At 36.8% G+C, this 60,948-nt stretch overlaps 1 protein-coding gene and 2 pseudogenes across 1 annotated transcript; all 3 read left to right on the forward strand.

Moving 5' to 3' along the window:
- Nucleotides 1-12,611: 12,611 nt before the first annotated feature.
- LOC122148958 (aquaporin-4-like) lies at nucleotides 12,612-19,867 on the forward strand. Its single transcript, XM_042777572.1, is given in 7 exon segments — nucleotides 12,612-12,857; nucleotides 14,797-15,209; nucleotides 15,347-15,354; nucleotides 16,198-16,362; nucleotides 17,513-17,593; nucleotides 19,490-19,725; nucleotides 19,727-19,867. Coding segments are annotated over 7 exon segments (996 nt in total). The 5' UTR covers nucleotides 12,612-12,801; the 3' UTR covers nucleotides 19,764-19,867.
- Nucleotides 19,868-33,305: 13,438 nt separating this feature from the next.
- Nucleotides 33,306-45,550, forward strand: LOC122134323 (annotated as a pseudogene).
- Nucleotides 45,551-51,293: 5,743 nt separating this feature from the next.
- Nucleotides 51,294-55,373, forward strand: LOC122148912 (annotated as a pseudogene).
- Nucleotides 55,374-60,948: the final 5,575 nt, after the last annotated feature.

Here is a 60,948-nt window from a genome sequence, read left to right on the forward strand (position 1 = left end):
TTTTTGAGTAGTTGAATGGATCTTTGCAGAACAAACATTTCAATTCATTAAACAAATTTTATTTAAAAATACTTCCTGTTGTTCTTCATGTTGATTCAGCATTAATTTGAGGATTTAATGTGTAAATATTCTCAAGATTACTAATTAATACATACTGTATACAGATTAACTTTTATATAAAATTTAGCTTGTTTTTAACCATTGAGGTGACTCCTCTATTAAAGTCAAATATTACAATATTAATTTTAAAAAGTAAAATATTAATCATAGAAATTAATGTTTAAGATATAATACAATTAGGAAACCAAATGTAAGCATACCATATCTTATCATGGAAGAGGCGGTCAAACAGGAAATAATTATATTAAATCTCAATAGATAATATAAACCCACATGTCACTCAACTATCTAAAACATCACTCCTGATTGATATCGTGATTCATCTATCTTAACAATATGTCGTATGTGGGTGTAAAATGACAGCTGTTGTCCGAGCATTTTTTTGTGTGTCAGTCAGAAAAGTTTCTTCACAGAATGCTGGCAGATTGGCTAGTGTTTACAACAACACAGGACCTGTCTACCTATCGTTTTATACCTGAGAAGATTGAGGGGAAAGGGGCGAAAAGGAATGAGGGTGGAGGACAGAAAGACAGGGCCAGAATAGAGGCAAAGTGAGAAAGTGAGAGAATTTGAGGTGAAGGTGCAATGAAGTTAGTGACGGGTGTGCCTGTTACCTGTCAACAGCTTGTCTTGGCTGCCAGAGCCGGCAAGCCGTGTGTGCGTATGTATACGTGTGTGGGGGGGTGTGTGAGTGATGGGTCAGTCTGTGTAACTGTTTTTACAGATCAAATAAATACAGCCTTGATAAGCATAAGAGACTTCAAAAACACACAAAAAAAAAATTGTTCCATTTTTTAAATGCAGCGTATAATCTGATAAAAGCACTTACATTATTTTTGATGAACATCTGTCAGTTATTTAAGCTGTAATGCAGTTCAAATCATCATTTTAATGATCATTTTGTGGTTTTAGCTGTTAAGTTGTCATGGCAACAAAGTTGTAAAATTGGATATATCTTTACACAAAGAAAGGTCAGTGATGTTTTTCACACTAAAAGTATGTTAAAAAGCATATTGTTTATGTCTTGTGGCTATACTGGTGAAATTATGAATATTTTAACGTTTGAATTACGTGCCTCAATGTAAGTCATAAGTCATAAATGAAAATTAATTTTTGTGGTAATCAAAATTACCCCCCTTCCCCCACACACTTTTTCTTTTTCAAATGGAAGCCACAACATTTTGAAAGATTACGTTTTCTAGTGTGTTTGGGCTTAAGTGTGGATGAATGTTGCTGGAGAGTGTGCAGACATTTGCAGGTCTGTTTAGTAACAGAGAGTGGCATACATCAGTGGAGATGGGTATTGTTATGCTTGGAGTTGTCTGTGCTCTAGGACTTAGCTCACTCTCAGACCTGCTGGCGGATTTATACACACACACACACACACACACACACACACTATTTATTTTGCATTGACAGATTGAGCTGGAATATGAAATCATTCTGGACATGGGCTGCACTGTTGGCAGCGGCCGTGAGTGTGTGTGTGTGTGTGAGAGAGAGAGAGAGAGAGAGAGTTGATTTTGGAGGGAAGGCGAGTGGATTGAAGAAGAAAGGATCAAAACAAGGAGAACGAGGGGTTTAGAGGATGCAGACAAAAGAAGAAACAAACAGCAGAACAAAAAAGAGACCTAAACAGCAAATGATTAACATATTGAAAACAAAAAGAGATTGTTCATTTCTGTTTCACAGCGGTTAGCACTAGGGTTATTATTGTAAACTCATCTCTGATGGAAATAAAATGAGTCTAAAAACGTTTGCAAAACGAAAAAACAGTCATTGAGCACTCATCTAATGGCAGAATAATATAACCTGTGTGGGAGAAGACGTCCCATCTGCAGATGGTGGAATGGCGTGTGATGGTTACTGATAGATAAACAAGACAACAAAGCAAGAAAAAGTGGAAAGTGAGAAAGTGAGAGCAAGTGCTTTTATGGTTTCCGATTTAAACTTTTTTGTTGTTGTTATACAAAGGTCACATTAAAAGTAAAAACCTTTTTCTACGATGCCTTCATTGTTTATTTTTGCTGGTTTCTAAATGCCTTTTAACTTTGTTTTACACAGAAAAAAATAATAATAAAGTGGCTTCCATTTATTATTTACAATTATTACCACCAAACAAGCAATAATTTCATCATAAAAAAATAAATAATAGTATTTATGCTACATAAAATGAAGGCTATGAAATTAGAAAAAAGAGTTTGTTTATTTATTTATTTATACAGGGCCATCCTTAGCTGATGCGGGGCCTGGTGCGAGTTAGAAGTCCCTTCTGTCTATTCGACCACGGGGCCCAGTGTGAGTTAGGGAGCAGGGCCCCCTCAATCCGTTCGTCGTGGGGCCCGGTGCGGCCGCTCCAGTTGCACCCCCCCTATGGACAGCCCTTTATGAATGTTTTTACCATCACAGAATACAATTAAACAAAATACATGATATGAGATCTGGTGGAAATTTTTATGACTTTGAGAAAAAGGACATATTTCTCCTGACAGAATGAAAAATGACAGCATGCATGTTTGTACACTGCTGTCAGTGGACATTGTTAGCAGACAAATTAAATAAACAAGTGTGAAGTTTTTCAAAAGTCCAGTGGGCCAAAATGTTGTAGAAACCCACATAAATATCAACATACTGTAATAAAAAAAAATAATAATAAAAAGCGAAAGCCTAAATTTTTTTAAAACACAATCCAATTTAAACCATTCATCACTTGTGGTCATTTTGTACTTCTCTAAATTATCATGTTGAATTATGCCAGCCATGAGGCATGCTGGGTAATGGTGACACTCATTAAGCTTTATATGGGAGAACACGCACCGATCACATACACTGGTGAGAGCTGTGCTCTCTCATTAGATCTCTTAATGTCTCCCTATATTTAATTCAGCTACTGTTTACATTACACATCTTTCATTTAGGTGTAGAATACAGGCAGGGTGCCTCACTTCAGCTCCAGCTTCCAGTTCATCCTCTGCTTTCTTGTGTTTTGTCTCCATCCTCCCACTCCCCTGATTGCTTCTCTTTAGATGCCTGTCTCTTTTGCTTAAAGTCATTATAGTTCTGTCAAAATCTCTCCTTCTTTCTCTGTCTCTCTCTCTCTCGCTCTCGTTATCCCTGGCCCTCCTACAGACTTCCTCTTCCTTTCCTATTAGTGTCGCTCTGTAACCTAGCAACGGACAGGCTGTTTAATCAACAGACAGATTCTGTGATGACGAAACTCTGAAATAGGACAGGCTCCGTCGAAATGTCACTCTGTCTCTATACAGATATGAGTGCACTTTTTTGCCCTAGTTAAACATTTATATGTGTGTTGTGTGTGCCACAGGAACAGAGAGAGGACAGCGTAATGAGCAAACAAACAAAAACAACATAAACGTTGCACATTTTGTGTGGCTTGGCTTTTGTCATGTCTAGTAGGTAAAATCCACAAAATGAGTCGTTTGTGATTGTGTCAAAATCACACACAGACTAACTTGTGTTTTTCAGAGAAGTTGTGCCATTCTTTCTGGCCAGCAATTTATGTTATTCCAATATTTTCCTTGAATGAGATTTAACCTTAACTGCCTGCTGCCAGTTCTGCGCTTCACCTCCATGGGCAATCTCACTCACTTGCACTCGCTCTGTGAAGGAAAGCGCAAGAGTAAATGGTTATCATTTAATTGAGGCTATTTCTCTTTATTTTCTGTCCTCTCTCCACCTCTCTATCACCCTTTCTGTCCTCTGTGAGCTTGACTGCAACAAATCAGGCTAGACTACAGGAACAACATCAGTCCTGCTGACACCCATAAACACACACAAGCACTGTTCGGTAAAATATAGAATTTAGAAAATATACACATTTAATTACTGCAGTATAGAAGGAAAACGGAGCCAAAGCATTGGTGACTCATTCTGTTGGCCTGTTTTATTTAAAATAATATTTATGTATGTAACAGAATAGTCATGAATGCTACTATAAACTTCAATACGGTCAAAAAAAAAAATAACACAACACATCAAAACAGATTTTCATTTTGCAAAACAACACCACAAAGACACAATAACTTTATGAAAAAAAAAATTAAAATGTAAATCAGTTTATATTATATATAAATTAAAATATTAAGTAAATTACGTTCTTCTGTTATGCTCCTTAAAATGGGGGGGTGGGGGGGTAAATACAATAAATAACAATAATTTGCAACACACACACAGTGTGTTTTTTTTATTTAATAGCATATATATATATATATATATATATATATAAAGAGTGTAGTGCTAATTTATACAATATTAATTACATAATTACAAATAAAATATATAATTATATTCAGTATATTTTTTAAATTTAATGAAAAAATAGAGTTTAATTATAGAATATTTTATCATATATAGGAATTACAGTTATAAATCTGTATTCTGCTACTTTCTGGAATTAAAAGGCTCTCTCAGTTCTGAATGGAACACAATTGTGGAACTCTGGCCATATCCACTGCAATTGGATTCTGAATGAGCTGTTTATTTATTTATTAGGTTATTAAAAGTTTATTAAAAGTGTATGCATCACAGTGGAGCTGCTTTGTGTCTACATTTAACACACACACACACACACACACACACACACACATACACACACACACACACACACACACACACACACACACATCCACAACCCAGAGGACATATACATCTTTTTTATTTACCTTTCCCTAACTCTACAGAATACACAAACATAAATGCAAACTCACAGAGACACAGGCCTCCTCTATAATTTATTGTGGCATTTGCTTATTTTTCAGAGTTTGGACTTGACTGAAATGTTTTAGCCCTTATCTCGAAAGGTCCCTGAAATCATTTGAGGAATGTTGAATAGTGAGCTCTGAGTATCTGTGCCTGTTAGTGTGTTTGTGTAGGATTGTGCACCTCTGCACATGATTGTGTGTGTGTGTGTGTGTGTGTGTGTGTGTGTGTGTGTGTGTGTGTGTGTGTGTGTGTGTGTGTGTGTGTGTGTGTGCGTGTGTGCGTGTGTGCGTGCGTGTGTGTGTGTTCATCTTAACCTTTCTGTGGTGTTAAAGTGTGCTGCTGCTCTCTGGAGGTTGCTGTGAGCAATTCTGACTGAAGTCTTCATAATAATAGTCCTTTATACTCTTTTGTCACTAGGGGCCGCTGTAAAGCATCATTAAAGGCTATGGATATTTCTTGCTTTGTGGTCTTTTTTGCAGGAAAGAAAGTGTGTCACTGTATGTCAGTCTGACAAATCATTAGTACAGCCTTTTCAAAGCACAGAAAGTGTGCTTTGTGCACATCTCATATTTATTAGTATTCTTTCTGTTCCTTCTTTCTGTTCCTTTCAAACAGACTCTTTCAGTCTTCTGTCCTACTTCACATTTAAACCCTGTGGAGAGAGATGCTACTGCTTATTGTCCCAATAGAGACGCTACTGCTTATTGTCTCTTTGTCCCCTGCTGTGGCTCATTGTGTGGCATTCTCAACAAATCAAAGCGTTGTCATCCTTCTCATGCAAGAACTCACAAAACGCATACACACATCTTATGTCAGGAACTCTGCTGAAAATTACATCCTAAACTAGTTAAAGCTGGTTTGCTGGTCTTAGCCAGCGGTGTAAAGCATTGGAGTAAATGTAATTAGTTACTGTACTTAAGTATCATTTTAGCTGCTTTGTAGTTTTACTGAGTATCGAAGATATTTGCAACTTTTACTCTCTACTTGACTACATTTTTATTGCTACATAAGTATATGTACTCTTACTTTTTTTTCTATGTTTTCCAAACACTTTAAATTAACTTTAATTGTGTCCATATTTTAAAGCTTTATATTCTGCATTTACATTTTGCTCCTCTCATCATATCTTCTCTTCACAGATTGAACTTCATTCCTCACCTTCCTTTCTATTGTCTCTCTGTTTTTTCTTCCATCTCTAATTTGAATTTCCTGACTGTACACTCATTTCTGTTTTCTAAAAAAAGTAGATTATACATGTCAACTATAAAATAACCAGTGAATGTTGATTTGTTTCATGAATTTGAGCATAATCTTAGGCATCCACCTTTAACTTGTGAAAAAGAAGTGTGCTTAATTGTACTGACTGTGCACTTGTAGTGTTCTTAAATCTTAAAAAAGTATTTTTTTTAAAACTTATGCTTGTAAATAATATATTATTAATTACATAAAAGGCTACTGAAGTGTGCTCAATTGTACACTTATTTTGATTTGTTGATTAACATATGAAAGCACATGTAAACTACTTGATTATAATTTTAACTGTAGTATGTTATTTGATATTTGTCACAGTTATGTTCACTTCAGTTCAGTTCCTGTCATGTCTGTTATGAGTTCTCATTAGTTTCTATGGTCACTGATTAGTTATTCCTGTCCAGCTATTCCTGTTTAATTTAATGTACAATATTACATTTACAGTTAATATATTTTAAACATACTAAATCACAACTTCATCATTAAAAATGTACAAATATACATTTGTAATGACATACATGACGTGCAAGTTTCAACAGAAAATACATTATTTTAATTTATCATACATTATTTTCAGTACATTCACCAGTGCACTTCAATCATGTTTCAAAGATAATTGAAGTAACTATGAAATTACATATAAAGATGTACTTAAGTCTTAATTGGATCTATATATATATATATATATATATATATATATATATATATATATATATATATATATATATATATATATATGAAAAAACAGCTTAATACGTTTAATATCATTTAACGTATTAATATCATTTAAACTATAATTATAACACATTATCATTTTATTGCAATTAACATCAATTAATTGTCCTAAGTGCCTTAAAAAATTATATTAAGTTTGCACATATAATATATATTATAATATAAAGGCTATATCATTTAAAAGTGTATTATTTATGTAATAAGTATTCTTATATGCTAAAATGTATTCGTTTTAGTTTGTAAACCCGCCCACTGCCAGTTTACCCAATTGTATTTCTGCACCCCGGGGTGCCAGTTGGCTGAAGACACAGCGTATTTCATTTCATTCATCGTCAAGTGCGCTTGTTCCTGGTGGTGTTGCCAATCTGGCAACCTGAGTGTGCGGCAAGTCTGAGTAGGAGGGTCGGGGTGAAAAAAAACTCTCCAATATATTTTGAATTTGGACTACAATACCTAGTTCAACCACTCTGTGTCAATCCTACATACAGCACATTTAAGATTATTTTTATTAAGCAAAAGTGTTTGCTGTGTATTCATGTGTTTCATCGCTTTAATAAAGCTTGGCATCTTGTCTTATATCCGTGACACAGTGATGCTGAAATATAAAAGTGAATAAATTAGTGAATTCAGTTTCAGTGCATCATTTGAACTGATATGGAATGCATCCCGACTCTGCAATCTGCTCAGACATCTTGTTTTGAAATCTGTGAGATGAACACAAAGAGAGCGAGACAGAGAGAGTGTTGATTGAGTGCATCAGATGAGCTGTGTTGTGGCAGTTAGCCGGCTAGTTCCAGCCAGGTGGTCTTCTGATGGATTTGACACCCCCTTCAGAGTGCCAGCCTATTCTGTGTCTAAAAATAATGCTGCTGCAGTTGAAAATTAGATCAGGACATCACTTTAAATATAATCTAAGGCAGAGGTCAAGAGTCAAGAGTGCTCTTCAGCCACTTTTAAACGCTTAGTTCCTTCTAACTCTCTTAACAGAAGTTGGCATTAACAAGCGTTCTTGACCAGTTTTTTTTTTCTACATTATTTGTAAGAATAAATAAGAATTTTGATTTAAATTGCATATTTCAAAATTTCTAAAATGTCAACATTTCAAAATGTTGAAGAGAGAAGAGAAATTGAATAAAATAAGCTTGTTATTAATAATACAATTACTTCATTTATTTTCTCTTATGCCTAAAACTAACCCACTTCTCAAATTAGGCAAAATTTATTTACAGAACTTTGCTTCTGACAACAGCTTATTTAAATAATATTTTACACTGGCTCTTTGACACATTTTCATTTTGAACCAGGAGATCCAGCTGAATCCTACTTAATATTTTATACTGTGTGTATGTGTATGTGTGTGTGTGTGTGTGTGTGTGTGTGTGTGTGTGTGTGTGTGTGTGTGTGTGTATTGTGTGTTGTTATTTTTTTTCTTGAGAAAGAAAAAAATATATAAAAATAAATAAATAAATAAATAAATAAATAAGTATTATATTATATTATATTATATTATAAATATATATATAGTTTTTGTTCACTACTATAGAAGGGTGAAAAGTGTTCTTACCAATTTTCTTTAGAAATTATTAAACAATAGTATTATTTTTACAATTTAATATTTTTTAGTGTTATTTTAGTATTATTTTTGTGTAATTTGTATTAAATGTCACTTTTCATATATAATTACTCTTTTATTATAATGGACAGTGAAAAGAAAAAGTGTTCATAGTATGGGAGAAAGCAATATGGTGAAATACCAAATGACTTACCATCTCAAATACCTAAACAGGCATTTAATTCTCATAAACAGAACATTTCATGTTTTGGAGGCCCATGTTATTTCTTTCTAATTAGTTTGCTATTTATTATCAGCCCACTGCCATGGGATCAAAGGCAGTTTCTTCCATTTCCCTTAAGGCAAGGTGCATTTCCTGCCATCCTGAGCGAGTGTCTCTGGGATTCAAGTCTAATATCTCAACAGTGGATCATAATGCATTGCGCCATAATGCTCCAGCCAAGTGTCCATTACTATATCTGTAAAGGTCTGGGGCAGATTGGATGTTGGATGTTTCAGGTGTGTTTGCGGTGTTGACATCCCCCGCGTGGCTGATTGTTCTGTCGATGATCTGGGACACTGGGAGTGAGTGAGTAAGCATAAATGCTTGCACACACTCTGTCCTCACAATGCTACACGTCTGTGAATAGAGCTTGATGTTCCATAAACCTACAGTCAGATCCACTGTGAAGTGATACTAATGCAGACCATAGCAGACCAGAGTGGAAATGTAACAACATATACAAGATACATATATTCAGTCTGCAATTCTATGAAATTCAAAACCAACACAGTCACATGGCAATCTTATGTTTTGGTGAATTGGTGGCTTATTCTTTATTAATTATTTAATTATATGATCGCATCTACATAATCTTTTTCCTGTACATGGAAACACAAAAATATTTCCACTAAGTCCTGATTAATTATACCTTTCTGATCTATTTATTTACTATGCATAAATCCCAGAATAGACAGTGACAGATGAAGGCAAATATGACCATCAGAAAATAAATATTTTGATGTGTGAGTCTCTGTTGTGTCTTTTCCTCCACTATCTGGAGCTCTGAATTGCATTATTATTTAACAACAGAATGCTGTTCATTCATGTGTATAATAACACAGACAGAAGGAGGATTGTCACATAAATGGAAAACACACACACATACCTGCACTCTTTACCCCTCCATCACAAATTACAACACAAAGTCCATCACAAATTAAAAGAAACCTGCAATAAATACTTTACAGTGCTTAAATTTGGCCTGCATTTTTTGCCTTAGTTTAGGTCAGTGGTGCTGCAATTATCAGGGATGACTTTTAATGATGTAATGATCCATCTGACATAATGTAATAGAGCATACTCTTGAACAGTTCAGAGAGAGAGAGAGAGAGAATGTAGAGTTAGTTAATTGTTGATCATTACTGCAGGACAAACATGGATCCTGGCAGAACCTGTATGGAAATCCTATTTACTCTTGTATGTGACACACACACACACACACACACACACACACACACACACAATGAGGAATTGTTTCTGAGTTTCCTGCTAATGAGCACATCAAGTGCTGAGATTAGATAACACATTCACACACTGCCTGTAAAATAATATTCCATTATTTACTTGATGGTTTTCCCAGTGAATGTTCACGCATGTTCATATAATTCTGCCAATCACAAAAAAAAAGAGTATTAAAAAGCTGCTTTACAATGGCAATTCTTCTGGCATCTCTCCAACATCCCAAATCCTTTAGCATTTTCTGCACCGGCTTTTACTCTCTCCAAAGACTTTTCAAAAGCTGTTTAAACAAATAAGGTCAACCTCAGCCAGGTAATCCATTGGATCCTGACAGACAGACAGACACTGAATTTTTCTGCAAATGAACAAACAGCTATTCACACACACACCGCTCCTTTGGAGTCACCTGTTTATTCAGTTAATATGTGATGAAACTAATACATTCATGTATTGAGGACTTGGCAGAAAGATTCAGGTGGGAGGTTTTCTTCACTTTACACTCTCTCCAGACTTTGGCTCTGTGAGGTTACAGCACTCTGAGATGTGGTTGGAAATGGACTGTTGCTTTGTGTCTGAACTGTGTCTGAAGTGGTTACAACTGACTCTATGCATAAGAAACAAATCTAAGAGCTTTTTTCATCACAGGGGACACATCTAATACATAGCCTGGGTATCGCGAAATGCATTATAAGAAGCCCTTGCATCATCAACAGGACCAGACTTCTTGGATGGCTCAGAGATGACAACAGAGATGTTGCATAGGCTGAATTTACTAATTTGGGTGGGCCTTTAAAAACTCATTAGAAAACAAAAGAACTTTGCTGTAATAATTGACTTCTCCATTCTTTTTAGGTGTGGCAGACTGTGTGACCTGCAGCTGAACTCATCTGTAAGTGTTGATAAGGTGCTGAATCAATTGTAGAGTGGTAACATTGGGCAATACATTACCTAACCAAACTGACATAAAGCCCATGTTTCCTGTAACATCTATCCAAATTGTATAAAATGCCTTCTGTCAGCATTGTAAATATTGTAAGTGATATAAGGATTTTGACATAGAAAACCACTGCAGAAAGATAACTACAATAGCTGCATTTGGAAATAGATTTGCAATTAAAATATCACTATTATTAAACTGAACTGGCTTATTGTCAAGTTACATACCAGTTATATAATTCAATAGAAACAATGCACAACTGTTCAAAAGTTTGGGGACAGTATGTTTGTTTGTTTTGATAAATACAATGCATTACATTGCTCAAAAGTGACTGTAAATATGTTAAATTCTATTTCAAATAAAGGCTGTTTTTTATTTAAAAACTGAGTAATGGCTGCTGATAATTCAGCTTTACCAGCACAGAAATACATGACATTTTATAGCATTTTGATCAAATTAATTTAGTGAGCATAAGAGACGTCTTTCAAATACATTTGAAATGTATCAAAATTTAAACATTGCACTTATCACAGTAATTCAACCAGGCTTTAGATGTAATGTGCATGTGACATTTTACATGCAAAGTATAAATTAACGATAGATAGATAGATAGATAGATAGATAGATAGATAGATAGATAGATAGATAGATAGATAGATAGATAGATAGATAGATAGATAGATAGATAGATAGATAGATAGATAGATAGATAGATAGATAGATGAGGTTAGTCATACTATATACTGTAACTATGCTGTGTGTGATAAAATGAGGCGGGAGTTGTGTGAGGCATGTCCCTGGTTTTGTCATTGCTGTCAGATCAGTTGTACCGACAGCTTCATATCTCTGTGCTGTGGTCTCTCAGCTCTGATTTGACTGAGAAGAGCCGGTAACACGACACTGAGTGAGAAAAACACTGAGCTGCCAGTCAGTCTGAGGAAGGAATGACAAGCTGTGGAGCCCTGGACAGATTCAGGTGAGTTCAAGAGGAAAAGTGCTAGATACTCCCATGATCACTAGCATGACTCTATTGTACTATTTGTTTGTCTGGTTGGTTTATTTGTATAGTCTATATTATGAACACCTAAATCATAAATGCGTTGAAAAATATTTTCAAATGTAAACTGGAAAAAAAATGGCATAGGATTTACTTTGAAACAGATTTGAGAAATGATTACATAGAAATTGCAAAATATGCATATTAAATTAAACATAAAAGATAGAAATAGTATTTTCTTGCCAAACACAGCAATAAAATTCCCCCCCAAAAAACAACATTTTTTTTACAGTGTATATGAATAAAAATAAATTTAAAAAAATGTGCAGAATAGGCTGTGCTTGGTCTGATCTCTTTTAAAATAAAATTGCATTGGTGAAGGATTATTAGGATTATTACATATAAATATTACATATAAATATACACAGAGAGTGTGACATGTCATCATATGAAATGTCATATAGCCTATGAGCAAGTTAAGCCTACCTCATCATATTCATCGACTACTGTTTGAAGTCTAATAGTGTGTTTTTAGTTATTTATATTGCTGCTGTTGTTACTGTGGATGTAGTATTTGTACTATAGTAGTAAATTCATGAATTATTATTATTATTTATTGATTTAGCTATTTTAAAGTGCTTGCATTAGTAGACCTGTTTCTCATGTACCGCTCAGGGAAGGAAATATTGTGAGAGAAGCACGACTCAAAAAAGCATGTACCAGCTAAAGCTGTCGTGTTCATTGAACTTAATAGAGCACCGGGGAAACGTGTGTGTGGGTGTGTGTGTGTGTGTGTGTGTGTGTGTGTGAATCGGAGGGAGGAAATGCTGAACACTCAGACCCACACACATATTAATCATTAAAACAGGGCGCGATTTGTAACAGATCATCACGCCTACAGCGCGATCCTGTGCTTTAAATGTCTTGAGGTCGACTTCTCCCACTGAGAGGATGCTTGTTCAGGGATGAGAAAAGCGTTTTCGCTGGTCTCGGTTCCGAACAGAAGTTGTGACTTTCTTCGGTAAGTCTGTCGACTTTGGCTCTGACAGTAAGATGCTTGGGCTTGTAAAGTGTTCTTTCTGTTCTTCGAGCACACGGTGTTAAATGTTCACATGGCGTTCAGCTGGGTAGCCTACACCTGCCGGACAACATCCCTGAACCCCCAAATAATTGTTCAGTTAGATTCATTCAGTCATTATCTTATTTCAAAGAGAACATTTTGAACTGCGTAAAACTTTTATGCGTTGTTATTATTAGACTTTTGCTGCATTTATTGCATAGCTGCATCTTAAAACAGTCTAAACTGGTTTTCCTGGTCTTAGCTGGTGTCCTTGACTGGCCTGTTGGCTGGTTTAAGAGAGGGTTTGTGTGCTTTTTAGCTGGTCAAGCTAGTTTAAACATTTTCCCACAATTATGTGAAATTCTTTATAAAGTCAAAAAGCTTCTGAATCTTCTGCAATATGGTTAAATTGACGTTGATGACTGGTGGCTAATGCAAAGTTGTGAAAGTTTTACAGTAGTAGGCTCATATTTGTGAATATTTTGATAGAAACTATGGTTAGGCCTGCCATGGTAATTTTTTGTAAATGCATAATAATAATATATATAATAATATAGATAACACTTTTAACCACAAGTTATTTTAATCTTTTTTTCTTCATGATGTTTATTGTGTTGCTAATGATGTGTACATAGTTTTTCTGATACTGAACAGCTGCTGTATGGTTAATAATACATCCACTTTGTTTATGACTCTTTCTGGAATTTTTCTGAGCCTGTGCTCTAAGGAATCTTTGTAAGGAAACTGAGGCCACTCTAATTGGATGAATTTCCACTTGGAAGGAGCACACAGATTAACTGCATGAAGAGACACTTTAAAACCATGCAGATAGAGATATAAAACACTATTACAATCTTTTATAGTAAATAATAGATGATTGAAAATAGTTTTCCTGTATATTTTTCTCTCTTGTGTATATTCTCACTCACTTGTTGTTTTGTTGTCAATAAATGCAATAAACAAATGCAATAATCAAAAAAATTTTTAGTAAAAAGAAACATTAGTTTTAGTATATTGAAACTTTTAAAAGAAAAATATGACATAAAATCTAGAAAAATTATGTCAGATACTGCACTAAGTCAAGTCAAATAAGTAAATTTGTGACATTGACCATGCAGCTCTTTGTACAGATGGTCAGAAGCACAAGATGCTCTTTCGATCTAAAATCACGTTGGATCATATAATCATCTGGTTTACAAAATTGCTGTCATTAAAGCAAAAGAGAGACAAACCAAATACTGAAATTCAACATTTTATTGAAATTATTATGCAGATAATCAGTGTTGGGTAGTAATAAATTATCTGCATTTTGTAATTTATGTAATGTATGTCAGATTTCAAAAATAAAGAACTTGTAATAATTATATCACATTTTAAAATGCCCATAATCAGATTACATGTTATTCTAACAATAAGTTCATTATTTATTTATTTTGCCTAATTCTTTCTTTTTCTCTTTTCCTTCACAAAGTACAGTTTCACAAACCCAGACAAAATGTAGTTTTTAATGCAGTTCATGTAGTTGATAACAAATAATAAAATATATTTTCTTTCTTTTCGTTTTTTGTTTATATATATATATATATATATATATATATATATATATATATATAATATATATATAATATATATACATATATAGTAGTATGGTACAAAATAATCTTATTTAAATCTATGTAATAAATGAGTTTTGTCAATAGTAGCTTGACTGCATTATCTAAAATGTGATTATATACAATTTTCGTCATGTAAATTTCACTACAGTTTGTAAGGAATCTACCCAGCATTGCAGATATAATTTGTATTGAAAAAAACTGCATTCAAAAAAAAAAACAAAGATGCAAAATAGAAGCATTTTTACTCATGGTCTTATATATAATCTCTTTTTTGTTCCTTTAAGGAGGTGTGGTTCGTCTTGCTCATGCAATAACACTATCATGGCAGCCTTCAAGGGTGTGTGGACTCAGGAATTCTGGCGAGCCATTTCGGGGGAGTTTTTAGCCATGATAATATTCGTACTGCTCAGTTTGGGGTCCACCATCAACTGGGCAGCAACACAGGAGAACCCTCCGCCCGCTGACCTTGTCCTAATCTCTCTTTGCTTTGGTTTATCCATCGCAACCCTCGTCCAGTGTTTCGGGCACATCAGCGGTGCCCACATCAATCCGGCCGTCACCACGGCGATGGTAGCTACACGGAAGCTGAGTCTGGCAAAGGGTGTGTTTTATTTGTTGGCACAGTGTCTGGGGTCAGTGGTGGGGGCAGCCATCTTATACGGAGTGACACCAGCATCAGTCAGAGGAGGAATGGGGAGTGACTTCTGTGAGTATTTTATTTGACTGTTATTTTGACTGCTTTAAGTGCTGTCGCTGCTGAACATGACACGAATCTGACACACATCATATTTTCGCATAACTCTTTACCTTTTCTGACCCACTTGAGGTTTAAAGTCCCTACTGTTGAGCTGATGAGTTGAATCAGGTGTGTGAGATGAGGGAGACAGTGAACGTGCTCCAGGACAGTTTTAAGAAAACCCACTGCATTTCAGAGACGTTCTGAAATCTGACTCATAAATAACAAATCCTTACATACGTGCACAGGTTTAAGGCAGATTTAATTGTGTTATTGGTAACTTCGTGAATTAACTAACAACACAACTACGACATTGCATGCTCGTAGTTTCTTTTGCGCTTAAATATGAAATGATATAGGCTACAGCATGCACCGCCACATTTGTGCATGCAATTGAAGAGCACATAATAACAGCTGACAGGAAAATTAGTTTTTACTGGCATATGGCCTGACAACATCTCATCTGACCACAGTTCACTGTTGTTCTACTGAACGAGCTTTGAGTAGCTTGTTGCTACTAGATAGTTGAGGAGTGCTTGCTGGAAAGTATTCCATTTGATGTGGTCGTAAAGACATTTTGCATCTAAATAAACGCAATTCTTGTCAAGAAAAAAAAAACAGCCCCTGCATTAATTGCGTGTAAAATATTTTTAACGCATTAAACCCCCATAGCTCCGCCCCCCCATTTAAATTGCGTTAATTTTTACTAAAATATTTTTAACGCATTAAACTGAAAAAAATTAATTGCATGTGTTAACACGTTAATTTTGACAGCACTAGATTAAACTTTTTACAAAAGCACTCAATAACCTAAATTAAGCATTTGTGAGACTCCTAAAATTTGTAATTGGTAGGGGCCTCCAGGAGAATAATTGGAAAAACACTGGTTTAGAGAAAGCAGTCGATGAAGTTCACTTTCACATAAATATCTCACTATCACCTCCTGCAGGTCAATGCTGAAATCTCCACTGGTCATGCAATTGTGATAGAGCTCATAATCACTTTTGAGCTTGTCTTCACTGTCTTTGCCACCTGTGACCCCAAACGCAAAGACCTCAAAGGTTCGGCAGCACTGGCTATTGGTCTGTCGGTGTGCATCGGCCATCTGTTTGCTGTGAGTATTTCCTGATTTGCACCATTAGAAAACAGGTGATTAGTTGTGTTAAATTGCATTGCTGTACAATTCAGGTGCTTTCCAAGGCATGTTTCTAGTGAGCGCGTTTAACTGTATGGAGATAATATTTTCAATCCTGCACTGTCAAGCACATTTTTAAGCAGTACTTGAAGGTCTTTATCCTATAAAGATTAGCCTCTTGAGGTGTATTGAGGTTGAGGTTATCCTTTGGAGAATATGTATCCTAGCTACAATCCCAAGTGATGGTGTTATTTCCATGCCAATAGTCCCAGCAGAATCTGCAGATGAGGTGTTTATATGAAAGCTCATTTGTGTTGCTAAGGAATTAGACATGAAAGCCCTATTCACTCCCCAATCCATTAAGTACTTACACCTGTAAAAACAACAAATAACAACCTAAAAACCATAATAACAAATTAAAAATTTAAAAAGCGAAACCGCTTTATCTTCTCTCACATTGTTTCTTTGCATTTCTTCTGCTCTTTGCATCTCTTTTCAACCCCAACCCAGGACGATTGAAAAAATTGACATTTCTGCAAAATTATATTATGTTGCTTCTTGCAGGTTTTGCAACACTTTTGTTATGAAATGTCCAGTCAGTGTTGAGTTTTATTAGAAACAGATGATCAACATTTCATTAAGTTGGTTTATTACAATGGCATTTCTGAAATTGAATGCTCTGTCACGTTTAAAAATAATGTAGCACCTACACAAAACTCTACCCTAAAGCTAACCGATAGTGTTAACAAAGGCAAATGTGAGATAAAAACACATTTTCTGAAGTAACAATGCCATTTTAACCTATTTCTTGATAAGTTTTATTGAGTGTCGGGACTTGTACACAAGTCCTGCACCAGGTGAGCTACCAAGCAAGTTTACTATGTCAGAAAAGACAAGAAACGCCATAAAGAAGTCATTATTAATCATTAATCTGCCCCGTGATCATAACTTGTGTGAAAAGGAATAAAAGTGTTAGTGTTTTTTACAAGCAGTAGTGTTCATATCTACTGGTAACAGCAATGAATTATAAGTACTTTCTGGAGTTCTGGCACATTTTTCCATTGAGCCTATGTTTCAAAATTCATGTAAGTTCATAACATGTGTAATACGTTTTGTGTGTTTGTTTCAGATCCCATACACTGGAGCCAGTATGAATCCAGCTCGCTCTTTTGGGCCTGCAGTCATTATGGCAAAATGGCAGGACCACTGGGTAAAATTTTGAACCAGAACATTTAAAATCCACTGTGTGTAGATAAACAATGCGAAGACTCATAAAGTTCTTGCTACAGTAATTCCTGCAGTGATATTTATATGCATAAAGACTGAAGGTCAGCGAGGCCTTTGGAACTGTGGTTCATAAAAGTGAAGCTGACAAGAATTTGATTCAAGGCCAAAACTTATTTAAGAAGAAAATTTTGGCTTTGTTTCACTCTTGCAAAGTAGACTGAACTATATTTGGAACAACAAGGCATTTATCTCTGACCGACCACAGACCTTTGGCATAAAGCTTGAAATACTGCCTTAATTCATTTTGAATATCTCAGTGTATCATAACAATTCTTGAACTGCTCTATAATCCTGATACTGCTGTTGTACTGAATATCAGAAAGGTTGTGATTAACAGTGCCCAATGCATATACTGCGGATCTCTTGCTTATGTGTTTAAATCTCATTCTGCTTGCATAGCAGTTAACATTGCATTGCAGTCAGAAACCAGACAGATGTGACATTCAAAATAACGCATGACACTGGTTGGTGTGCTCCCTACATGCACATATGAGCGTTATGTGTCATCATGAGTGGCGCGTCTGAGTGACTGCCGCTGTCATCACGTTTGATACAGGGTCTCCTCACTGGCACTGTAACATTAGAAAGGTCAAAACATTTCTGTCATGGAGTGTTTACCGCACTTGCAGAATGCTACACACAGTGCCCTTTTCAAAGTGTTGGTGTGAGTTTCATCAGTGAAAGATTTTAGAGATTTTGAATAAAAGAAATACATCAAGGTTGAAGCCACATGAGGCCAAAATGGTACTGTTACTGTTAATGAGAGGTGCTGGTGATCATTATAGTGTATATATAATAGTTTGGAAATAATGAGATAAACCAAATGAACTACATTTTTGGGCACAGGTTTGTGCAGTGCTTTCCAGGTTTTTGAAGGGTAAACGTGTCTGTCCTGCACTATGCAGTGGGTGGCCTCCATTTCTATTTCTGTCGTCACAGCAGTTAGTAATCCAGTTTTGGCCTCCAGTTTTCAATATCCTTGTCATGCTGATAACGTGTATATATCAGGCATATAAGAGGATATAAGAGTAGGACAGATTATTAACTGGGCTGAAAATATTACAAGGGAAGGGAAGGGAAGGGAAGGGAAGGGAAGGGAAGGGAAGGGAAGGGATAATTTATACTGTAATATTTACAAAAAATGCCCCAGAGATTTAAAATAACTAATACACAGTGGGGTCCAGAAGTCTGAGTGAAAATGTTTCTATTTTCTCATTTTTATTAAAAACATTTTTCATTGCAAAATTATAATATTACTGTAATAATTTGAGTGAAAAGTTTATTTAATTGAAATGTAATTAAAATGAAATTAATTTGGAAAATCTGAATCTTAAATCAGAATATTAGTGCAGAATCTTAAATATTTCTTATAAATTTTTACCTGATAACATTTCTTAGTTTTTACCTATTTTTTCAAAATACTAAAATGTACAATTTGAGTGAAAATTATAATGAATGAATTGAATTAAATTAGAAGAACTCTCATTTAAATCTTAAATATTATATACAAAATCTGAAATATTTGTTATTAACATTTTATAACATTTCTGATATTTTTTTTTTTCAAAATACAATAACAATTTGAGTAAAAGGTTTAATTGATCATTATTAATTTAATAAATATAAATAATTAATTAATTAATTATAGAAATTAAAATAAATTCATGAAAATAAATCTTAGTTATATACTGGTGCAGATTTTGATAACATTTTTTCCATTTAAATGAAATGAATTTACAAATTTCAATGTGGTCTCAGTTAAGGACCTCAGTGTATTTTTTTGAACAAGATTTATTGGTTTTCTTTCTCTCTCTTTTAGGTGTACTGGGTGGGCCCTTTAATAGGGGGCATTCTTGCTGCAGCTGTGTACGAATATCTATTCTGTCCTGACCCTGACCTGAAGCGCCGCTATGCTGACGTCCTCTCCAAAAGCCACTTCCAAATCGACCCGTATCGGGTGGTGGACACAGATTCATACCCCAGCGATCAAGCTCAGCTCATGGCCAAGCAGGCAGCGATCAGAGTGCTGGACCTGGAGAGGGCAGAGAAGAAGGAGCGGAGAGTTGGCTGGAGAGGTGCTGTCGTCTGTATGACTAGTGAGAGGCACTGAGGAGGAACAGCACAACACTTTACAACATTAATGAGCTCAAAGAGACAGATCTGTTCTAGAGTCTGTGCTTTTGTGTACAGAGCCTCTACTGAAGACTCACAACACTTAACTTTAATCATTAAGAATGAGCTACGAACACCTAATGGTCTCGCTTAAAAACGCTCTTCCTTGTATGCCAGTCACAGGCCATAGACCTCGTATCCAATAGAATCCACTTTGAAGATTTTAGTCAGTCACTGAACATCCTTTAGCAGATGCACCTCATCGACTACTGAATCAATAACTAAATGGGATTCTCACATCTAAGCAAATGTAACGCTTTTGTTTGGTCTACGGGTTATTACCTGGCAATCAGGGTTGAGATTAGATCATCACCATAGTAATGCAGATCATTTTCCTTCTCAGTGCATGTGTATGAATTAACCCTTTCTGTCCTCATGTTCTCCCTTTTAAATCTAATGTTTTTTTTTTCTTTTAAAGTTATTAATGTTATGTCTTTGAATGTTGCTGTCAGAAATCTGTACAAAAGTGCAACCCCTGAATGAGTTTTATTTTCTATTTGAGCTGACAATGCATGATTTGTCCGCTTATAATTTTGCTTGCCTTTTTCCCCCTAATGTTGTATTGAGTATTTTTTTATTTCATATTTTATAATGTTATGTCTTTGAATGTTTCTATCAAACATCTGTACAGTTGCAACCCTGGATGATTTTTTATTTTATATATGTGTGTGTGTGTGTGTGTGTGTGTGTGTGTGTGTGTGTGTGTGTGTGTGTGTGTGTGTGTGTGTGTGTGTGTGTGTGTGTGTGTGTGTGTAATATTAAACCCAAAATGCATGATTTGTCAACCTATGATTTACATGATATCACATCAGTCGCACATATTTGTGTCCTTCCACCTTTACTTATACTCATACTGTTGAGAAAACATGTAATCAATGAAAATTTTACAAGTGAAAAGATTGAGATTAATTTTTCTTTTAAGTGTTCAGAAGTGTTTATTTTGTTTGATACACGTCACAATCAAGCATAAACACAGTCTCAGTTCTTTCATATTAATAGCCAACTTGTTAATAAAAGTATGTTATTTTAGGCTTTTTATTTAACTCATGTGTTTGATACAATTATTTGAAAATGGGAAAAAATAACTGGAATTTCTTATGCCCATTTCACCCTTTAATTCTTGTTTGCATTTACATCTGTTTACCGGCAGAGGGCAGCACATCCTTACGATGCTGAAGCACATTTGTTTAGCTGTCAGTGAAAAACGCCAGATTTCTGCTGATATTGTTTCAGGGAGTGTTTAGCTCTTCTTTCTGGTGAGTGATCAAACCAAGACTCTTGTAGAATGCAGCAGACATGCAGTTTGCTAAGTCATTCTCCTTCTGCTGGCCTTTTTCACTTTTATAACTCTCCCTTACTTTCACTCCCTGGAGCATGAGTTTGTACATGTATGTGGTCATACAAATTCTGGAATTTCTGTAGGAATAATTTTGATGTTTAGACCTTTAAAAAAAATCATAAAATTGTTCATGGAAATTTCTGTTAAATATAATTATTAAAATGTGTTGCCAATAATTTGTTCTTTCTATTTGCAATCCCTGTTATTTATTTTTTTAACTTAAAAAACAGTCTTTATCCCAAAGGACTGGGAAAATAATGATTAAATACTCTAAATTCATTGGTTAAAAGGTGCAGGAATCTTATTGTATATGTGTATCAATCAGAAAGGGAGGGAGTGAGGAAGAGTGTGCACTGTTTATATTTTTATTTATAATTAAGAATGAAGGTGGTTAATCCCAAGGCTTTTGACTGTAGCAGAGGCAACCCCCCCACTCTTCAATCCCCCCCTTAGCTATTTATGGAAATTTAAATCTTAATTGCTCCATTTAAATTAATTGGAGAAAGAAAAAAACTCAGCAGTTAGTCTGCTAAAATATTTATTTTCCCATGTGACTACAAAGGAGATTCTCCATCATAATGCATATAGAAAGCTACCCAGACGACTGACTACCAGCATCAAAGCCTTTTTGAATGAATGTGCATTAATCCAACTTAACAGACTCACAAGTCATTACGGACATTAAACACCAAAACAAGTGATGAAAATTGCAAAAGCAGAGTCAGTCATTTAGGCCGATTCACGCATAAGAAACACACACAAAGCATACACACAGGCACAAAAGTTTGATGCAGTGACAGTTGAAGCCAGGGCCAGAGGCTAAACATAATCAACAATCTGACGATGAATATTCATGCAAGCTTACACTGTGGTTTTGTGTAATATTAAGCAGCCCAATGAATATTCCTGGAGACAAATTACAGTGATGGGCTGTGTGTGGAAGGTTGTGTCTACATCTTCAAGAATGACACTCTGATCTTCCTGATTGTAACATACATTAATAATGGTTTGAGTGTTAAATAGTCTGAGGATTTGATTTAAATAAAGCTTAATCTCCTGCACAACTTATTGTCCTTACAGGAAAGTCTCTTTGAGTGACTGAAAGCATAAATAAATGAATCAGATATACAATAACAATATGAGGGCCTGTCTCAAGTCCTGAGAATGATATTTCACCTAATATTGTTATTTATATTTAACTTACTCTCTTTGGACAGGTCACCTCAACTGAGCTTTTATATCCTATGTGTCATGTAACAAAATATTTATATAATTATTAGTAGTATTTATTTTACTTTGTGGGCTGACAAAAAGTCACATGAAGCAGTAGGGCTGTCAAATTGATTAATCGTTATTAATCCCATCCCAAATAAAAGCTTCTGTTGACATATTAACATTTTTATTGTAATAATATGTGAGTTATCTGAAACAGACCTATTGGTGTTTATTGTCAAGGTCAACAAAGTTAGTTTAATTCTCTTGTCAAAATTGGCTGAGCCTATAACTCCCAGAAATAAGTGTAATTTCGCCTGTTCCACCAATATTTTGGCAAGCAGTGACATTTAATGTGTTTTATTCCTCATTTTAAAAGTGCTCTTATATTTAAAAGGCTTGGAACGCAGCTGAGCAAATCAGAATTTAAATACATATTTATTTATTTATTTTTAATTACCAAAAACAATGCCATTTTCATTCTCACCTTATCATGTCAACCTCAGGGATTTATATTCCTGTAAATACACGCACATATTCACGCACTCTCGCAGGCACGCGTGCGCATTATGCATCACACCATGCGGAAACTCCGAGAAATAGCCCTTACTTAGGGAATTTTGAATTTTAAATGGCAAATCAAGCATTTAACACTTTCACCCTTCTAATAATTTATACAATAAACAGGAGCCTAAGTCACTTCCTTAATAATTTAGACATAAGCTAATGTTGATTTATTCAGCAGGGCTAGTGCCAGCAGGAGACCCGGAGGAGCTGAAAGTGTGTATTAAAGTAGGACAGAGGCAGCCGGCGCCATAATAACATTTGGATAATTTTATTATGGCTCACGGCTCAGTTCATTTCCCCTTCTGCTCGCTGCATGAAATTGTTTGATTCTCACAGTGCCTGGAGTGAACTGAGAAGGTGCCACACACGCACATAAACATATGCAAACACACTTTTTCGCGCAGTTCGCAGCACACCTACTCTATCATACCTTCTCAATCTTTGCCATGCGATCCTGACACACGTTCAAGCCTCTCTCAAACACACACACACACACATGGTTCTCGTGGCTCTGCCTGACACACAGAGAACAGGCAGATAAATGATGTGTCTCATCACCGGAGATGCGGAAGAGTGGCAACACTTTTCAATGAGAATGGACTGAGATTAATACCCTCTATCATCCCTTCTTCTGTCAGAGAGACAGACAGCAAGAAATGGAGAGTAAGGGCGAATAAGAAAAGATAAGATAAAGAAAGCTGCCTGCATTTGTTTAACTAAAGATAAGATGCTGATGGTAGTCTGTCTCCATAGAGAAAGACTAAAACAGTGGAATCAGCCATAATGCTCTCATGAAAATGTCCCTTTGTCATTCTTGTGTGTGTGTGTGTGTGTGTGTGTGTGTGTGTGTGTGTGTGTGTGTGTGTGTGTAAATGTCCCGTTGTCATTCACTATCTTTTTCCATAATAGCATGTAATGTGTAGCTAATATGTCACATCAAGCCATTTTATTCATAGTGACATTTCCAATACAATAAATACATTCAACAAGTCACACCAAAAACTGGTGATAAATAAAAACTTTGGTTCATAGTTCATATTTTGCTTAAAAAGTTACCCGCAGAGTTTCCACACCTTTTGAGCGATGAATCTCTATGACATTTCCATGACCTTCCCAGTTAGCTGAACTGGATAAGAAGGCATATAAACTGCACTCAGAGTGGGCCATTTCTAGCTAATGCAATAGTTTAGGGCTTTGCAAAACTAGAAAAAAAATATATATATTAATACATATAAAATAATTTTAAGAGTAAAAATTTCATTTCAGTTACCTTTCACAATCACTGTTTTAAAATCCCCAAATATTTACAGGTTTTGCATAGCCGTGCCATAGGTTTCAATCTGTGTAGGCTAATGGCCCTCTCCCCCTCTGTGAGCGCGCCCGTGCGCGCACACACCATCCATTTGCAGGAAGCGCCTGCGGCAGCGTTCCATCAAAACTAATCATAACCATTCCAATCTGCGTCCCCGCTGCAAGATGTAGGAAGGAAGACGACTGTTTTAGGCAGAAAAATCACCAGATCCATTTTTACATCCTAGAATAAGAGAAACTGCACATTTTTGTGTATTACAAATAGCTCATTCTTGTGATCGGTTAATTCACTAGTTTTCCTGAAGTGAGCAGAGATCTGCAGGGGCGTTTGTTGGAGATCGCTCTCTCTCTCTTTCTCCCTCTCTCTCTTTCTCTATCCGGGTCTGGCCCAGAGGGGTTGTGAAACCCCTGGAGCGACTCTCTGTGAATTCCGCTTCAGCTGGGCTCCATTCCTCAGCGCTTGAGCGAGGGGCGCGGACAGGAGCCCAAACACGGAGAGGTGACACGACGCTGGATGTCCCATGTACCAGGTGAGGAGCGCCAGATTGGGCTTTGTGGGGTTTTTTCTACAGAGAGAGGCAGTGGGTCTTCAGAGCGCATGAGCTGCATGTACGCATGTGCCAGAGGATGAGCGCGTTTGGGACAAAAATATTTATCTTCTCCCAGTTTACATCCTGTCGCTTCACTATATGTTTAATGGCAGCGCAAAACGACACTTGAAGCAGTTTGTGCGTTGTCACATGTAAAACTGTTCTGTAGCGTAGCCTCGAATAATTGACTGATATCGTAGTAATGGCGTCCTCGATTAGGTTTCGCGATGCGCTACAATAAGTCGCACGCTCTTTGAACGCGAGGCGAATGTGGACAGCGATTATGAAAATCTGTTCTTCAACACCGCGGCTGCTTTTGTATTCATACTATAAGGTTTGGGATTGCCAAATGGCAAATTTGATCGCAACTAGAGTGCGTTTTCAGGCATTTGTAACACTTTCTGAATGACACTGAGGATGTTTTTCTTGTTTATTTGTGTTTAGCGGCGGTTGTTATTTTTAACAGCGATGTTAAAGTCGAGCATTCCTTCATTCTCGTCGCAGGCTATAATACGCTACAGCTGCTGCACGCTCAGAGCGCGCAAGAGAGGAACAAGACGCGCGTGCTACAATGGAATCGCATTTTAAGTGCACTGAATGTCGCGTGATTCAGTTTTAAATGCTTTCTTTGACCAGTGTATTGTGTCCTGTAAGTTGTATTCTGTTGGCTCGCAGCTCGTGGAATTGCCAGTTGTTGTCCAAGTGGAAGTATGTGGTACTGTCACCTGGCATGAGTCTTTAGATATGCAGTCTAATTAGGTTACCTGGCCAAGAGAGGTATCAAAAAGGGCATACTAGAGTGCACTAGAGAGGGCTTTGCTTCTGTATCTCTGCTGTGTGCTTACACATTCCCAAAACTGTGTTGTACTGCAAATTGCTTATGTATCAAGTATCATATCTATCTATCTATCTGGGCTTATTTTATCTTATTTTATTTTATGTATTCGATTTTATCTTATTTTCCTCTAAAAGGTGCATATTAATTCCTTAAAGGTACATAGTAGTACCTAAGTGATAAATATTAGTAACTTTTGAAAGGGTACCATCCCAGTTACAGCTTTTGTACCTTTCTTTCTGAGATAGATAGATAGATAGATAGATAGATAGATAGATAGATAGATAGATATCTCGTTTATCATATTTATGTCTATCTATTTGCTTAAATGTGGTTTTCATAAAAAAAAAAAAAAAAGACATGATTCCCCAAAAATCTCGATAAGCTCTTTTTTCACTAAAAATACTTTTTCACAGAAGTACAGCAACAGGAAGTCACAGCGGTTGGAAAAAGGTCATTTTTGATAGGAAATTCTGTCTGTCTGAATTTTCATACTTTAATAGTATGTACTAAATATATTTATTTATTTAAAATTTTTAATTGGATAACGTTTTTCAAATCTCAGGGCTCTTCAGTTCATGTTGCCTCAAGCAAGGTGTCCTTTGGTTGCACATTTCAGAATCCCAGTGGATGCAGTACGTCATCCTGTTCACCTACTGTGTCGTGAACTTTTTTGACATCCTAACCATTTAACAAAACCGAATTTGACATTGTATTCAGAAAATGTCATGCTAGTGAATACTGTCATGATGGGAATGTGCATAGACAGATTTGAGCTCTGTAGTTGATAACTATAAAAATACAGGTTCCTGTTCTTCTGAGAAAAATTTTGCACAGACAAAATTGGCATGTGAGAATGACACAGTCGGGCACCAGCCTCATCTGTTAAATCTGGAAAGAGTCTTGTATAACTGTAGGGGATCATAAAGTACAAATGTAATTGGTCTCATAGAGAACACATGCATTCCTGTACAGAACACCCAGTCACCCACTAAAACGCACACAATGGATCGCATGCCCCCTCAGTGAGCTGAATTGCTGCCCACGGACAGGGCAGAGTTGCTGAATTTGTCTGACTCACTCTTGTAGAATATTCAACATGTTAATATGGGTTTGGAATCACCTCAAAACACAGGTTACTAATCCTCATGCTGTCTTCAGCGCTTCACGGCACATCCATACTTTGCATATGCGCCCATGAATATGATAAGATTAAGCGCAGAATGTCATGCAAGTCTTTCCATCTTCGGTCCCATTGTGCCACAAACATGTGAAATGAACTGTAGCCTGATGGCCAGACTTTTAAACGGGAACCATCCATCAGCAGGGTTATTTTTGTTAACTAAAACCATTAAAAAAAAAAAAAAAAAACCTTACTTGAAATAAAATGTTAACTGAAATATATGTAAATATTATAATTATAATACACATATTTATTATGATACATATTATGTATTTTTATACATTAAAAATATTTAGAACATTTTATATTTATTTAACTTTAAAGACTTAAACATGAACCATCCAGCACCACGGTTATAATCATTAACTAAACCATTTAAAAATTATTACTTGAAATAAATATTTCATATTATAAATAAATATGCTCAAATATTTAATAAAGTTTTTACTATTTTATTTATATATATATATATATTATATATATATATATATATATATATATATATATATATATATATAATTTGAATGACAAAAATACCCAACAAAATTACTAAATTTTAACTAAAATAAAAATGGGAAAATAATAATAATAATATATATATATATATATTAATATATATAGCAAAACAGAGATGTTAAAAATAACACAGTGCTGGCAGAGGATAGACACATACTACAGGTGCTCAATACGATTTACATCTCTCCCATACTGGATGGCACACAATGTTGGCATGCTCCGAGATGGTTTCTATCTCTCTCCGAGCCGTACATACCCAGACAACACACATCACACATTCAGTAGTTACTCTTTTTTGGCAGCCCGGGGCTCTGGCAGTAGGTTTCAGCTATATCGCACCTTGGTGTTCCTCTCTCTCACTCGCTTTTCATTCTCTCCCAAGCCTCGGAGGTAGAGGCGATTTGTGATGCTGCGCTCACACTGTTTTTTAAAAAGTGCTTCCTCTGAACTTCTCTATCTCTTCAGATTAGTCAGGGAACAAATTACCTGCCTGCACATAAAAAGCCCCTCTCCAATCCTCCGCACAGCCATGTAACGAGCCTGATCTCCCTTTTGAAGAGTGGGCATGTTATTTTCCCTCTCGCCTGCAGGCTACCCTGCCATGCAAATGATTATGAAATTAAATTTAAAAACTATACATGTATTCAGCCTCTCTCTTATCGCTATCTGCACAAAGCGCATACAAATCAGGCCGGGATCAGGGCCTTGGCTCAGGACTGCACTTTAAAGCTTTGCTAATTGCTAATTGGGTATCTAGGTGTGAAATGGGCTCTGCTAACGAGAATTTAAAATGTGGAAAGGAGGGTTTCTTTTTTTCCGTTTCTGCTCGAGCTCTCTCGCCCTGTCTTTCCCTCTCCTTCTCTTTCCTTTGAGAGATGTCAGAGCTGTTTCTGGTGACATGCCTGTGGCAGGGATGACAGAATGAGACAAAAGAAGAGAGAGGTCTCTCGTTTCAAAATGGAGGCTCATCCTCACACAGGGATATATGTGTTGCTGGCAGAGGAGAGAAATGAGATACAGGTCCGGCATTACCTCGGCCCGTGCAAAAAGGGTGCTTGGAAATTAAATGATTAGGATTTGGGCGTCTAACACAAAGGTTTAGTTCTCGCTAGGGGTAACCTGAATACTCGAGTTACCGAGATCACGATCCGGTTGTATTGGCATTGTGGCCTCAAGCGAGAGACTATACGGCAGATTTCTCCCAGGGAACTGTGAACCTCGGGAACTCCAGCACTGCACGTTTGAGGTCTTTTCATTTGACAATTTTTCAGGTTATGGAGCACTTTACTAATGAGCAAAAACTTGAATCGGGTATGTTAGATGAGGAAGACGTCCAGAATGTTTAGTGCTGGAGGAACCCTGTACTGGCCCGAACAAAGTTTGCTTAACGCAAGAAACTAAAACTAACTACAGAAGTCTGATTCTATATGTTCATTGTTAGTTCTGTTTGTGGTACTTTATGGCAATTTTTCCCCCTCTGAATCTATTAATTTATTAAAAAAAACATGAATAGAGTACAGTTTGTACATACCATGACTTAAATATATATTTTTCAAGTTTTTAAATTCTCAATTGAAGTTAATTATTTTAATTCTGTAAAGTAAAAAAAAAAAACTCTTAAAACTCATTTATGAGTAAAGTCAAGAGTCATGTGGTGCAACCAATATGCAGAAAACATAAAACAGGAAATGATATCATAGAGAGGAATTCTTCAGACCCTCATGACGTGTCAATGTCAAAAAAACTTAAATTGTCTAATAATTTGACCTTTTTATGAGTAAAGGCAAAGTCAGTTTAGGTTCACCAAACTAAACTTAATCAAATTTAATGATATTTCAGAATTTATAATTCAAATAATGAAATATGATATCTATTGATATTTTATTTAAAAATATATATATTTTTAAAAAAAATTTTAAATTACTATATGATATTTGTAATAATATTATGTATAAAATGTTTAAGCTATAAAAATTATACATTATTATATACATTTTATATATAGATATATATATATTATTTATTTATTTTTACTTTTCTGGAAATTATGTTTTCAATGACTAATATTCTATGACTATAATATGACTATAATATTATTTTACTATTATTATTATGACTTGGTTATGCTACATGACATATACTCATTATTTAAATATTTTGTTTTTTTTTTCAGCACCATCACAGACACTCTTACTTGCCATTTACTCAGAGCCGGCCAAGCCACTAAGCGACCTTTGCAATTGCAAAGGGCCCCGTGGCCAGCAGAGGGCCCCCTAGAGTCACTGCTAGCTAGTGGGTGAAAAAAATCATACATCAAAAGGTAACATAAATAAATAAATAAAAATAAAATGGGCCTACAGCGCTCTTATCAGGCATCATGATAAGCACAGTTGTTATTTATTTAGTTCTTTATTATGGCGAGTTCGCGTGCAGCCGTGCACGAGCGCAAAACCTCACAACACCCTCCCCTGTCGGTGATTGGTTGGAACACTATTTGTTTTGGTTTTGAGTGGTTGGTGAAACCAATTGTTTTTTTGTTGTACAGATCTTAGAGCCATAGGCTGCCTACAGAGACGCGTTTTGACGGGCATGCTTATGAGGCAGGCAGCTAGCGGATCGTAGGAAAGATTAGATGAATGTGATTCATTTGTGGTTGGGCCTTTTTGGGGCTGATATCGCTGAAACAACCTTTAATTCATTTTTTGTGTTTTTTAGCAAAGTTACTTTTTTCCAAGGAGACCATGTATGCATGTGGCGCGCACACCAAATACACAAGTCTGGATTTTAATAGTTCTATTGAAATGTTACCTAATTCTTATTATTGTTTCTATTATCGTGTTTGTGGTGTTTTTAGATGTTATTGTTAATTTTGTTTATTTGAAAAATTTCAAACATTTAAATGTCCTATTTATTATTTATTTTATATAATATTTTATTTAAATGTTATTCTATTTGCTCTATTTCATTTAAAGTATATATAGGCTGTTGTTTGTGCCTCTTACACTCTGGTGTCAATTAAAAAATGTTTCTTTGATTGTCAGTGAAAATCACTTTATCAGTCTTTTTATTCAGCAAGTTAGCAAGCATCAGTGTGTGTTCATTGCACTTCACTGCCATTCAGCTCAGTGGTGTCATAATTTCCTGTTAGACATCAAACATGGAATCAACTCAAGAACTCAAGGTCTTTTATTGTCATTCTGTACATGTTGCCACATAAGAACGAAATACTTACTCAGGACCAGCAGCGTAAAAAAGATAATTAACATACAGCATACATAGAATAATTAAAACAATTTAATAGACTAAAATTTTTTAAAAATAACATAGTAGATATAATATGTACAGTATAGTAATAAGGTAGTCATTGCTTTTCTTTAGGCTTTACTTAAAACGGTCAAAGGGGCCTCCAACCAAATTTCGCTTAGGGCCCCCAAAGGTCTAGGGCCGGCTCTGCATTTACTCATAGCTTTTCCTTAAAAAGAAATGTTCACAAGACTGTGGAAAGTCTGACTGTATAAAGTTAATGAGTCAGATGATCGCTGTTGATTTGCTGATGGATGAATAGAGCTTTTTTTCATCCCTCCTCTAGCTTTGAGCCCTACTGAGCTCTAAAATCCGCTTCCTCATGCGTTGCCTCTCTCTGAGACACAGCGCCGGAGACAAACATCTGCCTTATTCTCCAGAGCCAAACCTCAGCTCTGTGCTGTTCATACTGAGACAGCAGTTGCCTCAGGGTTCTCACGACACACACACAAACACAGGGGAGAGGAGAGAGGCGTGAATGTAGAAGCACTTAGGAATGTGTTCTTGATCAAGGTCACTCATATAGGATGATCTTGTATTAATGGATGAATGTAATGAATGAAGTGAAAACTGGCATATTTTGCCGTATAGATTTTGAGATTGAGCATGGGTCTTTATTAACAGGGCCAAAAGCAATTTTATACTGAGTACTCTATAATCATTCTACATGAAAATATCCATGCGAAGATGCAGTTCAGAGGGGCAACTGTTTAACATTACAATAGCCTCTATTGCTACACGGAGGAGTATAAGAGAGGAAAATGAAAATCTGCTCTAACCTGAGAAAAGTCTGCAGTGAGCCCCCAGCAGAGCTGCATTTGCAAATCGCAGCACATAAATGCATATCAGAACAGTAGAAGTTAAATACAGTCCAGCCACACTGGAACATCATAAAAACTGTGGGTGATTTAGTTATCATTTATTCACCTTAATGCCCTTGTTGATTTTGTGGAACAAAAGACAGCATTTTGAGAAAAAAAAAAATCTTTTTCCATGCAGTGACAATGAATGGGGATTGGATGCAGAAGCAATATAAAGTTATCATAAAATGGTCCGTATGACTCGGGTCCTATATTGCAAGTCTTATGAAGCCATAAGGTGTTGTTCAGTGATAATCTTCCAGTCAGTGAGCTGGTAACCACTTCAGTCAGTGATTCAGTGAATTGATCTGAACCAGAACTGAATCAGTTCCATTCTGTAAACTGGAACAACTGGTTTATTAAAAATGAGTCAACACAAAAGATTGAAATTATTCAGCCTCTCATGAATGTGCCAAATAAAGCTAGAATGGCTCTCAAGATTTCTGGTTAACTTAGATTTTTTCCCTTGCAAAGGTATTTTATGACTTCAAAAGACTTAAAGATGTGTATGAACATGTTTTTGATACTTTTATGTTGCTTTATTTGTAGCTTGACAGCCCCAGTCCTCATTCTCTTTATTATACATAAAAATTGTGCAGGAAAATTCTTTGACGTACACTGCAAAAAAAAAAAAAAAAAGTGTCGAGAAAAATTTTCATTCAGCATTTTTCAGAAAAAGTTGCTAGTAAACTTCACAAACACATAAAGAATGCCAAGTAACACATTGAATCACACATGAAACTCCTCAAGTGGAAAAAATGAAATAATATTTTCTTGTAAAAAAAAAAAAATACAAATCCTCTAACAATCTTTACTTAGAACTCATCATCATTTTTATGGTGTGACGTTGGAGTGTGAAAGTAATGACAATTTATTTATTTATTTGTGAACTATTCCTTTTGTGATTTTTCACCTTTTAGAGTTTTTTTCTGCCTGCTGGTTATCATTGCACACACAAACCCACGGTGTGCACTTTATTCTGTTGAAATTATTCTTACCATGCACAGAAATCTCAATTAGCTCACCACACATTCATCTCTCTCTCCTCCCTCCAATCTGTCACATTCTCTCTTCCTCTCACACGTACACAAAAGGCTGTATACACTCTAGCAAGTATATGGATGTGGCCTCGGGTTAGACATGATCACATGTGCTACTGGAAACTCCCAAATCAAGTCAGCCTGCCTGAGCTGCATAGCCTTTAATAATTAGCAGGTGTGTGTCTGTGTGGGTGTAATAAAGGCATAATTTAGTGCTTAATTCTGCTGCAGTCCAATACAGAGTATAGCTGACCGTTTGCCTCTTTCTCTCGCTTTAGCTCTCCATTTAAGTGTGTGTGTGTGTGTGTGTGTGTGTGTGTGTGTGTGTGGTGTGTGTGTGTGTGTGTGTGTGTGTGTGTGTGTGTGTGTGTGTGTGTGTGTTTTATTTTTGGGCAATCTAGCTCCCCTTTCCCTGCACCTTTAAGAGCGCGTGCCTGTTTTCGTAGCTGAAGGTCACTAAAACGCACAAAAGCTCTCAGCTCTGCGGTACAATATAGCGCATGCGCAGTGCCTCGGGACTCATACACTGTCAGACTGCAATATGGCGAGAATGCCTGGCAGCGGGGACCACTGCCTGTAGAGATGATGAACCGGACCCGATGGCGGGGGGGAACGGGAGAGAGATGGAGGCTCGAGCGAGAGGAAGAGGAGGAAGCAGAGATTCAGGAGATCCAGATCACAGGGGAAGAGGGAGAGAGTGTCAGAAGAAGAAGCCGAGTTAGAGTGGGAGGAGTGCGGGGAGCCCGACAGCTGCGCTGCTGCCGTGGAAACGGGGGAAGCGGTCCTTATGCGGAATACGGACCTGCTCGAGTCGGCGGCGGCGGGAGACCCGCTCTTCGCCGCTTTGGACTCGGGACTTGAGGGAGACATGCACCGCTCCAGGCTCAGCGAGAACACGCGCCTGGCCACCCGGTACGCAGTGCGAATCTTCCGGGAATACCTGACGGAGAAGGCGCAAAGTACGGACTTTGAGAGTATGGACAAGCACGCGCTCTGCAAAGTGCTGCGCTCGTTCTATTCGGAGGCGCGCTCCAAAAAGCGGACAGCTGTACAGTAAGTCTTCCCTCATCAGCATCCGGAGCTCGCTCAACCGCTACCTGAACGAGCCCCCCTTCTGCCGCACGCTGGACCTCACCAAGGACCCCGAGCTGCGCAGCGCCAACCTCGCGCTCGCCGCGGTCATACGCAAGCTGGAGGAGCAGGGCGCCGGTCCCGTGGTGCAGAAGCAAGCCATCACGCGCTCCGACCTGAGAAAACTCTACAACTCGGTCGTGTTCAGCGCCAGCTCGCCGTTCGGGCTGCTCAACAAAGTGTGGTTCGAGACTTGCATGTACTTCTGCACGAGGGGGCGGGAGAACCAGCGCGAGCTCGAGGAGGACTCTTTCGGGCTGGCCGTGGACGAGGACGGACGCAAGTTTGTGTACTTCAAAGCGCTCGGGCCGTACCACAAGTCTCGTTCCGCGTCCTGGACGAAAAAAAGATCGGACACGGACGATGACAACCTGCCCCGCATGTACGAGACCGCCACGGAGTTTTGTCCCTACGCGAGCTTCGTTGTAAGTACCTCTCGAAGCGCAATCCTCTCTGCAAGGCGTTCTTCCAGCGCCCGCGGGGATCACTGCAGCGACACCGACACGACGTGGTACGAGAATAAAGCCATCGGCAAGAACCTGCTGGGCACGAGGATGCAGATGCCATGCTGTCGCGGGCCGCGCAAACACTGTCAAAGACACCAACACTGCATCGGCGCCGTCTCCATAGCAACGCTCAACGGCGATATTGCGGGCATCGGGGTCAAAGTTAGCGCCTCTCCACGTATCCCCGGAAACGTCCCAACATAGGAGCGCAACTTCAGCACGTGCTGCACTGCGAGGAAGAGGACCGAGCTCAAACCGCAGAAGGTGATCAAACGCCCGCGGACGCTCGTGTATCCGGTAAGCGTTTCGGACCCGGGGGCATCGCCGAAAAAGACTCTGCGCGCGCGCCGCCGTGGAGTGCGCGGACACTGCTGACTGTCACAGCGCTGGTCTCCACTCACTGCGAACCCAACGGAGAGAGTCCTCGTATGCTCCCCTCACAGGTAATAGCGGTTTCATGTCTTCAGCACCGTCGGTATAAAGACGAAATGTTTTTGACACGTGACACGGGCTTAGAATAGCCCTTCAGATTAGTTTTACAAGAAGCCCTGCTGTCTGTCAATCACATCAGTCAGAGGACAATTGAGTTTTCACACTGAGTATATTTATGCAAATGAATGATTTAAAACAACGTGGGGATGTCAAATTTGACTCTACATCTGTGTGTGTGTTGTGTGGCGTGTGTGTGTGTGTGTGTGTGTGTGTGTGTGTGTGTGTGTGTGTGTGTGGTGTGTGTGTGTGTGTCATTTTGCCATGGAACATTTGTCAGCAAAGATCCCTGATTTACTTCATTATAATGTCATTTTGGTTATGATGGTGTTTATTTTGTGAAACAGAGTGCGATTTCAGGCTGAAATCTCACCTTTTGAATTGTGTCACTTGGTTCCTGTTAATGCACAAGTGCATTGTACGTTTTCATGTTCGTTTTGGTATAATTGTTTGAGTTTATATGTGTTTTTTAAAGTCTGTTTTTAGACTATGATTAATACACATTTAATGAATTTGTCCTTTTTTTCTAACTAACCACCCATATAAACAAGTTCATCATCTCCATCTTTGCCAAGAGGCAGCAGTAAACACAAATTGCCAGCAGTGGTCCATTTGGGGATGTGATTAAGATTGATTCCTTCATATGTTGGTGAATATTTTTTATGCTTTGTAAGTAGGCTGGCACTAAAAACAGCACTGATTTCTTCACCCTTCAGCATGAAGGTGAGTGTGAAAAATAAAAAGCATTCGTTGCACTGCGGAGGAATGAGCTAATATTGCGCCTGTGCTGGGCTCAAAAACCCAACGACTCCTAAATATAATGCCTGCAGTGAGCTGTTTTAGTGTGATGTTTTATACACTCTCAGAAATAAAGGTACGAAAGCTTTCACCCTGGGTGGTACCTTTTCAAAAGGCACACCTTTGTACCTAAACAGGCCATATTGGTATCTTAAAGATACATATAAGTATAAGTGTACATAGTAGTACCTAAAAGGTAAAAATGTACCTTTTGTAAAGGTACCACCCCAGTGACAGCTTTTGTACCTTTTTTCTGAGTGTAGTGTGTGTTAATTAATATAGTGTAATGTGCTGCATTACACTACATTAATTAAACAAGGATTCAACAGTACCTGTACTACACTAAACATATTCATCCTGAAGAGTTTATACCTGTGCTTTTTTTTAAATGCAAACTTGGCTATATTGTCATTATGAATTTTATCATTCAAGTATTATATATAAATATATATATATTATACTTGAACGTTATCACAATTATTAATACAATTTTATATATATATATATAGAGAGAGAGAGAGAGAAAGAGAGTTATATATATATATATAGAGAGAGAGAGAGAGAGAGAGAGAGAGAGAGAGAGAGAGAGAGAGTTGATTAGCTGTTTTGAGTTGATTAGCTGATTGCACATGTCACTATATTCTAATAAGTTGTTGAGATAGTGGATAGGTGGGTTTTTGTTAAATGTGAGCCAAAAATCATCACAATTTAAAAGAACCAAAGACGTAAACTACTTCAGTCTGTGGCACTGAATTTTATTTAATACACGAGTTTCACAATTTGAGTGTTGAATTACTGAAATGAGTAATTAAACTTTTCCAATCAACATTCTAATTTATTGAGATGCATATATTATAATACAGTGTTTCCCATTCATTACTAGACTGTGAGCCAGCAGCCGCGCGCACAGAGACAATACTGTACAGGTACAGCAAGCTCTCACTGTTTGGAAGAAAAATATAAATATTGGGGTGGGGGTTTATTATGAATGTATGAAGGAAACTGACTTCACAAAAGTTTCGCTGGCATTTTTTCCCTTCTTATCACTGCTGATCCAGAAGCGCCACCTGCTGTCAGAGAGTGAATTTGTGTTCTCATTCAGCCTGTTTTTGTTTTATGCAGGTTTCATCTTTGTATCTTTGTTCGTATGGTGATTAAAATGCAGTGGTTGGTTCTAATTTTTAGTTTAGTTTAGTTTAGTTTAGTTAAATTTTTGCAAAAACAGTTTCATGGCGCAAGGAAGAAAATATTTATGGCTGTGAATTTTCTCGAGTTACCAGCCACTGGCAGATGTGAAAGTTAGTTTTAGGCCCCTGCTTGTAGAAATTAGGACAAAAGTCGCAATTTTCCCTACTGCAGAAGTATAAGGTAAAATAATATACTTGAAAAAAAAAACATTTTCATTTATTTCACAGTGTAATTGTTTTACAATATATGGCTATTACTCTCATAGGAAAAATAATATAAAATTATTATTATTATTTTATTCTAAAAATAATTGTTGGCTTCCAAATTCAGCAGTGAGACTGAGACACTATATCACAACTAAAAAGAGAGTCCCCTTTTTAAATTTCAAGAACAAGTAAATTCACCAGCTTTTTTCTTTTAGTTTGCACACTGAACCTGTGTTGGAGCTCTTAATTGTGAACTCTCAGAATTTTACTAAGAAACTCTCAAAGTGCACCAAAATTTTCTTACGGGGGAGCACGCACCCGCACCCACCTAGAGGGTTCGAGGACCACCTACCACAGTCACACAAAAACCTGTGGGAAACACTGAGATATATATATCATATATATATTTATTAAACCGTAATACAATTATTTTTTTTTCAGGATTCTATGATAAAAAAAAAAACTTCCAAAAAACAGCATTTATTAGAAATAGAAATTTTGTGTAACATTATAAATGTCTTTACTGTCACTTTCAAAAACAATTTTTAAAAAAAGTGTAACATTTTTTTAACCACAATCCTTTGAACAGTTATTTTAAACATACAAATTTATTTTGTCATCAGAAGTTTAGAAGGATAGTATGTACACTAAGTAAACCAACACTGTACTAGCTTCTGACACATGTTGCTTAAATGGCATACTCATAACCCTGACTACTGTTCAAGAAACCACTGATGACAAAACATTATAAAAGAATTAATACACACACTCAAAAAAAAGCAAACAACGAATTACCTCCTCTTAATAAACATTTTTCTTAAATCAAACATTTATTTATGTATTTATTTATTTAGTAAACACTATAGGTTCTGCTTAAACAGTGATATGTAGACATCCATTGCAACATTTTCATTCACTTTTATTCTGATGTTTTTGGCTAGATCTATAGACCTGTATACTGTATATCTTACCAACTCTCTTTCTACCTCTCACTCTCAAATCACAAATAATATACAAAAAATATTCCATTATGTACATTTACACATCACCATAAATATCACTCTCTCACATAAGTACTACAATAATTAACCTACCCTGCTTGTTTATTTGGAGCATCCTCAATTCCAGAGTATAAGTTGGTGTCAACATCTTTTCAATTAACTAATGGCAGAGCCAATCGCTCACCCTGCTCTGGCTGCCAGCACCATCTGTGACATGTAACACATATTTTAACTTTATTGGGTTGAACTTATTTACTGCTTAGTTCACTGAACCAGCTTTGTTATTTTAGGCAAAAATATATGACTTTTTTTATATGTGTGTTGGTTGTGTATATATTTGTTGACTGTACAATTTTATTTTATTTTTGTCAAAATCCCCTGCTAAATCAATAAAAGAAAACATTTTCCACCACATGCTCTCATTCTCTCATTGTCTACAATGCAAATATAATTTTTTTCAACTTTTTTTTTTTTTAATTATGCATAAGAAAATGTCTTTTTGATCTAAGTTATTTCTTCCCTAGGCATAACTCCCCATTCAGCCACCATTAGAAATCTGTAGCCGCTAAAACACCCAGTTGTGCCAGAGATGCTTATCATTAGTGCTTTAATGTGCTAGCCTGGATGCATGTTTACTTGCACATGTTCTGTTTCTGCGTATTACCAAGGGTTGATGCTTGTTTTTTCAGGTCGCTGTATAAGCCAGTCCGCTGAACTCATTCTCTCAGCAAGTTTCATTCCGTAAGACAGTCGACTCAGATAGCGTTACTCCACTCTAGGCAAAAAATGCATTGATAGTGCACTAAGTACACAAGTATACTTATGTTACAGTTTACTTTTTTTCTGTTTTTCATCTTTAAAGGAAATTCTGCCCATGGCTGTTTCAAGACCATTGAGATTTAGCAAACAGTTATTTCCCAGCACAAGCAGTGTTATGTCAGACGAAGCCCATGGAACGAGCCCCTACTGATACTAATGAGAGTGGCGCTGCTGTAATGTTGTGTAGTGCTGACAGCCAAATCACCATTAATGTCGTAACAGGTCAATTTAAATATTTCCACTTATGTTTGTAAATGTAGTTGTCAAGACCGGTAGAAATGATTATCTGTGTTTATGTATGTGTTATTTAGCGTTGTGCTCCCATTCCACACTCATGGCACGGTAACCAAATGAAGAGGCTGCTTCAGGTGTTTCTGTTCAAATACTTTCCCATTCTTGTTCAGTGTGCAGCCAGAGAGTGATATAAGTTAGCGAAGTTGATTCCCAGAAACACAGGACAATGGATGATGGGAGTTGGAGGCAAAAGGGCCTATAGAAGTATTGAGGAAGCCTGCAGTTCTGTATGGTTTCAGCTAGTGACAGAGATCAAGTCAAAATGAAATTAAAATTGACACCTGTTTATGTAATACACACTCCTTTTTGACATAAAATAAAAATTTAAAATTGGTAAAATTTAAACCAGTGGTGCCCAAACATTTGTTACGAAGGTCTGAAGGTAAATCTTACATTAAATCCTATTATAATATTAAAACAGACATTTAAAAAAAGAAATGAGAGAGAGAGAGAGAGAGAGAGAGACAAGAGTTAGTGGTTGCCCAAGTGGTCTTCTTTGTTGTCTTTAATAAACATTGTATTTCAGATTAATTAAGAACATTTAAATCACAGTATAGTCATAAACATGTTGAAACAAAATAATACATATAGATACTTAAATCAAATCACAGTAAGCAATTAAATAAATAACCATATGCACAGAAATGTTCTAAATCTTCCACACATCTGACTTTACTCATAAATATCTCAGGTAAGTATTTCAGGTAATTAATACAAGTAACAGTTAATACACAAGTGACTCAGATAAATGGTACATGAATGCATGAATCAATTGAAACAATATATTATGACACGGACTGCACGACAGGCCAAAATCAAGGGTCATCGGGCAGGCCATCAACTTTCACCCATGGGCCTGTGAAATTTCTTTTCTGCTGACGTCACAAATGCCTTTTACTTGTTCAGCCCATCCCTTCCAACCACCTCGTTCCATTCTGGTGTGTGTCCGCTTTACATGATCCAATCAAATCCTGATCCATAAACTCAAGTCCCATGTTTTTTTTCAACAAAGTAAAGTGGGTTTCAAATGCCGTTTTATGTTGACTCATTTAACCTCCTAATATGAATATTAATCTTGAAATTGCCTATCTTACCTATCATCAATTTTTTTTTTCAGGAAAATCGCAGTAACAGTGTGGGCATGTCGACTCGGCCGATCTTGGCACATTCGCCGGTCTCCCCGCTGGGTACAGCTGGCATCCCCACACCTGCACAGCTCACGAAGGCCAACGCACCGGTCCACATTGATGTAGGGGGTCACATGTATACCAGCAGCCTGGCCACATTAACCAAATACCCAGAGTCCAGGTACATTTCACACATAGACACAAAACTATATAAAAATGGACACCATAGTGTAACAGATAGGGCTGGGAATTGATTCCAGAAAAGAATTCTGAGGTGCATGTTGCGAATAGAGTTTCTAAACAGATCAATGTCAAGGTCACGATGAAACATTCAAATAAAAGCATATATTGCCGATTATTACCTTTAATTAAAGTTAATGAGTGTGTTTTCATTTTGTGATTCAGCATGTTGAAAAGCATACAACTGACAAATATTGATTAGCCTATGTCTTGGATAAGTTTCCTAATTTAAAAGTTTTGCACCTAAAACACACAATACAGACACTGATGCACATGGATTTGTTTCTAGGTCCTTTAAATTATATAAAAAGAATAAACTCATCTTATAAACTTTAAGCACTGTTCTGAACTGCATGAAAAGATAATGAATGATTATTATCAGCATCTGTTATCTTTTCATCCATTATTAAGGAAGTTTAAAAGGATGTTAGCTTTTATATCATATAGTAAGAAAAGAATTGAAAAAAAGAATTGAAAGCAACAGTCAGTAATTGATTCCAGAGTTGATTCCAGGAATCTGAATGAGAGTCCAAAAAAATTCGGAAACCTGCCCTAATAATAGATGAGGGAGGTGTTCTTTTTACCAATCAAAATAATATTTTATTTTACTGTCTTCCAATTCATTTGGCAGTCAGCCTAAAATTTCTGAAACGCATGTCATCCTCTGAACACGTCTGTTCACACACAAGTCCGTTATGATGTGTGTTAGCTCCATATGTGTGTGTTTTGCGTGTGAGTGTGTGTGTATGTGCGGCTTGTCTGTGCTCATTAGCTCACTGACCGGTATGTTTCTGCAATGCCAAAGAGGCATTATTGTCTTGTAGCTGCTGACTGAGTCAAACATCAGAGCACAGGCCAAAAGGAGCCTAAAGCGCTTTTGAGCCAGACTAGCACCATTTGTTTCACAACTGCTCACACACATGTCTCACACAGTTTCTGCTTCTCCCACTGTCCCTTACAGTGGCATAGAAATACTGAGTCTCACACATATTGTCTCATGTAGAAATGCAAACGGTTCTTGTATAATCTAGTATAGGCCTTGGAAAGCCTTTGTAATTGTCAAATAGATGTTTCTGAGAGCATTGGCATCAGTGACAGTTGTGATCCTTTCTCCTCATGGCTACTTGATCACAAACAACATCAATTTGACAATGCACTCATCTTAGAGCCAGGAAGCAAGGCGCTGGATGATGACATTTGCGTCGTCAGGAGCAATGATGTTCGCCGCCTCCGGCCTTGCCCTCCGTGATGCTGATGCAGACACAGGCTGCAGTTCAAGCAGACTGTGCAACTCGAAAAAATGGTCAAAGTCTCATGTATTTACATGAGCACACTCAGATGATTGTTTTTAATGAATATTTTAGCACAGTGGTTCTCAAACTTCTATCAAATTCAAGAACATCAAAGCAGCACCTAGTCACTACAATTTTCTGCAAACTGACATCTCTTTAAGCGCAAACAAAAAACAGTACATTGGTAAAACCATTGTTATTGCAGTTAAGAGACATTAGTCCATTAACTGGCCTTTTGGATCACTATGTATTATTTTCACATGACAACATTTGTATATTTGTATTGAAGTATATTGTGGAATTTGGACTAGAGCAGTTTATCTTAAAACTTACTCTGTCTAGAAGCACATGAAACTGCTGTTCAGACTGATTGTATGTGAGAATGTGAACTTTGAATTAGTCTTACATACTTGATTATAGTTACTTTTTATTGTATATACAACATAATTAGAAAAAAAATGTGAGGAAAAACATGGGAAAATAAAAAAATGCCAACAAATAAAAAAAGTATAAAAATACCAAAAATTAAAGAACAAAAAATCCTATCAATTTATATAATATTTGTTTCTTGAGTACCAAAAACATTAAAAAAAGCTTTTGAACTCCAAGATTTGACTGCAGATTTTTGAAAAACAACAACAAAAACAGAAAACTATTGCGATTAAAAAATAAGCTATATTTGTAATTAATTGTGTGTTTGTGCATGTGTGTGTGTACCTTGTATTCCCTATATTATGGGGACCAACAAGGATAGTAATACCAGTAAACATTTTTGGTCCTCTATGAGGAAAAAAGCTTATAAATCATTGAGAAATGAAAAGTGTGTGAGAGAGAGAGATATAGAAAAAGAAAAAACCTTTCAAAAAAAAAAAAATAGAGAGAGAGAGAGAGAGAGAGAGAGAGACCTTGCATAAGAAAGCTGTAATCGTTGTTGCTGTTCGATTACATCTAAATATTTTAACATCTGGCTGTTCCTCTCACAGGATTGGTCGTTTGTTTGATGGCACGGAGCCCATTGTATTGGACAGCCTGAAGCAACATTATTTTATAGATCGTGATGGACACATGTTCCGCTACATATTAAACTTCCTCAGGACCTCAAAACTGCTCATTCCAGATGACTTTAAGGTAGGAATTAAAATCTTATGCTGCATTTTTATTGATGTTATACTGAGGAATGTTTTTAAATAAATAAAAAAAAGAATAGTTCACCCCAAAATTAACATTCTGTCCATTTTTAATCAAACACAAATTGCTATATTACGCAGAGCTGTTTTTTTTTTTTTTTTTTTGAAAAAATGAAACAGATGTAAAAGTACTTTGAAGGATCACTACACATTTCTTGCCATACAACAGTTCATAGTGACCAAGTCTGTCCAAAATCAAAATAAATATACAGCCATAAACAAAGACTGATTTTTCATTTCTAGGTGAATCCTTCCTAACAGTTGTGCCATCTCTCTGTGTATCTGTGTGTGTAGGACTACTCTCTGCTGTATGAGGAGGCCCGTTATTTCCAGCTGCAGCCTCTGCAGGCTGAGCTGGAGCGCTGGCGTTCGGAGCAGGACTCTAGGTACACATCACGCTTGTGTGAGTGTGTGGTAGTGCGCGTGGCCCCCGAGCTGGGAGAGAGGATAACACTCAGCGGTGATAAAGCCCTCATCGAGGACATCTTTCCAGAGATAGGAGACGTCATGTGCAACTCCGTCAACGCAGGCTGGAACCACGATTCTACTCACGTCATACGCTTCCCTCTAAATGGATACTGCCACCTAAACTCTGTACAGGTGCGTGACACCTTAAACACCACTCACACACTAGCCAAATCCAGTTATTTACTTATTTTTATATTAAATTTTTTTTTTAGGAAGTATTGATCACTTTTTACAGATTTTTTAGAATTCATGAGCCATGCAAGCCATAAACAGCCAAAAAATATTACACAAAAATGTGTTACAACTGTCCTTATATCATGTTGAAGTAAAAAAAAAAATGTCTTTTAAAAGAATTCAATTCTTGAAAAGAAAACATCAAGTACACTCTAAAAAATTTTTTTTTTTTAAGTTGTAAATAAAGATTATTGGAGTACATTTTAAAAGAATAGACTATTTCAGTTTATATATATATATATATATATATATATATATATATATATATATATATATATATATATATATATATATATATAAATGTTAGTTTATTGTTTAATTAAATTGTTTTTACACCAGTAAAACAGTGTAGTTTGACATAACAAAATTAACATTATTTCTAAAATAAATAAAAAAATAAAACTTTAATGATCAAGAAGTGTATGCTCGCATGTATCTACAGTGTACAGAAAATATATTATTTTTTACTTTATGGTTACACCACATGTAACGACTTCAAACGAAAGTCTTTTAAAACAACTTCATCCAGAAATGTTGCATTAGAAACTACAAACACTGGCCTATGATTCATGTCAGGGAATGAATGTACAATATGAGCTCAATTTTTCCTATACTGTGCTCTGTAACCATTTCATACTGTGTGTGTGTGTCTAGAGGCTGTCTAATCCTGTTTGCTTATTAAATCTTTTGGCCCCTGGCACTTGCCGTCACACTAATGGAAGCAGGAGATTGAGAAAAGTAGAGGCAGAAGACAGGAAAGAAAAATGAGGGGAAAAGAGGGTTGAAGGACAAAAGCATGATGGAAAGTCACACAATGCAGACAAACAGAAACTTTGACCTGTAAATGAGAGGTTGGTGGTGGGCTGGGGTGAAGGGAAATTTAGTGTGGCAGTGCTGGAGAGAAAAAGAGGAAGGGACATCCTTAAGGCACACTAATGGAATGTGATCTCACAGTTCTGTGGAGTGAATATCTGCAGGACTGGAAGAAACTGTGAGAGAGTGAGACGTAGAAACAGACTGAAAGAAAGACAGAATAAGCAAGTGGTTTAAGTATCTCATTTTATTAAGTTGAGAGAGCTGCTGGACAGATGGTTTATAACACTTTTGCTGTGTTGTTTTTCTAAACTGAAGACAACAGTGATTTTGTGCCAGGGGTGTTCAATTAAAGGGATAGTTCACACAAACATATGAAAATAGTCACAATTTACTCATGTCATTCTAAATCCATATGCTGTTTTTTTTTTCTTCTCTGTGAGACACAAATGTCTTCACACTGTTCTTTTCAAACAGTGATTGTTTATAGTATAGCATCTTTAAAGCAAGTACATGTGCATCCCAACAAATAAAGCATTTCTCTGACAAGAGAAAGTTGATTCAGAGGCTATGTCTGTACCTCTAGACATCTTAACTATTTGTGTGGAGAAAAATATTTTCTACTGTGAAAATATTTCTTTATTAAAAGAAATTAATACTTTTATTCAGCCAGGATGCATTAAAATGATCAAACGTGACAAAAAATTGACTTGAGCACCAAACCCCAGCATATTAGAATTATTTCTGAAGGATCATGTGACACTGAAGACTGGAATAATGGCTGCTGAAAATCCAGCTTTGCCAACACTGGAATAAATTGCATTTTTAAATAATTTAAATCAATTAAATAAAATATAAGAGACTTCATGCAGAACCATTAAAACCTTACTGACCCTAAATGTTTGAACACTAGTGTATATTAATTGGTTACTCTTTGTAGAATATGAAAGGATAATAATTTGGCGTGTGTTTGGGATTTTTTGTGTTCGTCAGGTTTTGGAGCGACTGCAGCAAAGAGGTTTTGAGATTGCTGCTTCTTGTGGAGGTGGTGTGGACTCAACCCAGTTCAGTGAGTACGTTCTGAGGAGAGAGCTCAAAAGAAGTCACCGTGGGGTCACGACCTCCGTCATTCGAAATCAAACAGGAACCGCTGGATTAGCTGCCCGCGGGGGGGGATCTCACACAAACAATAAACTGGATGTGGTATTTTTAACTGATTATAAAGGGATGTTTTGATTTATGCTGTAATCCTCCGAGACATTTTTTCATTGGTACTGTCCCTAAATAAACCATTTCAAATAAGGAAAAATATTGTTGAAATTCAAATGGGAACTTTTTCTGAACTTCTCTGGCTATATTGAGTGGTCTCCATTTGATTCGCTGTGTGAAGCTTTGTTTTAAAACTTCAAGACTGCCAGACTGCTTTTGCTGGATTTGTCTTCACCGTGACTGCTAGAAGTGGAAGAGGCTAAAATGTTACACTATATATAACATCCTGTAAAGAATTTCAACTGCCATACTTATTTAATAAGCTGTTTGATGAATTATTTATGTTGCTAATCTTCAAGTGTTTCTCTCATAAATAGCATATCACACCAGAGAGGAATAGCAGCACTAATCAGAAACACACACATATACACACACACACATATAATGGGTAAATCACGGTTGTGGGTTTCTGAGGGATCATATGACTTAGACAAACCCCAATTTTTTCAAACGCAGTCATGAAACTGAATGATCTGAAAGATTTCATTATAAAGTATATTTCTTTCCCCAACTTTTCTTCACTTTTATAATTTTAGCAGACAAGTTCAAATTGAAAAAAACTGTCAAACCAGTCAGTTGAATATATGTTGTAACCTTCAGTATTTTTTCTTTTAAATATTACACAAAAAATTAAGATTTTTTTATCATCGTAAATTTACAGTGTCTGGCTACACTTAAAACTGGTTTATAATCCATGAGATTAAAGTTTTAGAAGAATGTAATGTGACATTGTTAATAAAAGTTTTGAAAAATCACCAAGACTTGTGTATTAACATATGAAATATATGCCTACAACATAACGCCCAAGTTTCAAGGGAATGTCTGTTTCTTAAAGAATTTATTTAAGAGTAGGCCTACAACAATTAAATAAATTTTAATTCATGCTCAGTGCTCAGGTATTAAATTCAACTGGCGAGATCCTCTTATGACATTTGTTCGTGAATCATTCTCCATGCGCTCACTTTCTCTTGTTTCAAAGATTGGCCCTGAGTCCCAATGTTCATACTATCCATCCTAAATAGTATGTGAGATTAAAATAAGGATGTCCCAAAGCATAGTATGATGAAAAGAGTGTGCCAGAAGTGCACAGATGGTCTACTATTTCAGGTAGATTTATTTATTAAAATATTTATTTAATGTTATCTGTGTTATATTTCATCTGCAACAACAATGTGAACTTTTATAAACATCCACTTGGCCATTAACTTTTAAATGCATCATTATGCAAAAAAAAAAAAAAATATGATCATAGTTCTCTGCATAAAGACCCACAGCTGGCAGATCAACATGCTACTTTATTTCTCTCCAATACAGTAGGAAGTTAAATTAAATTAAATGTAGAGGATGTTAACTGTGAAAAGATGATTGACAGGCCAATTTACAGTGACGAGATTGGGAATGGCACTGAACAAAGCATCTCATTCACAAACCCTTGTTTCCCTCATGAATGACTCTGTACTTTTAGCGAATCTGTTGAGTGATTCACTGACTCGCTTACACACAAAAAAAGAAATTTGCTTGTCTCCATCTACTGGCGTAACTGTATAGCGTACAGAAACACTCAATGAAAGAACCGAAGAATCATGAAGAGTTTGAATGAATTCTAATGATTCGGATCCTTCAGGTGAATCAAAATCGTGTTGCTCGCGTATTTGTACACGTAAATTTGATTATTCGACTAAATAGATGGAAAAACGCTTCATGGTTATCCTCTCTACCAAATTATTCAAACTGTGTTTAATCCATCGAGAAAGTAGACTACATAACGTCAGAAACATCGGGTTCAGATGAATTTGACAGTGACCAGAGAAACAACAACAACGCACAAACAAGTAACACTGAGGAGTCTGTGGACACCTCATTAGACAGGAAAAGAGAAAAGTCAGACTCAAACGCTAATGCTAACATCTCTGAAAACAGCAAACCCGATTTAGCTTCCCCTAATGGGGAAAGAGAACAGTCGAAACCAAAGGCAGAGGCTGATTCATCAAACTCTGCTAGCGTCCTGTAACAGTCATGAGCTCCAGTTCAGCCTCATCTGAACCTGCTCCAAAGATCATATCAGGCCCTGCACAGATCAGATCCACCACACCAGTGCTTGTAGGAGCCAGGGTGATGACGTCTAATATTCAGGGAGCAGGGGCCACCAGTTTGGCACTGGTTTCCTCAGCCTGGAAAGGGTCTCTGTAAGCTCTGTGGCCATAAGCCAGCCCAGGGTCACCACACTGACCACTGCCAAAGGGGCAGTCGTGACATTGCCAAGGATTTCCACCCCATCACAAAGTGTACCAATGACACGCAGCCCTCAGACTTGTGCCACTGCAGCTGCCTGCCAACTTCCAGGTCCCACACCGTGAGTTTTACGGGGTGGATTCAGGATCCACACTGTTTCAATTGTTGGTATATTAGTGTATTCGAACTGTACTTAACCAAGCCTACTTATCAGTCCCTGGCGATGTCTTACTCTCTCTCCCCTGCCTCTGAAGGAATGGTGTTAATCCGCAGTGACAGCGGGCAGTTGATCTTGGTCTCTCAGCAGGCTCTGGCACAGGCTCAGGGAATGCTGCCAAAACCAGCCAGTGCCACTGCTTAGACCCCATCCTCACAGGTGTGTTATTTTTGTCACTTATTTTTAATGCTGGGAATAGAAACAAAGATCCAGTGAGATAAATATGGTTTTCAGACTAGGGTCTTTGGATCACCAGAGGGCCAAAATGGGGTCCGTGGACAATTTTTTTTTTTTTTTGTTTATGCATGAGCAGTTATGCAGTTTTCTTTTTCTTTTCTTTTTTCTTTCAGATTTTATGTATAATTATCTTTCATTATGAAAAGCATCATACAAATACTTTTGAATTAATTTAAAATGTAATATATTATAATTCATATTTTATATTTTGAATATTAGCCTTTATCTTAAAATATTCATTTTTTTATATTAATACAATTGTTTTTAATAATAGATTATATTATAATTTAACTGTGTATAAAAATACATATTTAATGCAAAATATATATTTTTTACATAACATTTAAATGTAATGTGGCTGTATAAGAAGTATTCAATAAGTATGCTTGTATATGAAAAAAAAGTTTGATCTCACAATTCAGACTGATTATTCATACTTAGAACTCAGAGAAATAAATTCAGAATTTGTGAGATATATTAAAATTAGAACTGTGAGAAGAAAAGTCAGAATTGTGAGATATAATCTTGCAATTGAGAGAAAAAAATCTGAATTGTGTGATGAAAAGCAGAAATTACTTTTTTTAATTTGTGGCAGAAACACAAAACAATTGTGAGATGTTAAGTCATCTCTTTTTTTTCTTCTGAGAAAAAAGTCACAACTGTGAAAGTAAGCTCAAAATAAGAGAAAAAAGTCAGAATTGCACGATTCGGAATTGTGGGAGAAAAAGCCTTTTTTTTTTTTTCTTTGTTTTTTGATCCTGTGGGAAAACAGGCTAATTATGTTGGAAAAACTTTAATATCATGCTTACTATTTGTCACAATATAAATGCATCTGTCATTGGCATTACAAAAAGCTTGAAAAGCCGTCATACAAGATATCTTACAAGCATTTGATTTATTATGGAAATGCACCATTTTTTACAGGCAACTGTAACCACTACACCAATCATCAGAATTTCTCTCCCACCTTCCAGTGCATCAGCTACTAACAATATTAAACTTAACCCCACTACAGGGACTGCCGTTCAGAAACCACCCACCGCTACAGGGACTGCTATTTTCACACCATTATGTACAACAGGAGCTACCATTATTAAACCAGCCGATGTTACAGGGACAGCCATCAGAAAGCCCAGCTCTACCATCGGGCCTGTTATCAAAGCCAGTCAAATGACTCCAAACAGCAGCACACCAGGGACCTTTAACCAGAGGACTAATTCTGTCACTGCAACTACCATAATTAATACCTCTGCTGTAAAGGTATTACTCACTTTGGCTGCATCAATTATTGATCCAAACAACAAAACAAAAAAATGATTCATACTCTGACTTCAGGGCAAGATGTTGACTGAAATGCATTGTTAGCTTTCCTTCAGTGATTTAAATAGAAATGTAGGTCATTCTGTGTTGATTCATAATCATGTATATGTTTCATTTCCTCTGCAGTCTGTGGGCAAAGGTGTTCTCTCCACCCAGCGTAATGCCCCACATATGGTGTCTCCTAATGTACCGACCAGATCTAGCACAAACACATAATAACCTCAGTCACTGTTACAGCTGTAAGTTCATGCTACAAGTTATGTGTAGGGATACACTAATATTAAACCTGGAAAGCCTGTATTCTTTTAACAGAAACTTAAGACAAAATATTTTTTAGAAATCGAAAAAGTATTTTTGTTGTGTCATATATTGTACACCAGGCTTTTATGGCTCATATAGTATGAAATATATGAGAATATGGAGATTGCTGATATTTATATGCCCAGCAAGTAGGATGAAATTCTGAAATTGCTTGTAATGTAAATCCATGAGATTTTTATTACAATATAGCAGACTCCTTGCAGAAAATGCATATAAATAACACTTGTCACACAATATCTCCTATTATGTCTTTGTTAGATGATATTTTAATGTTTTCAGTTTTTTATCAAAGCTCTTTAGTTTTAAGCATGGGGCAGAACATTTAGTGCAGTGCAATACAATGGTGATTGAGAAAAGAACACATAAATGTTCCTCAAAAGCCTGATGTAACTTATTTAATACTCACAAGACGAAAAACTAATGAACGGATAATCAAATCAGTCTAAGTTGCTTCAATCCAGTCAGTGTTCATCTTGAAACATTGCTAAAAATATTCAAGTTATTCCTCCTTTTACTTTTTGAAAAGTAGGGATAAAATTTTTCCAATACGGAAAAACAGATGATTATTTTGTGTTATGTCCAATAAATGGCAGATATTAAAATTTTGCAGTTTTGTCTAAATAATCTAAAAAAAAAATAATAATAATAATAATAATAATCAGTTGTTATAAATGCTACAAGTGAATAAAGGGATCTCAACTTGTATGTACAGTATGAAAAATGTATATTTGCTAAAAATATACTTTTTTGTTATTTAAGTTGTTTTCAAAGATTCATTGAATATTAGATGATCTAAAAGTACATTTTTGATGTTTGAAATTAAATATTATCATCATCAGTCAATACCAATGTTTTTTAATATTTTAAATATGTGCATCATAAAACTGGTAATGTTGAATTTTCTTTATCATTAACACGGAATTAAGAAATGTAGAAATGTTCTGGTCACTCTTATGAAGCTAGCATCGAGTGGCACTCGCTCGGCTAACATGGCTCTTGAACGTCAGAGCTCTTGTCAAAGGCCTGATGGTGTGATGTCACTTTCTGCTTTCAAAATCAATATATCACAATACATTATGTGTTTGAAAGGGCTTTTGTTTTCTTCTCTACATGTAGGATGGGAAACTAGAGGCAGAAGAGTTTACTAAAAAACAACATGGAGCTCAAATCATCCCCTCAACCAAATCTAGTGCCTTCCTAAAGGTGAATACAGTTTCTTCACTTGTAAAACTCATTTACATATTATCAACAACTTCAACAAAGACATATGGGTATATATGAGGGTACTGATTTTAAGAAGAAATCTTTTATCAGATTTTCATAGCTCATGTATGAATGAGACAGGACCTCTTTGGTATGAGCTAAATTAAAGACATATAACCAGAGATGCTGATGTATTAATTCTTTTAGAGGAGCCTGCCAGCTGTCCGTCAGCTCACCCCAAACTCACAGCTCTTCATTCAGCAGTGTGACCAACTCACGTCCACAGATTCAGCATCAACCAAGGCCACAAACCAGAAGTCCACTGTTTCGGTCAGCTCCTCCCTCTAGCCCAACCAGCCAACCAGAACGGCTCAGCTGGTAAACCCCCGGCCCATGTTTAGTCCCGGCAATGTAATTCATCATGATGATTTCAGGGGTTTGCCTATATGAAACAACGGAAGAGTAATTTGATAATATGAAAACAAATGATCATTCGGTGTTTGTGTTTTCACCAGGGAAACAAACCTGGATGTGCATCGTTTTAATGTTAATCTGCAGGTATGATTCCTCTATCAATAGTTAGAGTACCATATGGTGTCTGGAATTCAGGTATGTATTTGGGGATCCTGAATACACAGTTTTGATGTTTTATGTAATAGTAGACTCAGTAGACTGTGTGTGTGTGTGTTTGTGTGAGATTCACACTGCCTCCGTCCCAGCGCACTGGTTCATTTTTATGACAGCCTCTCTTCACTTTGTCTTCATTTCCTGGTTAACTCACCACCGCCCACGGTGTACAGGCTAATTCACTTAAAACCACCAGTGTCCCACAAGCCCAAGCAGAGCCAAATTAGTTTTACACTAGAGACAAAGATGCATGAGTCTTACCCCATTTCTTACCAGGAATGTCATGTTATCATATTCAAATAATGTCATGATTTGTTTTTCTGTAATCTAATATCACCATTTTATTGGACGTCTTGATGGATTTCCACTGAAATACAGAAGCTCATTTCCCATACACCTGAATAGACTTTAGAGGTTTTGATTACTTCAGAATCAGAAAGTGCTCTGAGGGTTTGCAGAACGTGCTCCTGTCTAAAATGGTTTCTACAATGTCCTCGAGGTGGACTAAACCCAGCATACCTTCTATGAATATTTGCTGTCGTCTTATTGATTTTTTTTTTTTTTTTTTTTTACTTTGTCAGGTGATCCAGCAACCTAAAGGAGTAATCATCAAACAGTCTTTGACATCAGCTCAGGCAGGCTTACCTGCACAGAACCAAACTTAACCCCGAACAGATGGTCATTCAAACCAACACTCACCCAGCAGGTATAAGCTGTAGTTGTGATCCTTGGAGAGTTTGGCGGGGATGAGAGCAAATTAGATATTTTTTCTTGAAACCCTCCCAAGCTATTTGTGCTGTTGTAAGGAGTGCTGTGATCCTTGGAGAGTCTTTGTCAATTTAAACTATCCTCCTCACCATGCATTAGGATAATATAGGCACATTTCTTCATCCAAGGCAGATTCATAATATCTGAAGTTAATTGGAACGTCTTAATTATTGCCCTGATGGTGGAAATGGGGATTTTAAATGCTTTAGCTATTTTCTCACAGCCACTTTCTCTTTCTGTTGTGATGGATGATTATCTTATATTTATTTATATTCAAGTCATGGCTAGACATTTACATGTAACACTTGGGAATGGAAATACTCTATGCATATTTTATTCATAAAAATGTCTAGGGGTGCTAATAATTGGCCAACATGTATTGGAGCAAAAACATTTATTTCATAATGTGATTTTTTTATGCCCACTTTCAATTGTTTTACCCAAATGAAAGGTTAGATTTTTGTGATTTTAATTTTTTTTTCCTCATATTTAACAAGGGAGCATATAATTCTGACCTCAACACATAGACACTTCTGTTAAACTGTTGATCAATGAAACCTTCAATAATAAATAATAAAAAAAGAAATATGTATATATACAGTATATATATATATATATGTACAGTATATATGTGTATATGGGTTACATGAACATCATTTTGATTACAGCTCAATACACTGAAAGACTAGATGATCTTTTATTACTTTTGTGTCTTTTTCACTTCCAAGTGTCCCAATTCATTTTGAGCTGATAAAAATATCTGTATTTTTTTTCTGTCCCCACAGGTGCTGTTGTGCGGCAGTCCATCCTTCAGGCGTCTAAAACACACTTTTCCCAGCCGCCCCTTCCAGTGCAGGCACACGGCTTCAAGGACAGCACCTCGGGCTCTTTCCGGTAATAGCTCTGACCTGCGGGCCATTCCCTGCTGCACAGCAGGGTGAATGTGCTTATTGGTTCTTTATAGAATGAATGTGAATAGAAGGCAGTCAATGTCGCTATAGATTAAGATTTCTAGATGAGCTATTAGCATATTCAATTTTAAGACAAAAACTGAAATTCTATCCTTTTGTGTTCTTGATCGACTTTCGTTTAGAGATGATGATGACATTAATGATGTGGCCTCCATGGCTGGCGTGAACCTGAGTGAGAAGAACACTCGTATTTTGGCCTCTGCCTCCGAGCTTGTGGGATCAGTGATCTGCTCCTGTCAAGAGGAGCCCTTTTTTATTCCCATCAGCCCTTCAGTCACGATTGCTGCAGATCAGTAACTTCACCCAACCCATTTAATTACTTTCTCAAATTACATACGCACACACACTCACGTTTCATTATTGACAAATATATTTTTCATTATTATTTATTATTATTTATTTATTACAGAAGACAGAATAACTAAATGAATTTGCTCTTGGCCATTATGACAATCAGTGTCTTGTTGACTGAGCTGAGCATGAGATTAATAATAATGAACAATTAAGCATTTTTCTGGTACATAATACAGTGTCTCCTTCAATTGTAATTTCTTTGTAAATACACATTAGGTCACATCAAATAGTACCCTATTTATTAAATATGATATTGGGGAAAAACTTGCCGACCAGCTAAACCAACTGACAAAGTAGCTGAAGCCCATCTTAAATCAGCTAAGACTAGCTTAAACCCTTAAGTCTTAAGGTAAGAAAATGTAACACAAAAGGGTCTTAACAAATTAATTTCCATGTACCGTAATTAGTTACTTTTAAATGAGTAATTATTAACTCAATATTGCAAAATGTTTTAAAACTAACACTCCTGAACGCTGTATTCCTCCATGATTCACTGACCTCACTATCTTAACTGCTTTTTTTGTACATCAGTGTACCTTTACTGAAAGTGATATTGCATTTCCCTCCATCTCTGTTTGTCAAAGTCTGTTCACCTCTCTCAGCTCTGCCTCTACGGCATGCATCCTGTCTGTGTTTTTTTTTTTTGGGCATATGTTGCGCTGTGTTGTGACACACGAGTGCAGTCTCGGTCTTTGATCAGTGCTATCTCTGACGAGCCTGTTCTGCTTAATCAGTATGCTAATGACTGCCGAGCCGCGCAAAGTTGCCAGAGTGGCAGGAATCCACTCTGCTGCACTGATCAAAAAAGCGTCGGAACAAGGGAGAGAAAGGACGACAGAGGCGGAGGGAGGGAGAGAGGGAGATAGCCAGGAGGTAGGGGGAGTCGTGCGGAGGAGGAGGAGACGAAAAGAGAGAATGTGGAAATGAAAGAGACAGACTTGGCCTTGCAGGAACTCAGTCCGCATCAGCAGAAAGGGCAAAAATGAGATGGAATTGGAGTGTTTGCAGATGTCTGTCTACTCGGCAAGCGTAACAGACCAACAGGAACAAAGCATGTCTGACATTATGGAAATGTGAATACAATATAAACAACAGAGGAAAACAACAAAATAAGCTGGATTCCAGCTTGATGAAGACATTTGTCTCTAATTCTACACAATCTCCATTTCTGTCAGGCAGTACATAGGTCTGTACAAATGCTGAATTAGAGGAGGAATCATGTGATTCTTGAAGAACTCCCTGTGATAATCAGGCCCACATGCTATCTGTGCCCACAGAATTTCAATGTGCCATTCAAAAAGTTGTTTCCCATGTCCCGCATCCACATGTGTGATTGTGTGTGCTTAGGTAGATCTTTGAGTATCACAGAGATCTGTCCTGATGTTCTTGAATTGTTCTCTCTGGCGACACAAGAGAGGCTTTGAGACATGCCGGAGAAGATAACCATTGTGGCACAACATTGACAATCTCTTATAAGGTAAAAAAAAAAAAAAAACAGTAGACAAAGTAATTGAGAAAATAAAAAACTTTCATAATTTCTTATTAAAGCTTGTTTCTTAAAAAACATTTGACCCACTTAAAGTGTTTTTAACTACTCTGTACTTATTTAGATTAATATGTGACACAGTGCACTTGTTGTGCACATACACGTTTTTACATTGTACTTAAAAATTCCTTCCTGTAAATATATCTTTAATTAATTTCTGTAGTTCCATCTGTAATTACTCTATTGACCCTACCTCTATAACTTAAATATACTCATACTACCAAACCTGTCTCTAACCTTAACCGTTTCCCACCTCTATAGCAGCAAAAGTCTTTTGCAATTCAACATGAACATAATAGGTACACTGTACCTAAAAAAAATACATTTTTGGCATAAGTACATAGTAGTTAAAGATAACTAATGTAAAGTGGGACCAAAAAATTGGGTTCAGAGAAGATGCCATGAAATCAGAATGGATCCTTATCATGCAGCATTGATCAGTACACTTTGATATCATATCAGTCTTTCTAGAACAACCAGAGAGTTGTTAGATGCTGTTCATTTAAGACATCACCTAGGCCGCATGGGCAGGAATAATAATATAGCCCTGCATCTTAAAAATAAATAAATAAATGACCTATTTTGATGATGCAGAGTTCAGAAAATTTCAATAAAAACTTTCCTTAATGTACAGCTGTTGTTTTTTTTTCTTCTTCCAGAAAATTAAAGTTACATATTTATCAGCTTTAATGCACTTAGCAAAATAACAAAAGTAGTCAACATTTTTATAAGTATCATTTAAATTTTCTTACATGTGAAAATTGTCTGAGAATTGAGAACCTGTCTCCGAGGAAGATAGGAATCATGTTTTTGTGACAGTTCTTTTTTCTTTTTTTTCTTTTTTTTTTGGATTAAGGGATATTAAAAGACTTTAACTTACAAATGGTTGTGGAAAGAAAAAATGCTAAGAAATGCACAAAGTGTGACATGCTAGTTTTGGAATCAGCACCACAAAATGGTCAAATATCTACGGTATAGCTGGGTCTTAATATGCATGCTTCCCTGTTATAAAGTAGACGAAGAACAGTATGTAAAATGATGACCTACCTCCACAGAGATTCTGAAGTGCACATCAAATGGACGCTTAACTATCCCATGAGGCCATGGGAGAGGAATTGTAAATGACATTGAAGCGACACAACTGATAACACAAGTCACATGACAGTAACAACATGACAATGTTGTACATCCAGATAAAATTCTTATAGCACATTCATACTATATAGAACATACTTTAACGGTTGCAAAGTACTTATTCAAAAGAAGTACCAACTCAGAGAAAGTTTGATTTTGGATGCAGTTATTGTTATAGGCAACTATTGTTTTTTCCTGCAATTACACTGCAGTATGGATGCAAAATGGGTAGTTCCTGCTGTTTCATGTTGACTGATGTATAAACCGATGTGAACGACAGTCTCCAAGTGTGTGTCTTTTTGGATGCTAATATTTTCTGTGGTGAGGATGATTGGCAGTACAGTCAGAACCAATGATATTTGCTCTCAGCAACTCAACTGCAAAGACTGGAGAAACAGGAGGGAGGAAGAGGAGTGAGAGGCACTGCTCCACATTGCCCAGTTAACTAGCAGACAACAAAAGAGGGAAAAAAACATCAGGAATCAGTCTCCATTTAAAATGTACTGATTTTTTTTTGTTTGTTTTTTTACTCTATTTCCGTGTTGCACAAACAGCAAAGACCCAGAGCAAAGAGGTAGAGATTTCTGTGTTGGTGTTAATAAAAATACATGCGTCCCTCCTCCACAACCTGTTTTCCATTCCTTCGACTCCTTTGTATAGCAATGAGGACGATCAATACTCTTCATAAAGTCCCATTTGTGCCCCACATAGACAAATCCACACACATACATACACATACCCTGGAGACAAGGCTCTCTAATTGGGGGCTCATTTTAATTGAGTCTAATATTGGGTCTGGAATTGAAGCCTGTGGCTAAACAGGGAACAGAATGTAATGAAAGCCCTGTGGATGAGTTGTGTGTCTGTTTACAAGGTAACGCTCATCTAGTCGTGTGTTAGAAAGCACGGAACGTGTTTGTGTGTTTTTGCACAGGCCTCCGACTTGGGTTCTTTGTCGGTAAAATCAATAGTGCTAAAATGAATGATTCATAACCAATAACAGCTTTCTGTTTTTTTTTTTACAAACATTCCACGTGTATTTGGGTGAGCCAATGGAAATACTGATTTTATTTTTGAATGCCTCTCAAACGCACATTCTCTCTTTTTTGCCCTTGTTTAGATGCAGCAGTTGGAGTTGGCACAGATGGAGCACAGAGATGCAAATTTGGCAGCGCTGGCAGCCCTGGGGCCATGTAAGAGGAAACCTCTGGAGGCTCCCGGCTCAGGGGCCAACCAGGTACCTGCACATATCCATACAGTCACCTTTGTTGTGAGTTATCCTGTGTACTGTCTTAATACTTCATTCTGTGCAGATGTGCAGGAAATGTTCACATATGTGTTCAAAATCAATCACATATATAAACAGTCTGGAGTACAGAAAATTCAGCAATTTTTAAATTTAAGCAATTACATTTTTTTATTAAGTACATTGTGTAAGTCTTCTTGTGTGGCTGTATTAAATTGTGCATTTGCTCTTATGTCACTTAAATATTAGTAAACTCCTTGGTATATAAATTGGTATATTGTGTTTTATTTCATGATTGAGTTTGAGGCCACGACTAACTGTCAACCAAGCACATCAATACTCTGCTGTTCAAAGATTGTGGGTGGGTAAGACTTTTTTTTGTTTGTTTTTTTGTTTTTTTTAAAGAAATTAGTACTTTTATTCAGCAACGATTACTGTAAAGACATTTATAATGCAGTTCTTTTGTACTTTGCTCATCAGAAATTCCTGAAAGAAAATGTACCGTTTCCACAAAAATATTAATCAGCACAACAGTTTTCAACATTGATAAAATAAAGAAATGTTAATATTAAAAATGCCAAATCAGCATATTAGAATTATTTCTGAAGGATCATGTGACACTGAAGCCTGGAGTAATGACTGCTGAAAATCCATCACAGGAATAAATTACACTAAATAAAATGTAAAACATAATAGAAAATGGTTATTCTAAATTTTAATTATATTTCACAATATTACTGTATTTTTATCAAATAAATGCAGTCTTGGTGAGCATAAGGGACTTCTTGCAAAAACATTTTTTAAAAATCTTACCGACCCCAAACGTTTGATGGTAATGTACTGTTTATGCCTAAAGGGAAGGACTTAACGGTATCTGTAATATACCGTGTCTTATTGTTAGTGTTTGTATAAAATACATGAGAAAAAAGGACAAGAAAAGACTGTACAAAAGACCAGAGGATTTTATATTAGTCTAGTTTAATTAGTTTTTACATTTGTGAATTCCTTTTCCTTTAGGCAGTGAGGAATGCTAATAAGTGAAAAGATGGTTTTGAGTTTTTGTGCTTAAATTACACAGGCCTTTTAGACAAAAAAAAAAAAAACCTTCTGCCTTTTTGGTATTGGATCTGTTCCGAAAAAATGGTGTCTGTGCATCCCTAGTTAAAAGACGCCAACCTTGTGTTTTCAGAGTTAAAGTGATAGTTCACCCAAAAATGAAAATTTGATGTTTATCTGCTTAGCCCCCAGGGCATCCAAGATGTAGGTGACTTTGTTTCTTCAGTAGAACACAAACGAAGATTTTTAACTCAAACCGCAATCTGTCAGTCATATAATGGAGGTGAATGGGAATCACAGCTTTGAGAGTCAAAAAAAAGACATACACAAACAAAACCAAATTAAACCCTGTGGCTCGTGACAATACATTGATGTGTAAAGACACGAAACGATCGGTCTGTGCAAGAAACTGAACAGTACTGATATTGTATTTTTGTTTTGTTTTTTTTACCTCTGATTCTGTCTGCCCAGTTTTACTCCTTATAAATGACTTTTTGTTGTTGTTGTTGTTGATACAGTCATGCTGCACTATTTTTGCACTAGCTGTTTGGAGGTCTGTATATAAGCTCCGGGGCAGTAGAAGCCCTGAACAAAACACCACTAACCAATCACACAAATACAGCCTTAGGCGACAAAATCCACCAATCACAGCTAGACACTGGCCGAGAGAACAATACTGACCAATCAAAGCAGGATATTTCCTCAGAGCCCAAATGAAGTGAATTCGTTTTGAGATTGACCAACCAATCAGTATGTGACACAAGAACTAGAGCGGACCAGTAGAAAAGTACAAACAGCCAGAGGGTTTGAAGCTGAAAGAAATGGGACAATAGATACCCTCAAGGTCTCTTGTGCAACAAGATCAAGATAACAAGTGCCAAAATCAACAGATCAGGGGCATGATTCACTGCTGCCCGATCATCACTCTTAAACCAAGATTAAATAAAAGGTATCCCACAATGTCATAATTCCAGAGTTTACCTCCGTTCATTAGCATTGCCAGGCTTCCTCAACTGTCATGCATGCCTTTGCATTTGTAAGGTGAATGGAAGTTCTCGAAAAAAGACCCGCTTGATTGTATGCCTCGCCTCAGCCTCAAAAACTTAAATACTCTGTGTGCTTGCCTGAGGTACAGGATTCTGAAATATTCCATTACCTCTGAATAATTATGAATGAGAAGCTGGGAGCTAAATATTGATATGCCTGCAGCATTCACAGTCCCCTCAGAGAGTGTGAGCGCATGCTATTCAGAGGTACACAGCCTCACATGCCAATAAAGGCTTAGGAAAGTCAGTGAATGTAGCGAAGAGAGATTTTTAAGCACAGAATGTGCATTTTTGCTAATCAAAAGACAGGTTTTATACATTACATAAAACACTTTTTATGAAAGATTAATCTCAGTGACAATCTGTTCACCAAAAAGATTAATTTTAGATTAACCTCACACTAACATCAAACCGTAGAAATCAACTGTGCGTCCACTTAGAAGCAGGAAAAATAGGCAAGCATAAGGATTTGAGCGAGTTTGACAAGGGCCAAATTGTGATGGCTAGACGATTGGGTCAGAGTATCTCCAAAATTGCAGTTCTTGTGGGGTGTTCCCGGCCTGCAGTGGTCAGTATCTATCAAAAGTGGTCAAAGGAAGGAACAGTGGAGAACCGGCGACAGGGTCGTGGGTGGCCCGTGTGGTCCGATCCAACAGACGAGCTACTGTAGCTCAAACTGCTCAAGAAGTTAATGCTGGTTCTGATAAAAAGGTGTCAGAAGCACAGTGCATCGCAGTTTGTTACGTTTGGGGCTTCATAGGCGCAGACCAGCTAGGGTGCCCATGCTTGGGTGCTGCCATCATCCATGTGTGGCTTACCTGTCACATGGCACCAAGATGCACTTGACTCCCTGGTGGCTGTGGCCTCTTTCAGCACGATACACGTACCACCTACCTAAACATTGTTGCAGACCATGCACACCCTTTCATGGAAACAGTATTCCCTGGTGGCTGTGGCCTCTTTCAGCACGATAATGTGCCTGAACAGACTGGTGCATTTTCAGTTGTACT

The sequence above is a fragment of the Cyprinus carpio genome, chromosome A20 (genome assembly GCF_018340385.1).
Source record: "Cyprinus carpio isolate SPL01 chromosome A20, ASM1834038v1, whole genome shotgun sequence".
Lineage (NCBI taxonomy): Eukaryota > Metazoa > Chordata > Actinopteri > Cypriniformes > Cyprinidae > Cyprinus > Cyprinus carpio.